A 60948-nucleotide genomic window follows, 5' to 3' on the forward strand; every position below is an offset into this window, starting at 1 on the left:
TTCTGCCACCTACATTGGGGCCAGATGTTCCCATGGCTGAAACACTGGTCATTCATATTTGAATTTGGAAATGTTGTACAGCCAGCATGGGGTCTGTAACCTGTTGAAGAGTATCTATGGATGACTTTAGGAGCTACGGCAGGACTTATTTTTAGGAGACCTCTAATTTCCCCACTCCCCTGTCAGTCCCCTTCACAGAGCAGCCTTCTGCAAAGCTACTTTGACCTTGAAAGAGGGCCAAAGATGAGGAAAGACAGGGTTTCTATTCCATTCTCTTTTGTGCCCCCAAGATAGACTGAGGGGTGTGTCTGATTCTGGACCTCAAGCGCCTCAGCTGCTGTGTCAGCCTCCAAATTTCAGATGGAATCCATTTTCTCAGTCATTGCACTGATGGAACCAAGGGAAGTTTCTTCCTCCATAGTTCAAGGATGCCTGCCTTCATATTCTTACCCATGCAGTCCACCATCGATACCTTTGCTATTCTGGAAAGGCATTTCCAGTTGTTGCCCTACCCCTTGGCCTTGCAATGGTCCCCAGGGTCTTCACAAAGGCTGGCCCCCAGTGATAGCACTTCTTGGTTCCCGAGGAATAACATTCAATCCCTCTTGGACAATCTTCTGAACCAGGCCTCCCCAAAACCACTCCAATCTACCCTGGGTGACTAGATCATCAACTAAAGAGGTCATCCCTGTCTCCCACTAAGAGGATTATCTTCCTTGGCACAGGGTTCAACACCCAATCCTGTCATACTATCCTCCTCCCGGCAAGGTCCAGAACCTATTGGCCTGTATCCAGTCCCTAGCCTCTCCAGGACAGCTCCTCTCAGGAGGTGCCATAGCCATTGTTCCCTTGCCAAATTTCATATTGTCCATTCCAACACAGGGAGGCACCTGCAGCAAGAGTGATATGCAAGAGATTGTGCAAATTCTAGCCTGGGAAGAGGAATGTGTGCCTGCATTCTCAGCAGTTCACATCCCCGGTGTGGACTTTTGGATGGCAGATTTCCTTAGCCAACCTTATGAACCTTCAGAGACAACTTCAGCCCCTCTTCTAACCTGCCCAATCTACCAAGTCACGGTCCGGTGCTCCACCCAAATTCTCTGCTGTTCCATTTGACGGCCTGGCTCTTGAAATCCTAGTCCTCAAGTGCCGAGGTTTTGGGGACATAGGTGATCCTACCTTGGTTGCAACACAACTTGGCAAGGTTTTGGGGACATAGGCGATCCTACCATGGTTGCCACACAACTTGGCAAGCATATATCTTGGTGCTCTCACCATACTCTTCATCCGCACCAATATGGGACAGCTTGCATTCTTGTCTCCTCCAGCAAGGCCTTGAGGAGGGCCTCCGTCTGGCTTCTCTCAAGATCCCAGACTTCTAGCCCTCTCTGTAGTGTTCTAATGCCAGATTGCACAGGATTCACATATCAGGACCTTTCCCCAGGGAGTCATCCACATGGCCCAGCCTTCCGTCCGCCTAACCCCAGCTGGGACCTCATTCTGGTCCTTTCAGTTTTTCAAGGACCCCCATTCCAACCCCTGCTCAAGTAGAAAACTGTTTTTGTGCTAGATATAGCTTAATCAGATGGGTCTCTGAACCTTTGGCCCTTCCTGCCGCATCTTGTTCCTTGTTTCCCATCAGGATAGTGCCATGCTCTGCACCTACCTTCTCATTCTTCCTACAGTTGGTTCATTTAATCAGGACATTTTGGTGCCCTGTGGTGCACTTCATTCCCTTGATTTGTGCTCGGAAACACTTGTCAACAAATCAAAGGCATTAGGAGATCCAACGCTCTTCTTGTCCTCCCTGCTGGTCCCCTCAGGGATCTACAAACTCATCAGGTGGATCAGAGAAATTATCGCTAGAACCTACCAGATTGTCGGCAAACCTCCCCCTTTTAGGGTTTCAGTCTTTGACAGAAAGGTGCTACAGGCTGCTGTAGAGGCTCAGGCGTAACTCTCTCCCTCCCTTATGCTTAGGGACTGCTTTTGAACATCTGTCCAGTACCTGTGTCCCCCTGAAATGAAAGAGAAAGAGGGATTTTTGTCTTACCTGTAAAATCTTTTTCTCTTTCTGAATAGGTCGCCTTGAGGCCCCCCTTTTGCCGCCCACCTACCTCGACCACGCATGCGCACTCCACGCTCCCTCCCATGCATGCCACTATCTCATACGGAGTAGTGGGGAGAGGATGCGCTGAAGTTTCTGCACGTCCACTCCCCATTGCTCCGTATGCGGGCAAATGATTCCGGTGCGGCTGGGCGGCATGCCGTCCCTAAATTTCTGCCGCCCTAGGCTCCAGCCTTTGTGGCCTCGCCACAAATCCGGACCTGGTTAATGAGGTCCTCCTTCTTGGAGTATGCTCTGCACCTGAGCCCTACTTACAATTACCCAGGTGGGAGGCTCCTTTCTGCCTGCTGGACGGATGAGCAATTTATTTAAACAGTTGTATTGCGATCAGCACCGCTGTTTGCTTTAAATTATTGTTCCAGTTAAGGTTCTTTGTCTATTTTGTACGATCTGGGTGGTGACAGCCTCCCAGAAGGGGTGTAGTCTGCAGAGGAGAGACAGGCCGGCCCCATGGGAGGGCTGTCAAGTCTCTTGATCTTTTAATGTCCTATCCTCCCGGAAGGTGATGTTAACCCCGTGTCCCCCTTTCAGTGAAGAGAGAAAAGGGTTTTACAGGTAAGACAAAAATCCCTCTTTAGTACTGCGGCCGAGATACTGACAAGACAGTTGATAACCAATAGATATACATGTGTCTGAACTGCTAGCGTTAGGTGTTAGGGGAAGATAATGTATAGTTTATGTCAGAGTTGTACTGGCACATGTAGTAATTCTTTACTTGGACAGAACGGGTGTGAGTCATGATTTCGGAAAGACAAAAGTGTAAATGCTGCCGTTTACTGTGCTGAAGTTCCACTATTAGAGTGTACTGTACTTAAGCAGGAAGCACTGCTTATTAGTCAGTTTCCCTCTTGTACCTCCTGGCATCACACAGCAGTTACAGGGCCAGCTTGTCCTCTAGTTAGCTCCTTACTTAATGATAATGGGCTAGCTAGCTAAATCCAATTTACATGAGGTGTTACAGTTACTGTTAACAGTGAGCAAAAAAGTAGGGTAGCGTTATTCTTTGTTGATCAGTACAGAACATGGAGCTTCCTTAGTAACAAACTAGTATTTGCCAAGACTAGAGCCAGGTTTTGTAGTGAGGAAATAATCTGGTTTCCCTGTGAGTGAAATTAAATGACAGGTGTGTTTTTTGCTAAAGTTGATAGACTGTATTTTTTTCCATTGTCCTATAAATCCAGTTTATTTTAAGATGTACAGGGCTCTGGATAAAGGATAAGCTCCAGAGATCACAAGGATTGTTTGTCTGAATCAGAGCGGTCAACTATGACTTTGAGGAGGCTAGTGTTGCCTTCTCATAGAGTTATTTTTTTTTACTTGTGTCCTTCTTGAACATACTAAAATCTAGCTGTTAACCTGGTTACAGCTAAAAAACAAACAAACAAAATTGCGTATAAAGTACCATGGAGGTTGTAGTTCTTTTACAATAAGCATTGTTGCAGAAACATTAACAAACTTGTTCCAACCTTTCTGGTAGGGAAAAAGGCAAAGTTGAAATCCATCTGCTGTCAAAATAGAGTGGTGGAAGAATCACTTGGGTGGGTGGAGTTACAAAGTTGTTAGGCTGCCCCAGTCATTCTAAAGCTGGCCATACACGTGGCGATCTGACGATGTTTCGTGCAACCATCGGTCGCACGAAACATCTTCAGATCCGCCACACACCATTGAGGGCTGAATCGGCAGGTAAGGAGGTAGAAACAATAGGATTTCTACCTCCTTCTGCCGATTCAGCGCTGAAGGGAGATTTTGGTCAGGCGCCTTCTATGGCGCCCGATCAAAATTTTCAAACTGGTCCGATCGGCGAGTCGGCCGATATCAGCAGCTTCCTGCGATATTGGTCGACTCGCCGACATACCATACACACACCGGATATCGTACGAAACGAGGTTTCGTACGATATTATCGGTGCGTGTATGGCCACCTTAATCCTTTACTTCAGACCCAGGGTACTTTTCTTTCTAGTGCTGCACCCACCATACATTTGCAGTGCCCCAGCATTCTCTGTAGTACAGAAATGCTTAACCTATTTATTTACTGCGCAAGCACACTGAAAGAGTAAAGCAGTACTTAGAAAGAGTGCACGAACACAATGAACTCAGACACATGAAGGAGATATCATCCCTGGAAAAGAAATTGGCGTCAGTTAACTTTTGTGCACACAAAAAAAAAAGAATCCACCACACAGGAGGGCAGTTACGAACAACTGTGTTTATAGACCCTGAAACAGACCCTGAAACATTACTCTCCTCCCTGCCCAACTGCTCTGAAGAATGCTTGTATATTGGCCCTGCTCTCTTCTACTTGCTCTTAAAAATGCAGAGCTGCACAAAGGGGTTCCTGTTTACTTTTACCGGCTCTTTGATTTCTGATCCTCCTCTCTCTTGCAACAGTTGCCATCCAGGAGCATGCAAACTTGACATAGTCTTCAAGGGTGCATGCCTCTGGTCAGCATTTGCCACCCAATTATCAAGCCTGCTGGGCAACTCTTCATTTTCAAGTGCGCTGTGGGGAAGCAGGCCTCCCCCTGTTATTTTTTTGGCATAGTGGGAAGATGGGGGTCCAGTACTGGGGACTACTGGATAAACTTTTAGTTTCATTCTGGTTTAATTTATTCTAATTTAGATCTTTCAGTCCTTTGTAGCAAATAAGGGATATTATACACTGGGCAAAGTAACCACTGTTATCAAAATGTCCTTTAAAGCAGAAAGAAAGTCATTTTGGCATTTTACTGCCAATAGATTTGCCACATTAGTGCCACCTAGAACAATACATGTATTCTGCAGAAAGCATTACCATACCTGAGTAAACAGCTCTAGGAGCTTTCTCCCATTTGCCTAAGACAGCAGCTGCCATTAAGTAGCTTCCTGCTTGCAGCTAGCCCTTGGTAGCTCAGATCACATGTTCCTAAGGGAAGGGGGAAGGAGGTTTTTCTTGTGGGAGGGGGGAAAATGAAGGATCTTTCAGAGAGAGGAAGTCAAATACCTGAAGAACATATTTACAAAAAGAAAACAAGAAATCCTGTGTTTCTTTTGATAGAGGACTCTGTGCAGCTTTTCTGTGAGTGCTTATGGCTGTATTTACATAGACCTTTCTGATAAAGCTTACTTAGTCTTTACCTTTCCTTGTCCTTTACCATTTGTTGCCTCTTCCTCTAGAGAAAACAGAATTTCTATTTTTTCAATATCAGTTGGGAAAACATTTTGACTGCTCAATTTCCCCTGCACAGTGACAGTAAAAACACTAGGCTCACTGCGCTAAGCCTATGATGTTCTAAAAAGTTACATGGGCAATTTGGGCCTCATAGTCATACTGTTGGCAATACGGGCACTGTGGTATTGAATTTCTGACTAATGTGAATCCTGTAACCAGGACCCAATATCATGGGGATTGCAAGTTGTTTTGTTAGAATGACTCTATTTTGGTGTGTAAGTGTCCCAACAATGCAGACCTGACTAGTCACAGCACCAGAAAACAGGTAACTTTTTGTTGTTACCTGTAGGAGTAACCTGACTTCTTCTGCTCTGTGATTAGTTGGGTGTGTATTATTGGACTAAAATTACACTAATTTCATCAAATTATCTACAGGATGTGGAGGATTTTAGTATTTCTATGATATTGCAGTAATGTAGCATTATTTTGCTTTTACACTTACTAGCTTAGTATTAAGTAGCTGAGTTGGTTTAACAAGCGATAATGAGCGCTATATAATAAACCCTCCCCATTTGTCCTTTGTTGTTACTGTTTTGGTTAACAGAGCAGAAGCCCATTGTGCTGGGGGATTATCTGTGCTCTGACAGTTTATGTACCTCACAAGAACTAAACATGTAAATTCAGTTTACCTATTTATCTCAGGAAATAACACGCATCATGCAATTTTCGTATTTTAAACAATAGGACAAAAAGTATGTTCAATACAAGCCTTATTGTTTAACTCATGTTGAACAAGGGTATATACTGCCCCCGTAAGGGATCTTTTTGACCTCACTTCTGTCAAATGTTTTTATCTTCACACCATGGATGCATTTGATACCAAATAATTAGGATTAGTTCCATGCATGTAATCACACACACACTGAATAATGCACCCCCTATTGTAAAATATAAGGATATTATAAGTCACCAAGGAGTTTCATGACAATAAAAAGGTGTAAGGCAGAGTGCTTTCATACAGGTCATGGAAATCATTGTTCTTGTGTATTATATATAAAATTTGTGACATATATTATTAAAAACCATTATCAACTGTATTTTGTAATACACACTACTAGCTCCGGTGTGAATGGTCCTAATGGAAAGGCTTTTAAGAACTCTGGCAATCTGCGTATACTTCATTAAAAGCAGGGGAAGCAGCAGAAGCACAGCAAAGGAAGTAAGGGACTCTTGCAGCATAATACAAACAGCTTGTATGAATCAGAGGTGAATGATCGAGAGTAACCTCTGTTCTTCCCACTCATAGTTGTGCAGCTGCTTCTCTCTTTATTACTTGTGCATTTCCTATTGGAGGAAACTACGCCAACTGCCAGCTTTGTGTGCTCAAAGCTGCTAAATGAGATGTGTCTACATTATTGCACAGATGACTTACATTAAAGGAGATTATTTTAACATTATTTTAGGTTATACTTGGAATGCATTGGGCACCTTATCCCAACCTGAACTGCCAGGGTTGGACTGGGGGGTGCAGGGCCCACCGGGGCCCTGTCAGCCACATCCCCCGCTGCACCCCCTAACCCCCCCCCACAGGGGCATTTGCCTGACCTCCTCCCCTGAGCATGCATAAAGTTAACTCAGGGGAGGAACACCATCGGCGAGGGAGCTCAGGCAAGGGTCAGGTCTGCCCACTGGGTTTTTTTCTCAGTGTCCCGGCAGCCCAGTCCGACCCTGTGAACCGCATTATTTTAGCGCCCCCAATCTGCTCGTACAGCCCGCAACACCGCATTCTTTTATATATTTGCTGTTTCACCTGGCGGCCATTTTCCATCATTCTCTAGTTCCTCTTTCAAATGAGCATGTGCGCATAGCCCCATCTTCCTGACCACTTGCAGAAGCTTTTTTTTTTCAATAAAACTTTATTAAAACATGCCAAAATACCATATGTGCATGTGCACCACGCCAAGAGACAAGGAGAATTCTGAAGGGAGGGGGGTGAGCTGTTCATATGCAGAGAACACATATGGAACGCTGCAGCTTCCCTGTTTAGTTTTCAGCGACCCGGAGTGCCAGGTATTTCAAGAATGTTGTCAGGCTTTTCACTGATAAGATTTTGGGCTGGGGGGTTGACATGTACTTCAGGGCAGTGGCAGACGGGGAGATTAGTCACCCCACGGCAAATCTTCATTAATGCGGGCAATGCCATCCCACCCGCAAACATGTAAATCGCTGGTGGGATGGCATATGCATCGCTACGATTTGCCAAAGTCGCCCAAACTTTCCTCTCAGGGCAACTTCGGGAAATTGTACGCATATGCCATCCCACTGGCGATTTATATTCTTGACGGTAGGATGGCATTGCAGGGAGATTAGTTGCCCACAGCAACGAAGATTTGTCACAGAGCGACTAATCTCCCCGTGGACCGCTGCCCTTAAAGAAGAAGGCTAGGTAAATATCACTGGGGGGTGCCACATGTTAGGCACCCCCCAGTGATTGTAATCCCTTCCCTGAAACCCCTAACCGGTGCTCCTATTAGGAAAAAATTAAAAGAACACCAAAATATGAAAGTGTATTGAAGTAATTTCAGTATAATACACTGTTGCCCTGCACTGGTACAACTGGCGTGTTTGCCTCAAAAAGACTAATATAGTTTATACAAACAAAACTGCTGTGTATCCATGGGGGAAGCCATTCAAAGGAGAAAAGGCACAGGTTAATTAGCAGACAACAAATAAAGCACCATTATATTATACAGAGCTTATCTATTATCTGCTATGTAACCTGTGCCTTTTCTCCTCTTTTCCAGCTTGAATGGCTGCCCCCATGGCCAACACACCAGTTTTACCAGTGCAGGGCAACATTACATTATATTTTAATTACTTTAAAACACTTTTGGTGTTACAGTTCCTTTAGGGCTCTGGCACACGGGGGAGATTAGTCGCCCGCGACAAAACTCCCTGTTCGCGGGCGACTAATCTCCCCGAGTTGCCATGACCCGCTATCCCGCCGGCAAACATGTAAGTTGCCGGCGGGGTGGCACACGCGGCAGCGCGATTTCCCGAAATCGCCGAAAAAGACTCGCGAACAGGGAGTTTTGTCGCGGGCGACTAATCTCCCCCGTGTGCCAGAGCCCTTAATGCAGACAAGTGATTCTCTTCTCCTTTTGACATCCTGGGGCCTGTGCTTGCACAGTTGAGCGAATAGCCGCCTTTTTTGTTAAAGTTTGGCTTTTCACTCCACTGTACATGTGCGAAGACCAAAGAATGAAGAGGAATGCATACACCTTTGTCGGTGCAGTTTTTCCATAACAGAAGCACCGGCCAGGGGTTTCAGGTAAGCGATTACAATCATTGGGGGGTGTATAGTATTTTAGCACATTCCTCCAACAGTGATCGTAACTTTCCTTCTCCTTTAAGGGCTCTGGCACACGGTGAGATTAGTCGCCCGCGACAAATCTCCCTGTTCGCGGGCGACTAATCTCCTCGAAATGCCATCCCACCGGCGAAAATGTAAATTGCCGGTGGGATGGCATACATGGCGGCGCGATTTCAGTGAAATTGCGAAAGTTTCCTGTCAAGGCAACTTCCACAATCTCACTGAAATCGCGCGGCTGCGTATGCCATCCCATCTGCGATTTACATTTTCGTCGGTGGGATGGCATTTCGGAGAAATTAGTCGCCAGCGAACAGGGAGGTTTGTCGCGGGCGACTAATCTCCCCGTGTGCCAGAGCCCTTAATGAATCAAGTGCTGTCCTGATGTAGTCATTACCCTGTTCACTTGTAACTTGTAGGAAGGTAGATCAGTGTGTTTGTACCACAACCACATGTTTTTGTGCTGTTCAATATAAGGGTTAAATCAATGTTCTGGAAATGGGGATTTGTGTTCACATGAGAAAATTAAAGGGGTTATTTACCTTTACATTAACTTTTGGTATGATGCAGCGAATGCTATTCTGAGACAATTTGCAATTGGCCTTCATTTTTTATTTGCAAGTTTTAAATTAAGCTATTTGTTCAGCAGCTCTCCAGTTTGGAATTTCAGGGGCTATCTGGTTGCTAGGGGCTAATTTAACCTAGCAACCAAACAGTGGTTTAAAAAAAGTGACAGGGATATGAATAGAGGAGGACCTAAATAGAAAGAGAAGTAAAAGTAACAAAAACAATAATATATTAACATCACAGATCAATAGTTTTTTGGCCCCCATTTGAAAGCTGGAAAGGAACAGAAGAAGGCAAATAATTAAAAATCTATAAAAATAAATAAAGAAGGTTATTCTATAACATATTAAAAGTTAACCTGGGGGTGAACTGCCCCTTTAAACAGTAGTGATATTAAAATTGTTATATTTATAATGTGCTTGTTTATAATATACATACAAACAAAACACACAGCTTGAAAGTTTTTTATTTTATTTTATTGTATATGCAGAGCAGGTTATAGATCCAGTCTTATATTTTGTACAGTTTTGTCCTTTCTGGAATGATGCTGTGCATTATGTGGCCAGTAAAAAAGCCTTTTCTCTCCAATGCATGTCTCTTTTTATGGCATATGAAATAGCGCTGTTTGTTCTTGGTAGGTAGCATAAAGATAGTAGATTAAGTTGGCATAGTAATGTGGTGGTAGCGTATTTGCCTTAATTGGTTTGGGTGAGTGGCAGTGATTTCATTTGTTGTCTGTCAAGTGGGTTGGGCAACAAAATTGACCTTAGTTATACATTCCTGTCTACAGGGCAGGGGTCAAGATATTATTTGTTCCATGTCTACATAAATAGAATAGTTTGCTCATCCTATGGACAATTTGTTGGGCAACACTGAAGCATTCAGGGAAGGGTGAACATTTACAGATTAGAATGGGCTAAAGCAGACAACTGTATTGCACACATTTTAAATAGTCAGCATATTGTTCTGCTCAGTGGAGTTCTTAAAATAATTGTTTTTTTTGCTGTTTAACCTTTAGTGCCATTGCCCTTAAAGGAACAATTCAGTGTAAAAAATAAAAAATGTTTTCAATATAGTTAGCCAAAAATGTAATTGATAAAGGCTGGGGTGAATGGATGCCTAACATAATATAACATAATATAGTAAATGTTTAGAGCCTAGGCTGTTCACTGTAGAAGACATTGGTACATTTTAATACACCAATTATGTGTAGAAAATCAACTAAACTTCTCTCCTGATACTCCTAACTTGAATATAAAAGGCCAACATTGAGCTTTTTACCACAAAAACCCTCACTATATAAATGTGTGTTTCATTATAAACCCCATCCAGTGGGAAACAATCTAAAAGACATTTAAAAGGACATTAATGAGCTGGAGAAATATGCAATTGGACTTGTAAAAGGAATGGACCTCTTTAGATTAGAGGAAGAGAACTTTCAGATGAAGCAGTGTAGGTGGTTCTTCATGGTGAGGGTAGTGAGGTTGTGGAATGCCCTGCGGGGTGATGTTGTAGGACCTCTTTCCGTTCTTACCTACACATTTTGCAGATTTTTATAAAAAAAAAAAATGCATGTGTGTGTATATAGCCCTATGAAAACTGTAAGGGAGTTATGTTATCTAGAGCCAGATTTTGATTTCCTGCACCAGGCCTCCGATTAAAACAATTTTGCCTTTAATTATTATTTTAATAACGTTTTTGGTCCATGGTATGAAAAAAATTGGACTGCACTGCTAAATATTAAGTATATAATGGGCAACAGGGAAAAAAGGGAATCCCTGATCTGATCTCCCCCCCACCCCCATACCCTTTGGATCTTGCTGGAGCTGGCAGTCGGACAACAGTTGTGTTGAACCTCACATATTCAAAGACACTTAAACTGTCTGTTTTATTTATGTAAATACACTAATACTGCCAAAGCCTATTATGCTGGTCTCTCAAAACTTTGGAGAGGTATTACATTGTTAATAATAAACCCTTATGTAAACCTTAACTTGTTTATTTGAGAATGACTCTAGCATAGGGTCGTGCAATGAACTTTAGATAGTTCAGAATAAATATTTCTGAGTTCAGTGGACTGTTTAAGTGTTCACTATGCCCTCAAAAGCTATCTTTTAACAGAAGCAATTTCAGTATATTTGTGACTGTTCCCACCCTACCGCCCCCCCCACCGCCCCCCCCCCACCTCAAATCTTCCACTTTCCAGCATCTTATGCAGGCCTGGACTGGCAATCTGTGGATTCTGGCAAATGCCAGAGGGGTTGCAGTAAGATGCCATACACAGTCACTATTTATTGGGCTGGTGGGGGGCTGTTTGGGCCTCTGTGTACTTGAAATGCCAGGGCCTATTTTGAATCCCACCACACTTGATAAAACTAAATATGAATGCCAGGGCTTTATTGAACAGTTTGATCCCCAATGTTTATAGGTTTTTATAAGTATGTGGCATGTAGCAGCAAATGATTTCTGTAGTTTTAGCTACTGACTGCTAAATTGCTAAGGTAATGAAGGATTATCAAATGGTTAATAGCAGATAACTTTCAATTCTAGGAACTGCAGAACAAACAATTAGAATATTGCTGTCTACATAAAACTACTAGAAGCAAATTAATGTTTTTTTTCCAATAATAAGGTCTCACAGTGGTTTAGTTCTCCTTCATGTTTTAGGTGAGCAACCATTTAAGATCATTGTCTTCCCTTTCTCTTATAACTTGCCATTTGCTGTATTTAGAAGTATAACCAGGTTTTTATTAGAAAAATATTGGAAAGCTTTGGTTGTCTGACCCATTTGGTTTGGACCGAAATACCCTCTGAGATAAGGTGAAAGAGGCATCAGTTTTAAATATTTACACTGTGTTTGAGCAATATGAGATGATAAACAGCAGCAACTCACAGTAGACATAATGCAATCATTGCTTTGTGTGGAAATATCATATGCAAAGGTCAGACTGTCTTAAACCAAAGATAAGGATGGAAAAGTTCAAGTCCCAGTTTTATTTCAAACTTTAAAGAACAAGCAAATGGGAATTCACTGGGTGGTTTTATCGATATAAAATTTCTAAAGGACCATCCTCTTATTCTATGACTTTAGCGTCTCCTACAGAATGCAACAGAACGTTTAAGGCACAGTCCATTCATCTGGGAGGAAACCAACGACAGCTTCTTGTTCCCAAAACATCTGTTCCACCCCACCCCAGCCAGCCAGTTTATCTGACCAATCAGATATTGAAAATCCGTAGGGTATGACCAAATGTAACGAAATATGTATTTGGGAGTTTTTAAAAGCGCTGACCTTTAGTCTGCCATTGCTTAACCTAAAATCACAGGTCTGTCCATCTAACCAATAAGATTGCGCCATTTCATAATATCAGAAAAAAGGGCTTTGCCAGCTAGGGCAGAACAGGACTGCAAATAATTGAAAGTGTTAACCAATATACCAAGCTTAACCATGCTTCTGATTAAACCAAGCCACGCCTTGTTTTATATATATATATATATATATATATATATATATATAATATAAATCTACCTCCTATCTATCCACACACCTATATCTGTGTGTGTGTGTGTGTGTGTGTATATATTATATCTATATTTAATAATCTCTAGATGTTTGGTTTGTTCCCCAGTTAGGTCACAGTCAGTGGCCGAAGCGCCAGATTTTCAAACTAGTAAATACTCTTTGGTGTTGTTGAACAGAGCTGCAGAGTGTTGCACTTTGTAAAAATAAATATTTATCCATATTATATATATGTGTGGGTGTGTGTATATGAATAAATGTTTATAGAAACATAAAGAGTTAAATGCAAAGCTAGATTTGGCTACCTGTTATTGCATGGGTTTAAGCCCTCCCCAATGCTATTGCATGATCTTGAGTATTTATTTTTTTTGTTGCTGACCGACAGTAACCTTTCCAAACACCATCACAGCTGTGGAATGGGGATATCTGTGTGTCCTATAGGAAGCGTGTGATGGCACTAGTGTGACTTCAGAAGGGCTGTAGGTGGGGGCTGTCAGCACATCCTCATTCTGCCAAATAAGGCAGATGTTTGTGGGCTGATGGGTTTCTTCCAATGACAGAGCAGCCAAGCACTGATGTCACAGCCTTACCGGCCTTCCTGATGGGGGCTGGCTTAGTCAGTCAGTTATTTTGGTGTGTGTGTGTGTGTGTGTGTGTAGCAAGGAGGCTGCTTGGTAAATACTGCAGCAGAGGAGACAGCAGAACATCCTATTACCAAGATGCTGTGTGAGTATCTGAGGTTTCTACTTTATCAGATAGACTTGCTCACAATTGTGTCAGCTGGCATATACTGCATTTCCTATGAACAGGCTCTATTCTGGTTAAATACCATTTTGTACATCCTGCTATTTCTATAACAAAATCTGAATGTATGTCGTGTATATCTGATTGTATGTCGTGTATAGTTTATAGATGCAATGCCATTGTTGTGTTAACACATTATTGATAAATATATCTCTGTGTGTATATATGTGTTTATATGTATATATATATATATATATATATATATATATATATATATGTACACACACACACACCCAGTTTTGGGCGTGTTTACAGATGTGTAACTGATGCAATGTGAGATGCTAATATGATGATCTGTGCACTGCTAGAAATGGGTACATTTTGTTTTCTATATTCTACAGCCTTTTTAAAAGAACATATATGTACACTTACTGAAGTATGTCTAAATATTTTTCTTAGAGTTCAATTATTTCTGTTCTAAAGGTGACAGTGACGTTCCACCCATTAGCTATGCCTTCTGTCTTCAGATGAGCACTGCAGTTTTTTTTAGAGTGAATTTTGCAGATTGTGAGTGTGTGTGCTAGCATTTTATTCCCAAAAACATGCTCACCAGCATCCTTAGGATGGCGATTGATGTTCATACGCAGAAACGGAAGCTATAGGGACAAACTGACACTTGTGCCTTGTCCTATCTAAAAAAAAAACTGAGCAGACTATTTGCACTTTTTAGGCTTCTTGATTTTGATGAACCCAAAAGTAAACAAAATGTTTGGCTTCATGGATGACAGTTAAGGTGGCCATACACAAGGCGATTTCGCTCGTTGGGCGATGAACGATTATATCGACAAACGATCGTATGGTGATCGAGTTCCCATACGATATGCCATCCACGGGCAACGATAATTCGGGAAAGATTTTGTCGCATCATTATCGTAAAATACCTACGATCGTACATCTACGTACGATCGATGTCGTTGCTGGCAATCGTGACATGCGCAGAGAACAATCGTTGAAAGACAAATGTCTGACACTCACACCAACTGGCAGATTTTATCGTTAAACGACCAAAATTTTTAAACCTGGCCGATCGATTTTGGGGACGATAATGTCGGCTCGTTTAGTGGGCCGACGATCGTTCGTACACCACCAACTATACGATAACTTAACGATAGCATCGGATCGTTCGGGAATCGGTCGTTTGTAAGTAAAAAATCGGTCCGTGTATGGCCACCTTTAGGCTGGTCTTTAGCTGTGTAGATAATGATCCATAATGATCCATTATCCAGCAACCTATTATCCAGAAAGCTCTACACTACAGTAGGGGGCTGATTTACTTACCCACGAACGGGTCGAATGGAGTCCGATTGCGTTTTTTTCGTAATGATCGGTACTTTGCGATTTTTTCGTATGTTTTGCGATTTTTTCGGATTCTTTACGAATTTTTCGGATCCAATACGATTTTTGCGTAAAAACGCGAGTTTTCCTATCCATTACGAAAGTTGCGTAAAAAGTTGCGCATTTTGCGTAGCGTTAAAACTTACGCGAAAAGTTGCGCATTTTGCGTAGCGTTAAAACTTACGCGAAAAGTTGCGCATTTTTCGTGTAAGTTTTAACGCTACGCAAAATGCGCAACTTTTTACGCAACTTTCGTAATGGATACGAAAAACTCGCGTTTTTACGCAAAAATCGTATTGGATCCGAAAAATTCGTACAGAATCCGAAAAAATCGCAAAACATACGAAAAAGTCGCAAAATATTCGTTTTCAAGTCGGAACTTTTCCAATTCGGGTCGGATTCGTGGGTTAGTAAATCAGCCCCTAGGTGTGTCTTCCATAGACTGTTATAATAAACCTTGTATGGGACCTATTATCCAGAATGCACGGGACCTGGGTTTTTCCAGATAAGGGGTTTTTCCGTAATTTGAAACTTTATATTTCAAGTCTAGTAAAAAATAATTTAAACATTAAACCCAATAGGATTATTTTGCTTCCAACAAAAATTAACTATATCTTAGTTGGGATCAAGTTCAAGGTACAGTTTTATTATTACAGAGAAAAAGGGAATCTTTTTTAAAAAAAAGTGAGTTATTTGATTATAAGGGAGTCTATGGGAGATGGGCTTCATGTAATTCAGAACTTTTTGCATATGGGTTTCCGGATAATGGGTCTCATACCTGTACTTTATCCCAACTAAGATATAATAAATCCTTATTGGAGGCAAAAGAGGCCCATTTGGTTTAATGTTTGGTTTAATGATTTTTAGTATCCTTAAGGTATGGTGATCCAAATGACAGAAAAAAAACCCTTATTCGGAAAACCCATGACCCAAGCATTCTAGATAAGTTTACATACCTGCATTGACATCATGTGTGAAAATGTTGAATTTTAGTTGTACTTAAGCAAATATTGAACTCAGCTCTGTAATTATGCTGTGTTGGTGAGAGGGACTGGTGATACATGCAGGGTCGGACTGGGCCGCCGGGACACCGGGAAAAATCCCGGTGGGCCCCGGCCCTAGTGGGCCCCAGCGGCCCAGTCCGACCTTTGCCGGCGCTCCCCGCTACTGACTGTTCCTCCCCGACACGTTCAATTTATACGCGCTCGGGGAGGACGTCAGGCAGGGGCCCTTCGGGGGGGTTAGGGGGGCCCTTGGGGGGGTTAGGGGACGCGGCTGGGGCACCTGCAGGGCCCCTGGGGCGGGAGCCCCGGTGGGCCCTGCACCCCCCAGTCCGACCCTGGATACATGCCACATCAATGATGAGCAATTGACGTGTTTAAAGAGTTAAGACCAAACTTATGCAGTGGGCTTAATGACAGATTTATCAAATATCCCAAAGTATTCTTAAGGTCCCCATACACGGGTCGATAGTAGCTGCCGATATCGGTCCCTTGGGCCGATTTGGCAGCTGATCCGGCTGTGTATGGGCACTCCCAATGGGCCTGCTCGTTGATGCGGTCCCCGGACCGACTTTACCTATGCCCGTCATTATAATTTGATTGTTTGGCCCCAGGGCTAAATGATCGAATTACCCTGGATTCTCCTGATATCGCCCACCCGTAGGTGAGGGATACCAGGAGAAGATCTTATGGTGTATGGGGACCTTTAGCAGTTCACGATTTTCCCATGGGTCGTTCACCTTTAATTTAACTTTTAGTATGATGCAGACATTAATATTCTGAGACAATTTGCAATTGGTCTTCAATGCTGTAACTGTTCTCATCAATGTATTTATTTGTAGTGACATTACAGTGTGAAACAGACATGGCTGCTGTGGTTTCAAATTCTTCTACAACAGAGCTGTATATGGATACCACCAAAGCAACACAAGATTTGTGTATAAATGATGTAGTCCTATCCTCACCACAGTGGTAAGTGTGCAGTTTTTTTACATCGGTAACTATCCTTTTTAACTTTAATTTAAATTTAATTTCTGGTGTCGGTATCTCTTAAAGGTAAAATTTTAACCTTCCATGCAATATCCTTAGGTGATCAGTAAGACAGGAGATGTCAACGTATTGGCAAGTACGAGGCATTATGGGAATTGGAGTAGTGACTGAATGAGAACTAGTCTCAGAGTATTGGAACACAGTGATTTCTAGAATTCTTTTGCTATGTGGTAGAAAAACCAAATGGAGACCCCCCCCGGCCTAGTTCAGAGACAATGACAGTCCTGATCATATCTTGGCCAGCTACTGGTATGTTGCTAAGAAACATGCTGTTCTGCATTTTCTAACGCTATACGTCAGTTGACAGGATACGATGCATTGCATGTTTCACATTGACTTTGAAACACTAGAAATCAACAAGTATGTGGTTACCCTTGCACAGTGTTTCTGTAGTCTAGCAGACTAAAACAGTACTGCATTTACAAATTACTTAAAATGGTAAATATTTTAGTGTATAATTAGAAAGTTGCTCAGAAAACTTTTTTTTAAAGGTGGTGTCCACCCAAAATCATTTTTAAAGGGGTGTTATACTGCTCATGAACTAAACTGAACTTAGGATAGATGGCATTTTCACACTGTTCTGCCAGTGATTTAAGACAGCATCATCTGGGCCATGCCCCACAGGGATATTAGTTGCCCGTGGGCCATGGCCCTTATACAGACCCTTTATGGAGAATGTGAATCAGAAAAACCTGTTCAGCCTATTAATGTGAATAATATGTTCTACCTTTGTTTTTATGGGTTCTTTTTTTCTTAAATAATTTTTACTTAAATTTAAGAAAACCTATAAGTTGTACCTCGTATACATTCAAACAGATAGTACTTATATCAAAAGATGGGTATTTTTTCCTTTTAAGTTCCTGCCATCGGTGCTAGGTTTTTCTAGAAAATCTCCTTTCAGTACGCACACACGCAAGATGAGGGAGTGTAGCTGAGGCATGGCAGGAATGTGCCATTTTCTGCAATGGGATTGTCTCATTCATTCTTTTTTGAATAAAAGTATATCCCTCTAGCATGCATATTCATAAAGGGGCTGTATATCCTGTTGCTCAGCATGAATTCAGTGAATAGGGCTGAACTTACTTTTAGCCTATTGTCATATTCAAGATGATCAACTTTTCTCCACAATATGCCAGCAAGAAAATGACCTGAGGGCATTAATAAAACTGGACAAAATTTAGCTTGTCTTTCTTTGTCTATTTCTCTCTCCGGATTTGGCATCAGGTGTTAATGCAACTAAGTAACAGCCTTCTGATGTCAATATATAGATTTACATTCACATGTCCTGCCCTTTCATCAGTGAGGGGCGGGTCTATAAATACAGAGTCTGGTGTGGATAACAAGTCGGCAGGTTAGGTTCAGATGCAAGTCGACTTCTTGTTGACCTACACATCAATAGTATGGGCCCACCAGGCTCGGATTTGTAGCAAGGCCACAAAGGCCCTGGCCTAGGGTTTCATAAATTTAGGGGCATCATGAAAAAACTTCAGCACGTCCTTTCCCCATTGCTCAGTATGTGAGCTAAAAGGATGCGCATATGTGCGATCTTGCAGGGGGGGCAGCCTCTGAGCACCCTAAACAGAAATGGTGCTGGGGTCCACAGCCTGAATGATTCAAGCAGCAGCATGTGAAGGTAACTCCTTTTCATTTCCTTGTGCTGATGCACCATGTACTATCCATGATGGTGCATCAGCAGAATAAGGTTCAAGCATGGCCACCATACACTTCCTACAATTTTATCTGTGAATGTGTGGAGACTCCTAAATCTTGTCTGGTAAGGTCCGAACACTTGGTGTATTGATAGTAAAAATGTTGAAATCCACGGCAGTCAGTGTGTCTGAATTAATGTCTGAAGCAAATGTTTCTAAGCAGTATCTGCTGTAGGCAATATGTTTTCCATGGTTTTCATGTAAAATGTTTATATGTGGTGCCATCACCTAAGACAACTTGTAACTAGTCCATTTTTTTACTGTACTTTTTAAAATAGTGTTCTGCAATTCCTTGACTTGGAATTTCAGCTATTATTGAATTGCTTTATTACTTTATTACCCTTGGAACCAGATAGCAATTACAACTCTGTATTGTAAAGAAGCAAAATACATTTCAAAAAGTTCATAATCATAAAATGAAAAAAAGCATAACATTTTATGAGTTTGTATTTCATAACTGTAAATTCAAATTATGTCCTCTGATGGATGCTTTATTGTTCCAGTCTATTTTAGAGAGGAACTTCACCCAAAAAGTTTTTTTGCATAATGAAAGTTAATATAATTCTAACTTTATAGTATACATTAATCAACAACATCTTTCAGTTGGTTATATTTACAAATTAGTGTAGACAACTGCAAATGTGTATTTGTTTATTACTTTATGTTCTCAGGTTTCAATTCTTGAAACAGAAATCCTTTCGCCAGGTCTGTTATTTAGCTGCATTCTGCTATATTGTTTAGAAATGGCTAAAACTGTTGAATTTGTGTGATTAATGAATGTTGGGAAGTTGCTTAGAATTAAATTCTCTTTCATTATGCAAAAAAAAAAAAAAAAGGTTTTTAGGAGAAAGGCCCCCTTGTAAATTATATGCTCACCCTACTCTACTACTAGAAGAACTGGAAGAACCATAGTTGCAAGATAAATAACTTTTGCAAGGTCATATAAAGGTTCACATATTTTTGTTTTCATATAGTAACAATAACAATAGCTAAATTGTGAAATTATTATTTTGTAATAATTGTGTAAAGCAGGTCTAAATCACAGCTTCCTGTATGGGGCACTTATGCAATTCTGTACACCTAAAAAAAGTGATTTTATTTTTACTTACCATCCTTCCTTGTTAATAGCTATACTGAAGAAGCTCTCATGCAGTCTTCTGCTGACAACAGCACTACCAACACAAGAAAAAACAGTGAGAATCCCATAGTAACTGAGATTACCTCTGCAGCTGCCATGCTACATCCAGCTGGTAAGTACTCCCACATGTAGTCTCCTTTGTGGGGTCTTACATTTAGCACTCAAACAATATAGTTTTGCAGTACAGTTAAGTAATGTGATCAGTCTTGCTTTAGTATTATATTAGTGGGTAATAAAGGTTGAGATTGAGTTACAAGAGAATCTACTGGGTCGCAAAATTTTTTTTTGCACACAACACAACCCTGTATATTTAACTGGTTGTAGTTTCTGTTTTAGGTACTAAAATGTCAATTTGACTGTGCAAAACATTTACACACCATTCCCATTTGTAGCAGGCAGGTTTTTTTTTTTTTTTACCCGATGGTAGTGGAAAGTTTTTGCTTGCCACACGTTTACTGCTCTTAAGGGGACCTGTCACCCAGATATAAAAAGCTGTATAATAAAAGTCCTTTTCTAAATTAAACTTGAAACCCAATTCTTTTTTCATTAAAACTTGCATAAACTTGCAGGAGAGGCAGGGCAGGCAGTTAGTTTCAATTTCCATTCAGTACTTCCTAGATGTCCCTGCCCGTTTCTCATTCCCTCTCCCTTTTCACGGTCTATATTTGTGTATTATGGGCATGGGCATAACGTACCCCATTCTGGCACATAAGATCTATAAGATCATAAGAATAATGCAAAGCTTGTTCACAAAATGGCACCTGCCTGCTTACTGTGATGTAATTCTGAGACTGATGGAAATAAGATTTATACACTTAAACAGTATAAGCGAAGTTTATTTTTACCTGACTAGTGTTAGTGGGCGCGTGCATGTTCAGTAGCCAGACAGATCTTCAGTGGAAATTTTGTGCTTTATTTTTAGCAAATGCAGAAAAACCACAAAGTACAGGTATGGTATCCATTATCCAGAAACCAGATATCCAGAAAGCTCTGAATTACGGAAAGCCTGTCTCCCATAGACTCAATTTTAATCACATAATTCAGATTTTTAAAATTGATTTCCTTTTTGTCTGTAAAAATAAAACCGTGCTTTGTATTTGATCCCAACTAAGATATAATTAATTCTTACTGGATGCAAAATAATCCTATTTGGTTTAATTAATGTTTTATTGATTTTTTCAGTAGACTTAAGATATGAAGTTCCAAATTACAGAAAGACCCCTTATCCAGAATACCATTGGCCCCGAGCATTCTGAATAACAGGTCCTATACCTGTACTTGCAAAGGTACAATACACACTTTTACCAGCAGGGAATCAACAGTAACCCTGCAAGCACAATCCTGGAGCTCTAAAACTGCCTCTTACAAAGGCTTAACACAGACTCCCAAAAGAAACCAGTCTGCAGCTTTTATAGCCTCCAGACTGCTCTATGCTGGCCCCAGGTGGTCAGCATCTACTCTATATATACTCATTCAGAGAGGCTGCCTACCCCTTTAGGAAGTGGCTTTTCTGAGAGCTCCAGGTAAGTGCTTCATGAAACTTTACTTTATACAAGCAATTGAAATGTTCTGTATAGAAACAAAGTTTTATGCACACACTTATGTATACACTTGTGGCTAACATAGCTTTCAATAAGCAGCTGTTTCAGTGCCATTTAAAACATACTTCCAGCACAGCTGAGGCTCATGCTTCAAACAAAGTAGGCCTTGGTTTGTTAACCAAAGCTAATACTGTTGCAAAGTTTCCACTTTCATTTCCACTTTTCATATATGCCACACATATATACAGATTATACACATAGCTATTTACACGCTGAAATACTGAATGAATGACTTAAATACTGAAATACTAAATTACTGGCCAGTAAAATTAACATTTAAAGACTAACAAACAATTTATTATCTAAATTTACCCCATCACAACTAGTAAAATAGAAAAGAATTTAGAAATTATTTGTTAGGGTGACAGGTCCCCTTTAAGTAGCTCTACTGAAAAATGTTCTCTAAGAACCTGCTAATCCAACTCTGTGGTATCGTGAGGCACATACCGTGTGTTAAAGGCATACAATGGTGGTTAACATCACCTTAACACGGAGTATGTGCGGTTTATGGCCACTTATTTGGTGAAACATGGGTATTAACCATACTTGTGTTCAGTCTAAAAGGAGTCAGGCATACAATTTTGGCTGAGCTGACTGAGCTGCTAAAAGTCCTGTTTTCACTAGGACTCTACTGAGCCTCTTTGCCTTTTATATTGATTGCTAATTGTATGTTGGGGTGTATATTGCATTAAATGTACAGTACTGCTGAATATGTTGGGTGCAGTTACCCTTCACTATTTCTCTCTCCATTATTCCAGATATGGTACAGACTGTAATTATTTTATCTAAATAAGAAAATAGACTATTTTCTCATTTTAATAAAAGTGCCTCTTTAAAAACTGCTTCTTTGTTTACATCAAACTCTTTCATTTTCATTATAGTACTGTAATCTCTTCAGCCTGTTGTTTTATTTGCTAAAGCATAGCTAGGTAACTAAAGTTGTATAACTAGTTCCTTTGTAAATACTGAAATTGTCGTCCTATTAGAGTTAAACAAATAAGCCTATAACCAGGAACAAGTAAACTGTCAGACTTGAACAACAGGTACAAGAAACAATCTCCTGGCAACGTAAATTGTGCACCCATTACATTTAACTGAAATAGTTAGGTTGCCAGGATAACATCTTCAATAAAGGAAGTGGGTTGAACTGATAATTGATCCATTTCACTTATTCAGCTTACACTTTCTCTTGGACAATATCTTCTAATGCAATGCTGTTTTTAAGTGTGGTACAGATAGACATAATATCCTCTCAATCTAGCCTGGATAAGCCCAGAAAATAAGAACTAAGTAAGCTTTATCAGAAAGGTCTATGTAAGTACAGCCATAAGCACTCACAGAAAAGCTGCACTGACTTCTCTTAAAAGATTTGTTGTGTCTGTTTTCTTGTGCCAGAGACACGCAGCTCTCTGCCCTCTCCTGCTCCCCCCTCCCTCAAGAATGCTAAGAACTCACTCCCCCCCCCCCCCCCTTAGGAATATGGATCTGAGCCAATCAGCAGGAAGGAATTCACAAAAGTGGTGATATTGAGAGAAAATAAAAGTGGAGAAAGACTTGTTGGATTTTCCACCTAATTCACAAACCTCTATCTGCACTTTTGTGAATTTGTCTTTTAAACAGAGTTTTCAGATTTTGTCATTTTCCCAACATTTTTTTTTATGAATTTGCCTTTAGCTGTTAGTAAATATGTCGGTGCCATCAAACCTAGTCCCCCGATAGGCTGCTAATCCCCATTAATATGTTAAAGATCCCCTAATGGGGCCCCTACCTTAGGTGTGAAATGAAGTCTGTGTGAAACAAAACAAAACAGAAGAGCTTAGAATTGATCAAACAGAGTTACACCGAGCTTTACTCCATTTTGAAAATGTTGGGGGAAAATGTCGTTAAAACATCGTATAAATGTCGTTTAAACGACAAATTCACACAAGTGTCTGTAAACTGTCTTTCTTTCGCCAAAAACAGAAAAGTGGTGGTTGAGTCGGAATTTAGGCGGATTTCTGTTTGTGAATCTGGAGAAAATGTTTTCCACCAGTTTTTCCACCACTTTTACTCCAAAAATTTCCCCCCACAGATTGTTGCCTGTTATCCAGTCAATAAATCTTACAGCGTGCAGATTAGCTAGCAAAATTGTTACAGAAGAGATTGGAGTTAGTTATGTGGTAATTGTATAACTAGAAGTGTGCAGGCATGCTTATCTCTTTGCAAGATAACATTCCTTATTTAAAGGAATACTGTCATGGGAAAAGATGTTGTTTTTTTTTTTTTTTTTTTTAAAGAGCTTCTCCAGCAGAATCCTGCATTGAGATCAATTTTTAAAGGTGTTTAAAAAGTTTTTAAAAACAGATTTTTTTTTTAAATTTAATTTTGAAATTTCACATGGGGCTAGCTGTATTCTTCATTTCCCAGGGTGCCACAGCAATGTGACTTGTGCTCTGAAAAAGTTCAGTCCCACTTTACTGCTGAGCTGCAAGTTGGAGTGATATTAACTCCTCCCTTTCCCCCCAGCAGCCGACCAGCAGAACAATGGGAAGGTAGCAACGTCGGACCTCCCTGACACCTGTGGTATATATCAGAACAGTAAAAAATCCAACTCTGACTCCTCCAGTTAAATGAGAGTAGGAGAAACAATAGGTTATCTGAAAGCAGTTCTAATGTGTAGCGCTGGCTCCTTCTGAAAGCTCAGACTCCGGCACAATGCACTGAGATGGCTCCCTACACACCAATATTACAGCTAAAAAAATACATTTGTTGATTCAAGAATAAAAAAAGTATACCATAAAAATATTAACATTCCTGTAAAGATTTCCCATTAATACCATACAAATTCTGCCATATATTTGCAAATGTAAACAATCTGATTTACCTTAGAAACAAGCCTCAGTCAGCCATAGGTATTCAGTTTTTAAATGATGTGGCAAATCTAGCAGAACTACAGTATGTGTTTTACTAATAATGATGGCACTTAATGTGTTAAATGTGTCTTAGGAAGATGATGTACAAAATATTTGTTTTACTTCCTATTCCATACTTTATCATGAGAAGTTATAGCATTGAAGTCACTTAAAAGCCAGGAGGTGCCTGATTTTGTTAAAGGTCTATTTTGTAAGGTCATTTGTTTGTGTAGGCTGTCCTTGGCTAATCACACAGTGGTGTCATGGTTAAAAGGGAAAACTTGGTTTACGACTTGATTCACCTTGTGTGTGAGATATCAGCTGACCTAGAACTGTGGGCACTCTCTATAAAATTTTGATGGTTTAATTTATAAAGCCAGTGCTTTTTTTTAAACTTTTGGCTTTGTTCCAGAAGGAAATCTGTCAACATCTGATATGAAGCTGTGGACAACACGGAGGGACAATGCAGTGGAACTGCGAATGGAAGATTCAGGTGTTGCCAGCTTGCCCCCTGTTACCATTCACCAGTTGTTCCAAGACACTGTTAAGAAGTATGGAGATTATGTGGCCCTTGCATCTAAGCAGGGAGATCAGTGGCACAAAATGACATACGAGCAATATTATGAGCAGTGCAGAATAGCAGCAAAAGGTTTCCTTAAGGTATATATCTTAATTCTAAACCTTCTCTGGCATTCCTCATCATTTTACTTGTAGCACAGCCTTTTTAATAATAGAAATGATTGTTGTCTCTGCTTTGCTTCTAACATACCACCTTTTTCTTGTACAGTTGGGTTTGGAAAGATACCATGGTGTGGGCATCCTGGGGTTTAACTCTGCAGAATGGTTTATTGCAGATGTGGGAGCTATTTTTGCTGGGTAAGTCAAACTAGAAATTTTTACATTGAAATATAGACTGCTGATGTGTTTAAATAGTAATATTATTAGTGTACAGAAAAAGGGCAGTAAAATGTGTTAACTAAAGTTGGAGGGTTATGGGTTTTGGGATACACATTGAATGGTTATTGCATATTGCCTAGCAACTCACCGGATCTGCTTTCAGGGAGGATTTCAGAGAATGGTAGCTTTAATTACATTTAAATTTAAAAATGGCAATCTAAGGGCTGTGACACTTGGGGAGATTAGTCGCCGCATGACAAATCTCCATTGTCGCGGGCGACTAATCTCCCCGCAATGCCATCCCACCGGCTAGAATGTAAATGGCAGGTGGGATGGCATACACGGTGCTGCGATTTGCCGAAGTCACCCGAAGTTTCCACTCAAGGCAGATTTTTTTTTGCACGGCGACTAATCTCCCTGTGTCACTGCCCTAAAAGGCCAAACAGCTCTGTTAAATTAAACTTCTAACAATTATAAACTTTCTTGGGACAATGCCAGTTCTATCTAAAGGGATGGAATGTTTGGGGCAATGCTAAGTAATAGATATTATTGCCTAATTCCACAGATTTATCTTATCAACAATGAGATAAGATAAATCCATGGTTATTGCAGGTGAAAAACCTTGGTTAAAAGAATTTGTTAAAGGGTCATTTCTTTTTTCTGTACCACAGAGAAGCCATACAATTTCCCCTGCTACCACTTTATTGTGGAAATTTGAGTAACATCCAAGTTTTTTTTCCTCAGTGGCTTTGCTGTGGGCATCTATACCACAAATTCAGCTGAGGCTTGCCATTATGTGGCACAGAACTGTGAAGCCAACATCATTGTGGTGGAGAATCAGAAACAACTTCAAAAAATCCTTCAGGTTAGTATTGTGTGTGCAGAGTAGAGTTGGCACATACCTTACCACATTATCGGTGTTCAGCACCCTATAATGAAATAACCCTCCTTTCCCTGCTGTTCGCTGTTATAGCTCACATTTTATACACAGATTATATTACATGTAGCTGTAAGGCCTTTGACCAAGGCTCATATGCAGAAGGATAACATTTATGTGTAAATATAATGTAGACACAATCCAGGAACATTTTAATTTTATGGCTACTCTCCATGAATGAGCATTTTACTACTAGTGTACTAAGTTCCACATATTGTGTTTTAGTGTGAATAATCCATAATGCTTTTTTGTTCTAGATTCAGGATCAGCTGCCACACCTTAAGGCAATCATCCAATACAAGGATGAGCTGAAGGAGAAGAGGCCTAACCTGTATACAGTATGTACTTTTTTTTTTTTTTTAATTCAGTTCAAATATATCCTGCTGTTAGGTTCCCTGGCAAATGCCTGTTTGAGCGGTTGTCTCTTTTCCAGCTTTTTTCACAATTTGACTTGTATAGCTCCCACAGTCTTAAAGTTATAGGAGGAAGAAATAATTTGCTGATGCATAGTGCTGAGATTATTGGTGGTGCAATGGTGGAAAACCACTTCCACAATTCTCCCTTTAATCCCTATTCTAGTACATTAGTGCTTGTGGGGAAAGTCTCTTTCTTCTGTGGTTGATTCGTGTCCAATCAATTAAACATAATCTTTGCACTTTTTGCCTTTGATAATTGCAGTTGTTGCTTTTTACCACCATAGTGTATTTTAACTCTCTGCATTGCTATTTGCACATATCCTGTTATTTCTGTGAATCTAATTCTGTGGTGTTTCTTGCAGTGGAAAGAGTTCATGCAGCTGGGAAAAGACATCCCAGACTCTCAGCTAGACCAGATAATTTCATCTCAGAAGCCCAATCAGTGTTGCACCCTCATCTATACCTCTGGGACCACAGGGCAGCCTAAAGGAGTAATGCTAAGCCATGATAATGTGAGTGAATATGGGAATTTTCATTGAGCAGCGAGGCAGTAGTCTTAAGGGAATATTTAATCACTCTGGGTACCAAATGTTAGGCACCCCCCTGTGATTGCATTAGCTTGACTGATACACTGGACTGGTGCTCTTGTTGATGAAAACTGCACCAGATTGGGGTATTCCAGACCGGGAAGGGCATTTGGTTACATCGTTAGTGCAATCATTCTGCTTCTTGGTCCTCTTAAATGCTGAGCTATTAGCTCTCCTACCATTCTCTCCATTTTAAGAAAGCCAAACATTAAAGGTGAGAAGCCACCACCCTTATTTACATATACATTCAATAATCATTTTACCATCCTATAGTTTATAAAAGTAATTTGGTATATCTTTATACAAGTATTTTATAAATAATTATTTTTTTCTTTATACATTCCTGCCATATTACTGTTGGTTTTGAATGTTGTTAGCCAGGAGGACAATGCACATTCTGGACAGTGGCTGGTGCTCACTGCAGGGATATCACCCTTCATTCATATGTAATAGAAGTTTATTATGTTATATTAAGACATACCCTTAAATCCATATGCCTCCCCTGTGGATAGCACAGCAACCCCTCAGTTTATAATTACACACTTTAGGGACCATATAATGACTATGGCCAGGTTCACTTCCCACAGGCAGCATAGGGCAGGCAGAGTTGGGCGCACACAGGCAGCCTAGGGCAGGCAGAGTTTGGTGGTGTTCAGGCTGCCAGTTGGACAGCATTGATCTAGACCAGGGGTGAGCAACATGTTGCTCATAAGCCAAGTGTTGGGGACCACTGATCTTGACTAATAACTTGGGTGACTTTCTATCTTTGCTTTGTCCCCTTTTATGCAGCAGTTTAGTTAATATGGTGCAAGTCCATCATATCATATAAATCTTGTTTTATGTTTGTTTTATTAAGCTGTTGTGGAATTATTCGAATAATGCCAAAAATAAGTTAGTACAAGTATAGGACCCATTATCCAGAATGCTCAGGACCAAGGGTATTCCGGATAAGGGATCTTTCCGTAATTTGGATCTCCATAACTTGTCTATTAAAAAATCAACAAAACATTAATTTAAGCCAATAGAATTGTTCTGCCCCAGATAATGATTATTTATATCTTAGTTGGGATCAATTACAAGGCACTGTTTTATTACAGAGAAAAAGGAAATCCGTTTTAAAATTCTGAATTATTTGATTAAAATGGAGTCTATGGGAGACAGGCATTCCGTAATTCAGTGATTTCTGGATGTTTATAGTATAGTAGTTAGTGTTCTCAGGCTGGCCATGGTGTTAACAAAATCCTTTTTTTTCTTGGTCTTTTAAAGATCACTTGGACTGCAGCATCAGCAGGAAAGACTGTGCGACTAAGAGAAGCTACTGATATGCAGGAAATTGTGGTTAGCTATCTGCCTCTTAGCCACATTGCAGCACAGATGATAGATATTTGGTTGACCATGAAGCATGGAGGGGCCACTTACTTTGCTCAGCCGGATGCACTAAAGGTAATTTACTGTACCTAGTTTGGCCCCACTATCTTGGGCTTTCTCATAGGTGCTAATTTGCTATTTTCACTTTTCTTTTACTTTGGTATATTTGTGGTATGTTCATTTGTTTTTTATATATACCTAGGCATATACCTATATTTCAGACAAATTCTGGACGAAATGCTGGATTTGGTACATTCTTAAAGGGACAGTATGACACCTTTTTTCAGCAATGATGTAAATAATAGTTTTTGCCTATTGTTTTAATTAGGCAATACCTAACCACACGCTTTGCACATTGAGCTTGTGGTGTTATTATAATCTTTATAGACTGATAATGAAGTTTTATATTAAAGTAACTGAAAATATAAAGAGTGAAAATGTATAGTAGTATTGTTTGTAATAGTGAGCAGTTGAACATTTTTTCCTTATAATACAAACACCTTTGTTCTTCCTTGATTTAGGGCTCGCTAGCCAACACGTTGCGTGAGGTAAGGCCAACAGCCTTTATGGGTGTTCCAAGAGTGTGGGAGAAAATGCAGGAGAAAATGAAAGCTGTTGGCGCTAAGTCATCTACAATCAAACGAAAGGTGGCAACTTGGGCCAAAGGTGTGGGCTTAGAGACAAATCTGAAGAAAATGAATGGGTAATGATCTTTTTATATACATAGGAAATGCAAAAGAAAAAATGGTTATGCCAATAAAACAGTTGAAGTCACAGCACCCAATTATGATGGTAGCACCCACATTCTAAAAAGAGTTCCTAAAATAAACAATAGGACAATCTATGACTATGGCAAACTGATTTTAATAATATACTTTAGAGATACACCAAATCCAGTATTTCTGGATTTGGAAATATCCTCTGCACAAAATGTGTCTGCATTTAAAATTTAATTTACAAATTCAGATTTGACTATTTTTTTCCCTCACAAGAGCGGGCTGTAGTTTAAGGATGTGGGGGGTGGGGGGTGGGGGGGGGGGGGGGGGGGGGGCTAGTTTGAGGACTACAGTCCGGCTCCCCAACAGGACCCCTGCTCTAAAATGTGCTGGAATTCAGCAACATTTTCTGCATCTTTAGTAAAATGTGTTGCTTGCCATTTCTGAAGGGGTGCTTCATTCAAAAGTTATTGCAGTTGAAATGTCAAATACTTCCTTATTAACAGTAATTACCCTAACTAAAATGTTTTAAAAAAGGTGGCACAGCTTTTAGATAAGCAGGATTTATAATGATTTTGTTCCTAAACACAGATCAACACCTCATCCAATGAAGTATCACGTGGCAAAAAAATTGGTTTTCAAAAAAGTCCGCAAGGCTCTTGGACTGGACCGGTGCACCAAGTGTTACACAGGGGCGGCCCCCATCACCAAGGACACCTTAGAATTTTTCCTGAGCCTCAATATTCCTGTTTATGAGCTTTATGGGATGAGTGAAAGTTCTGGCCCGCATACCATCTCTTTGCCTGATGCCTTCAGAATCACCAGGTATCTTCTGCTGCCATAACAGCCTAAAATCTGTTCACATTGACTTTGCTAAACATATTCTTTGCCATAAATGTTGTGTTGGCAGCTTGTTTACTCTGATATTTATTTATATGCTCTTGCATTTACAGTTGTGGGAAAGTCATTTCAGGGTGCAAGACAAAAATACATCAGCCAGATAATGATGGCAGTGGGGAGATCCTTTTCTGGGGGCGTCATGTCTTTATGGGATATCTGAACATGGAAGATAAAACCCAAGAGTCCTTGGATGAGGAGGGCTGGCTGCATTCTGGTGATATTGGAAAACACGATGAAAATGGATTTCTGTATATTACCGGAAGAATCAAAGGTACAATTTCTCTAATGTACGGAAGTATAAATTGTGACTGAATAACACATATGAGTGCAATGTCTGTCACTAATACCTAAATGTTTCAGTGTTTTGCACACTTATCTAAAGCTGGCCATACACGTGGCGATCTCACGATGTTTCGTACGACCGTCGGTCGCACGAAACATCGTCAGATCCGCCACACACCATTCAGGGCTGAATCGGCAGGTAAGGAGGTAGAAACAATAGGATTTCTACCTCCTTCTGCCGATTCAGCTCTGAAGGGAGAATTTTGGTCAGGCGCCTTCTATGGCGCCCGATCAAAATTTTCTAACTTGGCCGATCGGCGAGCCGACCGATTTCAGCAGCTTCCTGCGATATCGGTCGGCTCGCTGACATGCCATACACGCACCGATTATCGTACGAAACGAGGTTTCGTACGATAATATCGGTGCGTGTATGGCCACCTTAAGTCTTAGGCCATGTAATGCATCCAGGATCGGACTGGCCCAGCAGGACACTAGGGGAAACCCTGGTGGGTTCTGGCTCATCCTATGTGAGCACAGTTTTCTGCATCAGGGTACATATGCACTTGATAAGCCAATCAACAACCTGACCCCACAGTAGTAAAAATTAGTAATGCATCTGATTTGACTGCGTGTATCTCTAGTGTTTTACGGTGCTATGAAGAGTGCTGTGGATATAGTTTAAAACTACAGAAGTGAACAAATCAGATTCTGTGCAAGTTTTCCAGTACCAAGGGGTCGGCAGGCACTGATGGATTGAAAGAGGGGGCAGGGAAGGTGGGGGATAAGGTTGGAAGGTGCAGCTGCTTGTCAGGGAGGGAGATCAGAAGCAGCAGCATTAAAATCAGAGATGAGTAAGAGCCACAAGAAAACTACCTGCAGAAGGGAAGGGAGTGCAATGGTAAAGTTGAACAGTGCGCCCCTCGGGCATACTCTGCAAGAATGGTCACTAATGATTGGTGGACTCTTCGTATCAGATTATCTGGTAGGATTATGCTGTTATCAAATGTACAAACTGAATCTTGTTGTTCATTTTCAGAGCTGATAATTACAGCAGGTGGAGAGAACATTCCACCAGTTCCAATTGAAGATGCCCTCAAAGAGCAGGTTCCAATAATCAGTAATGCCATGGTGATTGGAGACAAGAAGAAATTCCTTTCCATGCTTCTTACTCTTAAGGTACTAACATGGCTTTGAGATGCACTATGACAGCACACCATAGGGGAACTTGTAGCAATGAGGAGTCTTGCTTTTTCTTTCAGTGCAATGTGAATGCAGACACAGGGGAACCAGAGGATGAGCTCACTCCAGAAGCCATTGAGTTTTGTCGGCAGATTGGCAGCAAAGCCACACTGGTATCCGACATAGTCGGGGGCAAAGACACAGCTGTATATGCTGCAATCCAGGATGGGGTAAATTCAGTAAATCAGAAGGCAACCTCAAATGCGCAGAAGGTCCAAAAGTGGCTTATCCTTGACCAAGATTTTTCTATCGCTGGAGGAGAACTGGGTGAGAACAAGATTGCTTAGTAAAACCTTATAACGGAGGGCTAAAGCAATGTAGCAACTATAGATATGGATAATAGGTCCATTGGCTATTAAAAGTATTAGGACACCTTCCTGTTTAACATCTCATTTTGAAACCAAGAGCACTAATATTAAGAAATCTTATGTCCTTTTAATTTCAAACTGTCTCTAGAGGCAGCACAAGCTATGTGGCAGGAACATAAGTTCAGCATTACCACAGGCAGTGGTGTTGACTTGAGAAGTGTAGAGCGAAAGATCTTGTCTGGTCTGACCTCAGCCCAGCTGATCTCCTGTGGAATGAATTGGACACTTAAGTGCAAGCTAGGTCTAATCGTCCAACATCGGTGTTTGTATGAACAGAAGCAAATCCCACCAACAGTGTAGTGGGCACATCTAGTGGCAAGTATTTAGAAGGGTAGAGGCTGTCGGCAAAGTGAGGGACACCTTCATATACCCTTGGGTCGGGAAGGAGATAGTGGGCAGGCAGGTGTCCAGGATACTTTTGGCAATACTGTATAATTATGTATAATATTAAGAGGGAGATTATTGTTTGAGTAATATGTATTCTTTTCTTTCCTTACCAGGCCCCACCATGAAGTTAAAACGTCCAGTGGTGGCAAAGATGTACAAAGACCAAATTGATAGCTTCTATCAGGATGCAGTAACCCCCACTGAAAACATCCCCCCTCCTAAGTAGGGTCTTCTTGTTGGCACATAGACAACACTCTCCTCCACAATTTGCTTACCTCCCGGAATCCAGCAAAACAGCGCAAGTTTTCCCCCCCCCCTAAATATTTTTATATTGAAAACAACAAAACTATTTTCCTTTCACTCCATCTAAGATCACCACATGTAACTATTCTTCGCTGATGGAAGTCTGTTCACAGAGCAGGTTATTAAGGGTGCTGGTGAAAAATCAGATTCCGCTCAATGTACTAAGTGCCTCGCGAAGGGGATCTCCAACATATCCTTGTCTAAGGCCACAGTGCTGCTGATCCTTATTGGCTAATGCAGTGCAAGGCGCCTCCTAAAAAGCTGCTCCTGACAATGATCCCAGCACAGCCGTGTCCTACACTGAGATGGACCTTCCCAACAGCTCTGCCATTTATAGACTTGTGGGAACCCGCTGTCCTTGTGCCAGCAAACTGCGCTTACTGACGTAGGATGTGCTTTATCCGAAATGAAGGAACGGAAGCCAAAATGAGTATTGTGTTTGGCAGTGACACAATACAACTCAGGATTGCTGAGGCTGTGAAATATCTAGCATAGGAAAATATAGTAAATATAGTAAATGTTTTTTTTATATCTTAATTTTGAGGTAAAAACATTGAATAATTTATTGCATTTTTTAATTTATATTTTGAATGTATAATGGAATTAGGGCCGAATCTTTAAATTATTCAAGTAGTGTTTTTATACTCCAGACATCTTGCCTTGATTTGCACTCTCCATTATTTATATTGGTTTTATTATAGCACCTGAAATAGACACGCAATCTTGACTGAATATGCAATGCGCACGTGGGTTAGGCACATATCAAGCTTCATTATTACACACTTATCTCTTTGGTGGAGGCCTGAAGTCTGTTGCAGGTTTCTAGGGAATATATTTATATACAAAGGGGACTGTTGGCCACAAAGCAACGGGCTTATGATGTCGTTTTCACTAAAAATCTGACCCTGTAACTACTGAATGGGTGTTTCTGAATGGGTGTTTCAGACCTGACTTCTAGGAGTGAGAACCAAAGATCCGGTTTGTATTGCTGCCATACATTTCTGCTGCAGATTCCCAACTCTATAAAAACGAAAGGAATCTGCTGCGTGTTTGTGGCTTTCTCTCTGATTGGCTGTTCTAATGCTCAGTGAGCAGGAGTCGAAGTATCTGCTAAACCTTGTTTCTATTTCTGTTGTATTTATTTTGCATACATGGTTTTTCTATATGTTCTGGTGTGGGTGTGTGTGTCTGTTGCATTCCTGTAAACCTGGATTATTTAGGTCATTTCTGCTCTCTGCAGCCTTTGTTCTGAGCTGGAAAGGAAAATACTTGATAAAAAAAAGAATGAGCCACCCCAGACTCAATTACCAAAGTGAAACCCAAATCTGTCATTAGTCGCTGTTCTGCTAAGAAGAGGATACCCAGGACCGATGTGGAGGGATTAGCATTCCAATAGAATTTAGTGGTTTAATTTATCCATGCAATTTCATGCACTAGTCACAAAGTGGGGTCTTTGTGGCCATTATAGGAAAGGAGATTTCCTGCTGGTCTTTAATTTTTGGGAATTTGTTAAATGTTTTTCCTTAATGAATAAATATCTGATAAAAGCAACTCCATGAGTTGATTGGGTTTCCTTTCTGCTTATTATATGTTACTTCAGAATGTACACACAAAAAAAAAATTCTCACAAGTTAGTGCTTAGGTGCCTATTTGCCATTGAGGGGGTTTACACCAGGTGTATCTTGCTCAACCCCACCTCCCTGTAGAAAGTGATTTGTTCCACTAAGCCCCATGGCTTTAGGCTGATGCCACACATGGCGTAGGGCTGATTTTTTCGGCAAGCGGAAAAACGCTTGCCGAAAAAATCAGCCCTACGCCATGTGTGGCATCAGCCTTATATACATAGGGACAGAGATGGATGTTGAATGCAGAAAATATGCCCTGCACTTTCTACTTTCATCATTTGTCTCTGTTCCTTTGGATATTGAGCCATGCAGCTCAGTGGGACCAATTACCCTCATCTGCTGTAATGGATAAACGACAGCAAACTCCTAGGGTGTATAGTAAATCTGCACTAAAGACACCAGGCTAAATTCATAAGAAAGCTTTAAATAACATACTTCCCTGTGCACCTACAGAGCAGGTTGTGTGGTTATGCTCCTTCGTATCACTGCTGCTGTCTTGGCACTTTCAAAATGTGTTTAGGGGGCAAGGGAACAAGGCAGGGTGCACAATGAATGATATTCATTTTCCTGTGCCAGAAACTCTAAATATTGTACCCCCACAAGTGCTGAGCTAATTCAATTTCTGCCTGCATAAGGGAGCTGTAAGATGAGCTAATGATTATTAAGGTCAGTCATATCCAATAAGTTTTCTAGTGGTTGGCCTTCAGCCTCTTGCATTTAAATAGTCATGGAAGAGTGGCTTTTAATATCCTTATATTTTACTTTACTAATTACTGTTACCTCTGCCCCCTTAAGTTTCCCAAATGAACTTCTATATGAAGTAGCATAAATAAATATGTGCCAAAAAGTAGAAAAGAGATTGGCTAATGTGTTTTCTTTTTAAGAAAAAAAAAAAAGGTTTTGCCAAAGTCCAAGTGTAGTAGGCACCATGTTTGTGTTTGAATCTGATAGACTGGGTCCTCTTAGTACCATGGTATAACAAACAAATCAGCAATTCTGTGCCAGGGAAAGCCAATTGAAACATTTGTTCCCCCCCAATGAGTTACCAAGCACCCTTAAATCTGCCCATAACTCTCTAGCTAGTTTAGATGGACGCTTATCTGTGTACCAAATGAATAGAATAGTAATTGGATACACACACCAGTGTAGCCTGACCAATTGTACATACCTAATTCTGGTATCATAGAGTTATACATTTTTACTCCAAGCAGAGGCTCCTGGAGGCCAGCAATCCACATGGGGCAGCCAATCACAGCCCTTATCTGGCATCCCCAAAGATGATTTTTTTTTTTTTTTGGCCATGCTCATGAGTAAAAAAACAAATATATCCCCTCCACGGTTTAAAGAAATTTGGTGATTTCCAAAGCTACCTGTAACCTCTCATATTCTGCATCCACTTGCACACCTTACAGCCACAGCAGGTATCTGGTACCCAAAATAGTTGCTAAGCAACTGATCCCCTAGGTTGGAGGCCATGGAAATGTCTAAAAGTGCTAGCATTGGTGCTTTACAGGCAGAGATTGCTCCTGGGAGGCAGTAGAGTTGGGTGAAGGGAACATTAGGCATTGACTCCCATGTGAAAACCTTGCTATTGGATCAGTACTTTGTGTGTATATTTTGCAATTTCTGTTGCCAGGTTACAGATAAACCCATTTCCCACATCAGAGAAAAACTCTGTCTCAGCTTTTAGAATGCTTGCCCTCTGTGACACAGCTGAGACACAGCTATAAGTAGCATGAATAAGGCAAAGCGGCCATAACAGGGTTGTCCTACATTTGGCAATTTTTCTCTATCCCTGGTAGTCTAAAAAATACCAGTACATTACAGATGTACACATTATCCAGCTACACGGTTCTCTTTGGTTTCCTGGATTGTTTAACGCAACTGATCTGTTTAGCACTAGTGATGTGCAAATCTGTCCCGTTTTACTTTGCCGAAACGTGTCTTTTTGATGCAACCATGACTTTTTCCTCACTTGGCAAATTTTTGCATCCGTTGGTGAAATGCAGCGAAAAGTAAGTTTTGCTCATTACTACTTAGAACATAAATAAAAAACCTTATCCCAGAATAGAATTTCTCCGTCTTTATTTTGCATTTTTCCTATAAAAACTCTTGCAAATTCCCAATATTAAAATAAAAATACAGGACCAAATATCTTTCGTTGATAGCAATACAGTTTCAAAATGTAGATTGGGGTTTCATGACACATTTTGCATAATACAATAATAAATACTTTCTGGACAATGAAACTGTTCCAAGAATGGATTACAGACCCATGGAAGTTCACTTGCTGATATTCTGGGGGGAATACCATTGGGCAGGGTTGCGGGGTTACACTAAACCCTTTTCTGCGGCAGCACTGGCCGCCCAATATATTTCTAACACAGCCTAAATCACAACTACCAAGTTAAAAATGTTTAAAAGCATATCATTTTAGGAACATTACCATGATTTTGCTGTATCGGCACCAGATACTATAAGTAGCTGATACTAATGTGACTTTAAATGAAAAATCCCATGATGCCACCCCCCCCCCCCCCCCACCTTTATACTGCTGCTAACAATACTGAGCTTGGCCTAGGAGTTCAGCAGGCAGATAATCCAGCAACTACTGATATTTAGGAGTGCAATATTCATGGACTCCATGTCTTTTGTGACCAATGACTTGGCAGTGAAATGACATGTATCTTTAAATATTCTTTCTGTACCATTTCTTTGCTTTTCAGCTTTATGTACATTGGATTCTAATCACTCGGATTTACCTGATCCGAAACCGTTAAGCGAACCCCAAGAAAGTACCCTAACTCAGAGTCATTAATGCGCAAGGGTGCAGCTTACAGTGTGCAGAGAACATTCCATCACTACATATTTGCATTCACACCTAGGAACCAAACTGCCATGTTGCTTGACTAGACTGAGGAATTTTGCCTATAAAGCAAAAGAACAGCAGCTAATAGTAAAGACCACAAACATGGACAATCAAATCATCACATCTCTGGAAAATACCCCAAAACCAGTATGTGTCAGTTTGTTGAGCTATTTTCAGTTGTGGTGGGCAGAAATCTAATGGTATATTGTCTCTGCCCTATGAGTAGGGTTCAGTTATTAATGCTAATATGAACAGGAGGAATGTTCTATTCACACAGTATAGTATGAACACACATATTGTCATTTACAGGAAGATAAATGCAGTTTACATTGTGTATATTCCCTTTCGTTTAAACACTGCCGAATTTCCCCCCGTTGTACTGCACTGATATCATTCCATTCATACTGCATATAACAGATGCAAGTGCTTGCAGCCAAGACATGTTCCCCTACGCATCTATGACAAGCCTGGAAAACCTCTACAAGAAGACAAGTTCTCATTGTGGTTCACAATAAATACTGATATCAAGTGAAAAGGAACTTAACACCATAAGGAAGATCCAGACCGTTTGTTTCTATCAGTCTTTTTTCACAAATACAAACGATGTCCAAACTGCGCTATCACTACGGCCATTAGAAAGACCAATGGAGGGAATCCCTTTCAAATGCTCTAGTGATAGGGAGAAGTAGAACTCTAGTGTTTCCTTCAAGCAAGGGAAAGCTCTGTGTAAACTGACATAAAAAACAGGGATGTTAACATCTGAAAACACTTTTACAGTTACAGATGAACATGGAAAAAGCCATTGACGTGAACAGGTTATAAAAAGGCGACAAGCCAAAGCGTTTTGGCTCCTTAAATACATTTGAATTTGGTCCTTGCAGGGACTGATGGGGGCCACAGAGAGTTTGTGTGGGGAGGAAGTAGAAAGAGCAATACAAAAAGAGTTCCTTTAGTGTTTTGCACTTATATGTAAAGACGTTTGTGCACAACTGGAAGAGAATAATGAATAAGTGTGTTGGGAATGAAGTCTGTCTGTTCAATAAAAAGCACTGTAGTGCGGTATATCCTAACCGTTCTGTTGTGGCTTCACAACTGATGAATGGCCCTGCAGCGCTCCATTGCCATCAAGCTGAGTAATTTTTGGAGGCCAGAAATGTAACATCATGAAGCTGGCACCAGGGCAACCAGCAAAATCCTATCTATTTAATTACTATCCAAACCCGCACTTTTAATCTGGCCCCACTGTGAGCAAAATACATCCCCTATACCTTAACACCAGCTGATAGGATATAGGAGCAATTTCATTCATACAGCTGGTAAAGGGAAAACATATAAAATGTCAGCTTCAATGATGGTCGTATCTTAAAAACACTAAAACCTCCACAGTTACCTCCTACTCTTCGCATTTCACATCTTCAGCTCCTTGAAATAAAAAATAGTAGATAAAATTTGAGCATTATTCAAAAGTGAACATACTTAAAAATAAGAAAAAAGAATCCTTGTCCCACCCCCCATCCCTCGGAAACAAAAAAATGAAAACATATGCCGCTTCGGGCCCTCTTATACATAAAATACATACATATATATATATAATATATATACTATACAGCTTACAGATTTGAAATTCCATAATGTTTCGAAAACGATGTTTCATCTCTCACTGGCCACCTAAATATTGTCTCTCACTTGATGAGAAGAAGAGCGAGATGGGAAGTCTGTGGCACAAGGAGGCATAAAGTGTTTCATATCTCCAATCTAGTGCATCCATTACCTATTAGAAACCTTCATTTTTTCCCCTCAAAAAAGTCTCAAAATACAGACATACCTGTATCATAACACATGGGATGCATTTGACCATAGGCTGGACGATAGTAATGCAAAAGGAGTGTCTGTATAGCATGCATGAAAAATATGCATGCTTACATGTGTGTCATATTTCACAGATGAACATGATGGCCATGGGTATTTTTTTCCAACCTTATCTAATAACCTTATCAGTAACTGTGCAAGATTTTTATGATTTACCCCCCAAACAAAAAAAAAAAAAAATCCCTGCATAAGGTGGTAGGGAAGGCAGTTTCTGCAATGTGGCTTTATATCTGTATTTTGAAAGTAGTATAAGCTTAAAAGTTTGCATTAACCCATATGCTCTCTGTGGGAGTAGGGATTTATAAAATCCCATTTGATAAAATGCTGCACACAGGAGTGAAGACATGACTGGAAAAGCCAAGGTGGCTCGGTGGGAGAGATCCTACTGGTTAGAAATGGCTGGTTGATCCCTAAGGCTCTCTTCACTGGGTATCAGGACTAGTTCAAGGAGGACTGGGGAGGAGAATGTCTGAGTGCAATCTGCCCTATGCACAGTGTATCCCTCTCCTTCTTTCCCCCTCTTCTTTGTGGTCATGTGGCTCCAGACTCTAGGTAGCTCTGCAACTTGCGGACTGTAGTTTCATCCAAAGAAAATAAATCAAAGTCAAAAGTTGTGTTGGTGACATTAAAGTGGCCAGTTTCTTCAATGAGGTTGACAATCTAAAAAGAAAAAAGGGTATGAGATAATAAATCGTGGGAGACAATTAGACGATAGGTGTCATTTAGGGCAGTGGCAAACTGGGACATTAGTCGCCCATGTTAAATCCTTACTATTGTGGGCGACTAATCTCCCCGACAAGCCATCCCACCGGCAAGAATGTAAATCACTGGCCAGTGGGATGGCATGTCAGGGAGATAAGTTGCCCGCAATAGTACAGATTTATCGCGGGCGACTAATCTCCCCGTATGCCACTGCCTTTAAGAACAGTGCAGTTTCTACTAGCAACCAGTCAGGTCTTTGTTTTGATTTTCTAACTTGTAGTAATTTGTACTGAAGAAAAAAAACAAAGTAACCTTGAGTTTGGAGTGAAAGGCTGAGAATTGTTCATTTCTGCTTAAAATCCCTTGTACTAAAAGACTACTAAACATGCCAGTACTCTGCATAATCACATTGCAACAGAATGCATAAGAATGATAGCAGTATAAAGAAACAAAATATAGGTTGGGCTTACAGGTTCAGAAACAATCAGATAGATCCCACTAGATTCTGTGACAGACAGGGTATTGATTGCCACACTTTTCCCTCTCCAACACAACAGCAGCCAAAATACCACATGCACAAGCCTTAGATAGTTGAACAGAGCTTTTATGGCATGAACCCACTTGAGGGTATACAGCCTATCCATATGGGTCCTGTCAGGCATATGGCAACTAGAAGCAACAGTTTATTGCTTACCAATAAACATAAACGGAAACTATACACCAGAAAACTGCAGGTCTCTAGAAACATATCACATAAAACAGCCCATATGTTAAAACATTGGTCTCAAAGTGAATCCTTTCTGTAGAAGGGCTTAATAATATTAATAAGTTGCAATTGCCACAGTAAGACAACACTAAAGCTTTAGTGCAGAAGTTTACACTATAAAGGAATACCTCAAACTATGGCTAACTTAATAGAGAAACCGGGTGACCTGTCCTTTTTAACAGAGCATCTGTCTCAAAGACTTGTTGCTTGACTTCCAGGGTGTATTTGCATTTATTTTCTATTCCGATTCAGATTTGTAAACCGCACAAAACCATAAGCAAAATTCCCCCTCAGTGGTAATCAGCAATCTTGGCTTAAACTCCATATTTTAGATCAAACATGTCATACATGGGGATGGAGCTGTTTTCGGGGGCTATAGCCCCCAAACTTCTAGGTTGCAATCACTCAGAAATGACTACAGAAAACCCGAATTGCTGCGCTTTTCTCTCTATATGGGGGTGAAAAACCAACCTGACAACCCAGTGAGTGCAAGTGCAATCAGTGCATTAAAAAATGTGCCATTCCCTGGATATCGATTACCATTTATGGCATAGCAGTTATTAATAATTATAAACTGGCCCTGATATTATACTGAATCAGTAAAAGTCTGTAGGAGGTTCTGGTGGGATGTGCCAGTAAGATAAGAGCAGGGGGTTCTGCCAGTGGTCACAAGACACTGAATACAGGGGAGCCACAGTCCTCTCACCTGCTGTAGGACATTCCTCTCTCGAAGAGCCATCAACCTTCTGTGTAAATCAACCAGTTCATCTGTGTAAGCCTGAAGATAAAGAGGAGCAAACATGTAAAAGAAGGGTTATCATTGACTCATTTACGGTACAGTGCTGTGAAATTATTATTATTTTTTTTTTTTTGTGAATAACAAAAAAATCTCAAGCCAAGGATACAAAATCTTCGAATGAAAAGCTATTCCATAAACAAGAAAGAGACTTTACCTTGTCATACACCCCTTTCTTTAGCATCTTGTCTGATTTAGTGCAAGGCTCGGGACTTCTCCGGCCAGTATTCTGCAGAGAGGAAAGCAGAAAGTTTAAGGTTAAAGTATAAAAAAAATGAATTTGTAGAAAACAGAAAAATCGAGTAAATAGGAAGCAGGCAGGAGTGCAAAAGCTTTGTGTCTGATATGGCACTAAACTCTGTTCATCTGATGGCTTCTAGCCCAGGGAGGGGAAAGGAATACCTTCCTAAGAATCAATTTTAGTGATGGAGGAGGAAAAGTTGTTTTCAGTCATTAAAGACTGGCCTGTCTAATAAATGCCTTTCTGATTAACTGTTAGCATATTTATGCGTTATTTATCTATTAGAAAGTATATTATTTCCTGACAGCTAGGTTTTACAGAATCTATAAGCAGTCAGAATCTTCCTTTGTGTTTATAAATGAATCTCTTTAGAATCAAACGTGATGCTGAGGATCTAGCTTTGAAATGTCATGCCAAATCGGCAGTCTGCTAAATAATGGCATGGCAGTGTGTATACTTAAAGGGCACTGTTTCCCCCACTGGAGGTGCAGGCTAATACAGCCAAAACTGTGGTTGGGGAAACAATATATTTTTAAATGCCCCCCACCAGTGCCCAGCTATTCTGAGACACAAGCATGTAAAATAGACTTTAGTGTCCCAAAATTGCAGATTATGTGTATGTAGGTGATGTCACATGCATGCACAGAATGAGCGTTTCAGAAGGCTCTCTTATAGTAGTTTCCCACAGCCAGAGTGCAAGCTCTATTATCCTGCATCTCTGAAACAAATTTTCCTTTTAACATATAGGCGCCCTTTACCAAAATGAGAATACAATAATGCTTTTAAAAATATTTTCTGAAAAACACTTTTTTCCTTTGTGATGAACCGGATTACCTTGTTATTAGCTGGCGGCATCTTCTGTACAGGGGCTGGACCTCGGCTAGGTGCACAAGAGTCATCACTGCTATCACTGTCACTGTCACTAAGACTCATTCTGTAGGCAAATTTTAAAAAATGCTTGTTATGTTTCATACTCGGAAAGGAACATCTAACAAGTAGTCATTACCTAGGCAAAAATACACAGTAAATACCATTTGAATGTAATGTAGGTGGGTGTAAAGGACAAGGAAAGGTAGAATCACTAGAAGGTACCCCTGGTTGGTGCATTTTTGGAAGAAGAGGAGCGCAGGCCTGTGGTGTCAAGTAAACGAGTTGAAGGTGTCTAACAACTTAACAAACAAGTCACTAGCATATTTAAATGGTAGTACATTTTTACCTGGAATCTCTATTTGACATCTTGTTCTTTAAAACTGCCTCATCTCCACAAGAACTGTCATCATCAGACTCTTCTGACTGGAGATCCTCCACCATTGATCGAAGGGGTCCTAGTTTGAATTATATAAATATGGTAAATTTCTAGCACTTAAGCAGTAGAAAAATGCTTACTGGCAGATTAAATAGGGCAAGAATTTTTTGACATGGGAACTTACAGATATACGATCTATATATAACTGACAGTTAACTGTAGCACCTGCACCATGATATATATTTACCCCCAAAGTGAATAAAACACTGGCTTACCCTGACTGTGGTTCTGAGGAGGTTCAAAGTCAGATTCTGAAGTGGAGTCAGAACTGGAGCTGCTATTAGAAGGGCTAGAGGGGACAGACTGAGAATAAAAAGATGCAGGTGAGAAAAGTTAAATTACAAGAAAGAAAATAAATATATATATACACATACAAACAATATCATTTATTACACAACAAAGTTTCAACTATTTAATACTTTGAATTCTCTCAATCAAGTGCATTACAAGTGCAGGGAACCGAGTTAAATTGGAGAGGTTTCAGATGGTTTTTCAATATTTTAACATGTATAATGGGCATGTACCCTTCTATATAAAACTGATGGGAGTTAAGTCTCACATTTTACATTATAAATGATCAATAAATTATTTTCAGAATATAACAGCTGAAGATAGATGCACATAATTTACCTCTGACTTTGAGGAACCTTCTTCATCAGAGTCTGAATCCTCTGCCTCAGTGGGCTTTTTTGCTTCATTCTCAGTTTTGGGTCTCTCTGGTTTACCGCCAGGCTTTTCCTTTACTGGCTTCTTCTCTGGATATGAAGAAGAAGAGGTCGTAGTAGGATTTGGGGGACCTCTAGGCGAAGTTCCAGAAACGGAAAGTCCTTTGGAAATGCCTTTTTTTGGCTTCTTGCTACTTGATTTGGGGGAGTCTGTGTTGGGTGGCCTCTTGTTGGATGACTTGACATCAGGTGGACCCCCTTTAGGAGACATGTTTTCCAATTTAGGTTCTTTCAGGTTTAGCTTTTGTTCCTTGAATGCAGCTTTAAGAGGGGCTTTTTCTTCCTTGAGTGGCTTGTTCTCAACTGGTTTGCGTGATGAAGAGGAAGATTCCTTGACTTGTTTATTTTGTTCACTTTCTTTGCTTTTGCTTTCTGAATCTTTTCTTGGACGTTCACGATGCTCTTTTGTTACCTTATGGGGTTTTGATATCTTGCCGCTGTCTTTGTTTCCATCCTGCAAAACACAATTGTGTTACAATGCAGCCCATTTTAATACAAAAATGCTTTATGAAAGGCAAAACTAACAAAAAAATAAAAGTAAACAAATGTTTTCTGGAATAAAAACACATTTATACTCAAGTCACCTGTAATGCAAAAATAAATTATATATTTATATCAGTGCAGTGTCTGCACTCCAAAGCTTGTAACTTTGCGGGGTGCACAGCCAAAATTTGAGTATTCAGCAATAAATATTCTGTGGCCGGCATATATTATATATATATATATATATATATATATATATATATAAAAACAAAAGAGGAGCACACCTTATAAATAAAGCAGATGCCCTTGGTGCTGGTCAAACAATTTTGGTAGACAGACAGAGTACCGCACACAAAGGGACTTTATAGAGAAAACAAAAGTATTTATTGAAAAAAATCCGACGTTTCGAGCACCGAACTGTGCTCTTCCTCAGGTTTGTCCCTGAGGAAGAGCACAGTTCGGTGCTCGAAACGTCGGATTTTTTTCAATAAATACTTTTGTTTTCTCTATAAAGTCCCTTTGTGTGCGGTACTCTGTCTGTCTATATATATATATATATATATATATATATATATATATATATATATATATATATTAGCGCTGGCGATTTCTTTCTGTGTTTTGTATATATAATATATATTCTGCACTACAATTGTCTTGACCTAAGTAAATGAATTAGATTTAGCAACATAAAAATATGAATGATTCCAATTGTAAATGGTAGTTAAGTAAATAAAGAGATCATTAACCTTTGAGCCATGAGAAGGTTTAGTCTTTTTTGGGTCAGAAAATGCAGAGAGGGGTATTGTGGGTAGCATAGGATAGTCTGGACTTGGCCTGGAAACTGTTTCTGCGCCCTCTGGCATTACCATTACCTAAAATATACAAAATGGAATGAAATGGTTAGAAAATGAATGGGAGTAGCAAAAGAAATGCACTGTGCACAGTATCTGATTTATTTTGGTGTTTTGCAATGTGCCATTATGTAATATGACGTGCCATGTATACGTGAATGGATGTGTGAATAAATGTGAGTAAAATATGCACCTTTTGCCTAAAAGTAACTACAGCAAAAGTTACTTCTTAAAACTGGATACTGGAAACTGGACAGATGTCCAACTTATTTGTAAGATATTTATATCCTATTGCTTCTTAGGAATAATTGAAGGATGTGAAAAATGTCTGTGTTTACTGTAAACATTATATATAACTGATAATGACAGTAGTCCATATTTCTGGACTCACCCCACCCGCTTTGAGCAACTTCTTACGGAACTCCTTCGTAGGATTGTTGAAGGTCAATTTCTCACAGCGCAGGTGATTTACAGGTGGATTTCCTTCCAAGTTTAGGAAGAGATCATAGGTAAAACAAACTTTTTTAGGTTCCTCCTACAGGGCAACAAGACAAAAAAAAGTAAGCCATAATGCTTTAAAGGGGTTGTTCACCTTGAAGTTAACTTTTTATATGATCTAGACATTGCTATTCTGAGGCAATTTGCAATTGGTTTTCATTTTTTATAGTTTTTCAGTTATTTAGTTTTGTTTAGCAGCTTTCCAGTTTCAGCAGCTATCTTGTTCCTAGGGTCTTGTTTACCTTACCAACCAGGCAGTGGTGTGAATGAGAAACTGGAATATGAATAGAATAGGGACTAAATAGAAAGATAAGGAATAAAAATTAACAATAGAAATAAAATTGTAGCCTCAAAGAGCAAAGACCAATGTGAAAGCTGAAAACATGCAGACAACAAAGACAAATAATTCAATAACTATAAAAAATAAATAAGGAATACCAATTGCAAAGTTGTTAGGAATAGTACATTCTATAAAAGTGAACCACCCCTTTAATATATTCATCATTTTATTCTGCCTGAAAGGGGTGGAGGACATCAAAATCTTTGCACCTGCCTGCCCTCCGGAGTATATAAGGTATCTAATGTATATGGATTGTGTGTGGAGAACTTGGACACTGCTGAACAAAACAGTTTTATATGGAGCTAGTACATTGTCTTATTGCCTGTGTATGTGCCAGATGTTTTAACCCTTTTTGTGCAAGTTCTTTTGAGCTATGCCACACCACAAAGATGAACCTAGAATATATAATATGCCGTGCCTATAAGTTTTGAAATGTTGAGTTCTGTAGGAAAACTCTGTTCTGTCTATATATCTACCACAATCTAAAATATCCACATTTTGTTACCTTATTTTTAAAGTACACCTCAATTGGAAGAATGAAGCCAGCATAACCAGATTCTTCCACTTTGTATGGAGGTTCCTTGCACACTATTTAGAAGAAAAAAAAGGGGGTTAAAAAATACTGTTTATATAGGCAGGGAAATTAAAGTGGAATTGTCTTAAAAACTGAATGTGCTAGCATTTGGATGCATCTTTTCTGCAAGAAGAATTTTGCATTGTTACAAGAGGATGTTTTTTGCCTCAAATCTGATGTACAGCTTAATCTTATAGTTTTGTTATAATTTACCTTTCTTTTGCTTTCCTCTGCCTGCTGTGCATAATACATTCGCCAAGTGAATTGACCCATTGATTTATAGGCTGTTAAATACTCTAAGAATACACAGAGCATGCTCCCAAGCAGACTATTCACATGGCATTGTTCTCTCTGCACTGCTGCTCAGCTATTATTCCACTCTGTAATACAATGTATTCCTTAAATATACAGTTCATACAGTCCATAAATATTTGGACAGACAACTTTTTTCTAATTTTGGTTCTGTACATTACCACAATGAATTTTAAATGTAACAACTCAGATGCAGTTGAAGTGTAGACTTTCAGCTTTAATTCAGTGCAAAATGATTGCATAAAAATATGAGGCCACTAAAGCTTTTTTTTTTTTTTTTAACACAATCCCTTCATTTCAAGGGCTCAAAAGTAATTGGACAAATGAAATAGGCGTGGAGTATGTGGTAGATTTTGCTGTGAACAGACAAAATGCGGTCAAAGGAGCTCTCCATGCAGGTGATAGAAGCCTTCCTTAAGCTGCGAAAACAGAAAAAACCCATCCGAGAAATTGCTACAATATTAGGAGTGGCAAAATCTACAGTTTGGTACATTCTGAGAAAGAAAGAAAGTAAGCACTGCTGAACTTAGCAAAGCAAAAAGACCTGGACGTCCACAGAAAACAACATTGGTGGATGATTGTAAAATTATTTCCATGGTGAAGAGAAACCCCTTCACAACAGCCAACCAAGTGAACAACATGCTCCAGGGGGTAGGCGTATCGATATCCAAGTCTACCATGAAGAGAAGACTGCATAAAAGTAAATACAGAGGGTGCACTGCAAGGTGCAAGCCTCTCATAAGCCTCAAGAATAGAAAGGCTAGATTTGACTTTGCTAAAGAACATCTAAAAAAAAGCCAGCACAGTTTTGGAAAAACATTCTTTGGACAGATGAAGCCAAGATCAACCTATACCAGAATGATGACAAGAAAAAAGTATGGAGAAGGCGTGGAACAGCTCATTATCCAAAGCATACCACATTATCTATGAAACACGGTGGAGGCAGTGTGATGGCTTGGGCGTGCATGGCTGCCAGTGGCATGGGACACTAGTTAATTGATGATGTGACACAGGCCAGAAACAGCCGAATGAATTCTGAGGTGCTCAGAGACATACTGTCTGCTCAAATCTAGCTAAATGCAGTCAAATAGATTGGGCAGCATTTCATGATACAGATGGACAATGATCCACCACACAGCCAAAGCAACCCAGGAGTTTATTAAAGCAAAGAAGTGGAAAATTCTTGAATGGCCTGTCACCTGATCTTAACCAAATTGAGCATGCACTTCACTTGTTGAAGACTAAACTTCAGACAGAAAGGCCCACAAACAAACAGCAACTGAAAGCCGCTGCAGTAAAGGCCTGGCAGAGCATTAAAAAGGAGGAAACCCAGCATCTGGTGATGTCCATGAGTTCAAGACTTCAGGCTATCTTTGCCAGCAAAGGGTTTTCAGCCAAGTATTGGAAATGAACATTTTATTTCCAGTTATTTAATTTGTCCAATTACTTTTGAGCCCCTGAAATGAAGGGATTGTGTTAAAAAAAATGCTTTAGCTGCCTCACATTTTTATGCAATTGTTTTGTTCACCCCGCTGAATTAAAGCTGAAAGTCTGCACCTCAACTGCATCTGAGTTGTTTCATTTAAAATTCATTGTGATAATGTACAGAACCAAAACTAGAAAAAAGTTCTCTGTCCAAATATTTATGGACCTAACTGTATGTTGCTGCAGTGGCACAGAATGCATTGCTATATTGTTACGTGTTTAGACCTTGCTAGCATAAAACAGACCAATAATGATTTGGTTTGTAGCATATATTTTCCAATAGGCGCACCCCCTTGTTAACTGGGCTCAGCTATTTTAAAACTGTTAAACCTTCACAACGTTTTGGGGGAAAATGTAATAATAAGTAACTTTTCAACTTCATTTATTAAAAAATTGTGAATGGGCATAAAGTTTTTTGTAAATCTAAATACAATTGAAAGCTATTCCCTGACTCCTGAAACAACGTTGCAAGCGAGCTAATCTCTAAAGGAGATAATACATCATTGTTGGAACAGGAAATCTAAGAAGATTTTCTGACTTTTAAGGGCTCTGGCACATGGGGAGATTAGTCGCCTGCGACAAATCTCCCTGTTTGCGGGCGACTAATCTCCCCGAAATGCCATCCCACCGGCGAAAATGTAAATTGCCGATGGGATGGCATATGCGGCGGCGCGATTTCAGTGAAATCGCGGAAGTTGCCTTGAGAGGAAACATTTTCGCCGGTGGGATGGCATTTTGGGGAGATTAGTCACCCGCGAACAGGGAGATTTGGCGCGGGCGACTAATCTCCCCGTGTGTCAGAGTCCTAAAGGAAAACTAAAACTTAAAGAAGTTAGAAATTCAGCACAACCCTTTTGCAATGAAGATTTGCTTCTCCAAAGATGCCCCCTTTAGCTCCAAAACTTATTTTCTATTGATTCACAGGACATGCTCTCAGTTATCTAAGCTTATGGACCAATGTGCAATATTCTGTATATATAGAATATAAATGTCACAATACAAGGTTGATTAATACTTCATTCAGATAGTAAATAATTCTGATTTACATTACATGGCAGAACTGAAACCAATACAATTAGCATCACAATGTAAAAATCAACCCTGTAGCATTAGCTTCTATGGGGTACTCGTGTGACAACTTTAAAGGCCTGGATTATGACTGTTATAGCCGATGCAGTAAGTTCAGTACATAAAATATGGTATTTCTAGACATATTCTTTTCAAGGGTTTAGTTTTCCTTAAAGGCTTATAATGAATTTAAAGGAGACATATCCTATAAAATTAAGAATGTACCAGTGAATTATACTCCTCTAAATATAGAAGGATTGTGCTTAAAAAGTTGTGTTTCTGACTGATTTATTGAGAAATTCCACAAACCGCACTAGCCCCACCCATCTGTTCCATTTCCTGCTGCTTGAATTCTCTGGATGTGGAGAGGAGCCAGCCGCTCTGAGTACACTGCACTGTAGGATAGGAACCAATCAGCAGCTAGGCTGACCTGATAGGGAACTGAAGTCTATCTGTGCTTGTGTGAGTGCAGGGCTGTGATTAGCTATCCCCCTCCTGCTGTGCTTCTGGCAGGGACTGTTAGGACACGCCCACCCCTCATTTCAAACACAGACAGAAGTGATAGGATCTATAGGGAGCTCCAATAAAGGGTCCATTTTTTACAGATAGGATTAATGTTTAGCCCAAAGTGAAACCAGCACCATATATTATTCATAATTGCCTACAATATTAGGGTTTTTCCCATTTATCCAATATGTCTCCTTTAAAGACTTGTTTGCACCTTCCAAGGAATGCATATTTGTTATGATATCATATACATATGATCTGTTGTATGATCAGACAGGAAGTACTTAATTAAATCTTGCATAACTAACTTACCTCTCTTGGGTCTATTAAAGCTATCATGCAACCTGAACACCACCTTTTCCACAAAATGCTGTATGTCATACTGGTCTGGACCACGGACAAACACCATCCAGTCGTGAGTAAAACCTTCTGTGGTGGGTTTTTTCCTCAGCTGAGCACGATGACCCAGCTCCAGCTTCACCTGCACAGTGCACTGTGGAGATAGTATTAGACTATGTAATGAATTTTACTGTTCTTTTAACACCTAACGTTCAATCAAACACCACATTACATTTAAACAAATAAATAAATCTGTGACTTTAAGCATATATTTTACTTGGTGAAGACAGTCATAAATAATATAAATACTACATATGCTGATGGTAATTTAGAAAAAAATCCTCTGCTGTATCCTAGCTATTCCTTGTCCTTTACACTGGATTATTGCATAAAAATAAATGATGCTTCAAGAATAACCCCTTTAGACACTTTAAACCCTAATAGACCTTGTTTCTGTTTCAAATGTTGTGCGCTTCTGTTAATCTCCCGCTAGTCCTGTTAAAAGAAAGCTATACCCCCAAACAATGTAGGTCTAAAAAAATACAAATGTACTAAAAAACCATCACATGTATCTAGCTGCTGTCAAGCTATTAACTGTTTATTGGTTGCCTTTGGAGAAAGACTGAGCTGAGCCAGCTAACCAACTCACTGAGGTCTGGATTCTCTTCCTTAAAAACTTGTGTCAAACCCTTGCAGCCATGTGCGCCAAGTGAGACTCCAAGTTCAATAAGTTTAAAAGGTAAGTCCCAATACCTTACTTCTAGCATCAACTCTTTGTTTTACAAGTCAGTACTTATGTCTCAAATCTAAAGCTGGCCATACACGCACCGATACTATCGTACGAAACCTAGTTTCGTACGATATTTGGTGCGTGTATGGCATGTCGGCGAGTCGACCGATATCGCAGGAAGCTGCTGATATCGGACGACTCGCTGATCGGCCAGGTTAGAAAATTTTGATCGGGCGCCTTAGAAGGCGCCTGACCAAAATCTGCCGTCAGGGCTGAATCGGCAGAACGAGGTAGAAATCCTATTGTTTCTACCTCCTTATCTGCTGTTTCAGCCCTGACTGTGTGTGGCGGATCTGACGATGTTTTGTGCGACTGATGGTCGCACGAAACATCGTCAGATCGCCACGTGTATGGCCAGCTTAAAGGTAATCCAACTAGCAAGACAGCACTGCTTACATGTCATTTAACTGTAACCCATGCAGCCCTGCAAAGCACATTTATTAGGATAAAGGCATGCAAAGCAATTTTAAGAACTGTTTTTAAGTAGCTCAAAAGCAAAGTGCCAAAATGTCAGACACTGAACTCCTTCCATAGACCAGCACTGATAACACACACAGGTGCTTGAGTTAATACTTATCTGGCCACAGCTACCTAGAAAGCTGGATTGTGCTACTTTAAAATTTGGTACTCAGAGCACCCCATGTGGGATTTTTCAGGTGATCTTATAAACTTGATCAACACCACCTCTCTCACACTGCTGGATAGCAGTTTCCACCTCCGGCACATATGGTTGCCTCTTTCTGCCACTCAGTGCTCACTTCTCTGTGGTAAGCATCATCCCATTCTGTTTCTGTGCAGTATTTCATAAAAGCAAATTTATGAAGGGGCAGTTTGCCACAGCACAACAGTGGAAAACTCTACAGGTCTCTATCTTTATAGGAACTGTTCTTTCACCTTTAAAAAAATAAACCTGTTGGTCTGTCACTCCATGTTTATCATTTTACTGTTTGATGTTAACTTCCCAAAAAGTCAGAGCAAATCTGTTAGTAACTTTTTTGGTGGTCTGTTTGACATGGATCTAAAGGTTGTGTAGCTCAGTACATATCTCTCTCACTTAGTGCTCATCTGTCCATCTTTTGGTCTTGGTCGGTCAATCCATTATCTCCTTTTGCCAGCTTCACTCCCTCTGCTTCACTCTTGCTCAGCACCCACCTATCTTTCACTTTTAGTCAGTATCAACTGACATCTCTGAATTTACTCTGTTTCAGTATTCCCAGTTTTTCTCTCTCTCTCAGTCCACATCTTTCTGTCACTTTGTCACCTACAAAACGTTCTCAATTATCTGAGGGACCACACAAATCTCTCTCATGCTACCTCTACTTCCTGCTCAGTACCACCTCTTAAATCTGACAGTAACCAAGCCTCTCTCTTTGCTCTGTACACAACTGTACTTTAACTGCTCACTTGTTATCCTTAGGTCTCTTAATTGTATAGTAATTGACACCCACTATAAAATCCCAATTATTAGTAACATTTCATTCTGAGAGCTGCCTCCTCTGCGGAGTAAGCAAGACAAGGGAGCTCTGTAATTACAGATCTACCCCTACCAGTAGCCATCTCTCTCAGCCAGTCAGTAAAGACCTGTCACACCCATTTAGTACCTACCCTTTCTTTATGGCCCACTGCCACTTGACTCCAAGTGCATCTACACACCCCATTCATTCTTCCTTGTTCCTCAATAACCACCTGACCATGCCCTCTGTATCCTACCCTCAGGTGCCCACATCAGAATACCCGACTGCATCTTTTTCTGTTGTCTTCAAAATGGCAAAACTACTTTGACATTCTATGGCAAACCATTTGTTCACCTATCATACCAGAATAATACTTTATGCTGGCTCTATTTAACACTCGCTCACTATACTATACACCTATCTCACAGCCCACTTACTTATTTTGCTCTGTATTTCTTGATAAACAGAAACCACATCTCAGTTATCAGCAGACACATCACTTTCAGTCTCAAGCCCAAATCTCTATTCTTGCCTCTTTTCTTTCTCACATCACAGAAACCCACCCCCTTCCTACTCTATTGCTAACACGAAATCCTCTCGGTCTGTTGACAAAGTGTAACTTCTTTGTTCCAAACTCTTGCCCCCATTACAACCCCCCATAACTGTTTATACCTAATTGTCTCGACCTATTAATTTCTCTTAGGAGCTGGTTCCCTTTCATATGTGCTTAAATGTCTCTCCCTCTCATTACCTGAATGCTTTCGATTTTCAGTGCCTCATGTCATATAACCACATCTCAGTCAGTGATTAGCTGGCTCCGTACCTCTCTGCATACCGCCTGTCTTTACTCCTTTCTAGACATCTCTTTATCTGTACCTGGCAGTCTCTATTAGTACCTGGCTGTCCATGTCTCTCCTCTCTGACCGTCTTTTTCCCTCCTCCTTGGCCTTTTACTGCCTCAACGACCTCATTCTCCGGTACCGTGGACTCTTCCTCCGCCACTGCCCTCCGTTCAACGAGACGAGCAAGAAACAAATTCAGTCAGGCCCCACAGTACCAATCTAGGCCCTAACCCCCCTTCCTCCTTGAAATGGACCACTCCGACCGTGTAATCCGCTGTTCAGACACTGGAATGTACCACATCCGACCTACCCAATCGGAGGGGCTGATGGGGCGGTGCTTCCTGTCAGGAAGGTACTAGAGAGAAAGAAAAGGAGGGGAAAGCCGAACGGTAGGCGGGACTCATATGATTGGCAGCAAAAACAGCCAGTGAGCAATCTACTTTGGTTTCCACGGAGACGTAAGGTATCTGCCCATATTCCCTGCTTCAGAGGCCTTCCCTGTCCTTAATGAAAGAGCTGTAAAGTGTGGAGCGGATATAAGTTGGGAGATACGAAAGCTGTGTGGGGAGAGTGTACGTTAACTGTACGACAATGGGATGTCTGTGGCTGTTCCTGGACATTACATTTACGCAGATTCCCTGCGTTCTATGGAAGATTCCATTCCCGTTTATAGGGGCTGTGATTTCTTATCTCGAGGAAAATAGTTGTCTCACTAGGGGCAGTGCTTTCAGTATGGTGACTGTGCTGTGACAAATGCACAAGTGTAGCCGCCATGTGCGCGCATTCTCAGAATTCAAGGCATGTGGCTGCTCTGATTTGTGCGTGAGCAGCTTGCTTTCTGTCCATTCACATGGGGCGCTTAGCCGCACACCCCTGCGATTTATTGGCTTTTTATAATAATGGTTGGGTTGATATGGCACATAAACATTTTATATTATTATAAGGTTTTTATACTATTTTATGTATTTGTACTAAATTAGTAATCGGCCGAAATATTTGAAATTTCATCAGGGGACCAGTAACATTTGGTTAGTGGGAAAACTAGTAATCAGATGGGTTTTTGACTAAATGAATGGAGAATCAGTTTTCTGGGTAGTGAAGATTTATATTGCAGTTCTTCATTGCTAGGGCCCCAGTGGCTGCTCTAGCAGATGCAGGGTCTGTTGCCTCTATTTTATGCTTCTAGGTGGAAAATAGAGATGAGAAGGTAAGACATTTTTTAACCCTAAGGGGGAGGTCAGATGAAGCGTATATATCCACTTCTCTCAGCCATGCACTTTTCTGCCTGGCTAAGAGAAGCAAATTTGCTTCCATACACTGCTCTGTGAGTCTGCACTAAAAGCTATGGCAACAGCACAAACGTGCACATAACGTTCACTTTCACATTTTCCAGACCGACCTCCGATCCTCTGCAGTAGGCAGAAAAGCATAGGGCTGAGAGAAGCGGATATACGCTTTGTCTGACCTCGACCTAAAGCATAAGCCACACAGGCCTGATTTTTGGCCTGTGGGTAATCTGCCCTTAGGCTGATGCCACACATGGCGTTTTTATGCTGCGTTTTTTTCTCAGCCTCAAAACGCAGCACAAGCCACACAGCCCCTGACTATGGCGTTTTTCAGCCTAGTACTGGTGACGTAGCAAATCCCGTTTCCATGGTGCTAATAGTGCGAAATAGTAAAAAACGCTATGTATTTCCGCTAGGTCTGGCAGCTGCCTTTGTGTATACATAAAAATAGCTTGCTGTGCAAATACTGGCGTATTTCGGCCAACGCTTGAAAAATCCATGCTAAGGTGTTTTCTAGCGTATTTCCGCATTGTGTGGTTTGTTTCGAGTCTTTTCAAGTTATTTCTATGGATGATGATATTGGGCGTTTTTCAGCCGCTGAGAAAATTGGAAAATACGCAGCGTAAAAACGCCTCGTGTGGCATCAGCCTTATACTCTGATCAACTTCTGGATTTGCTTGCACCTGAAGCCACAGTGTCAAAATCTGCTCCGTGTTCCTGCACCTGGCCCAATGCAGCTTTTATTGGCCCATGTATGGGGCCCTCAGATAGGTCTGCATAACCAATATCTGGCCAAATATCTGGTCGATCGGTCAGGTTTAAAAATCCTGTCAATCGCATTGGCAAATTCATGCGGTACTGTACCCAAAAGCCTGTCTGTGTGATCCAATTGGCCAAAAGATTGGATCAATCCAATTTCCCACACCTCAAGGTGGGCATATCAGGGAAAGATCTGCGAGTGGATCTATACGTGTATGGCCATCTTAAGTCTTTAAGAGATTAGTTTGCTTGTTTCCTACCAAAATGTCTGCCACCTTAGCTGTATGTCTACTAGCTGTTTTGTAATCCATACATTTTGCACAAATCTTAAAAAATCTCTCTTGGATAGTCAGCCAATACCTCCCTCACCCCGCCCAAACAAACAGGGTACAAAAAGTATAAAGTAAAAATACACCCTGGGTGTTTTTTTTAAAAAAAGTTTTTTGCCTCAGGAGGTGCAATTTATACCCATAGGGTCAGGCAGTATATTTGAAATTGTTGAAATTACTTGATCAAATCTGACAATATGTGACAACTGGCTAGTGTATAACAGCCAATCACCTGCTTAGTTTGTGGTAGGTAATAAGATATATTTTAATAAAATAAGGGCTTGCACACAAATAGTCACAGGCACAGTGGTAGAATTTAAAAAGTAATTGCCTTTTATATAGTATGCTGAAGGTTTAATAGAAGTCAATTTTAATTAACACCATACAGTCAATAACGCATAATGTTATAAAATAATACATACCACAAAAATGTGCACAGGTAAAAAAAGGCACACAGGTAAGCGTATACACTTGCCAAAGATGAGAATTACCCCAACGTTTCGGCACAGAAAGCCTTTCTCAAGGGGAATCCTGATGCATAAACTAATGTAGAAGATATAAATACCCTCTTCAATTAAACACCAATTTTTCTCTCACAGCGAGCACCTGGCTTACTTTCGGGTACGTTTATTACGGTGGTTGTTTACTATTATCGTAATACCAAAAGCTGTACTCTACTGCCACATAGTGAAAAGTAAACAAAATTGCAGTAATATAATTTTTTGAGGAAATATTCCGAAATATTTTGAATGGTAACAGAAAGCTTTACATCCAGGTTACTTGATCGCTGAACTCCACCTCTATTGTATACTAATAGAAACATTTTAAACATAACTAAACTAGTCCAGACTTAAAAGAAAGGATTTGAAATTATATTGCAAGCTCTATAGGGCAGGGCCCTCTTTACCTCTTGTATTAGTTTGGTTGCTTTGCATACATATCTGTATGTTTAGTGTATGCACCCATTTATTGTGCAGCACTGCAATATGTTGGAGCTTTATCAATACATATTTATATGAATAACAATATTAATATTAATTTGTAAGTTAGTTGTAGGCATTTAGTTATGTGTCTTTTTCTGTAGTGTTTATGACCTAATTATAAGCTGACAGAGACCCTTGATCATGGATCAAGGCAAGGAAGTAAGCTTGTGGAAGGAGGGCAGCGTCAGGTGTCCTGCCTCCTCATAGCACGGTGGTGGGATATATACAGCAAAGGAAAATCAGTTATTCTGAATAGTTAACAATTTGTACAGCACAGTTATTGCTGAGGTCCGCACTGGGTGGCTACTTTTGGTGTGGGCAGGGTAGCTAAGCTGTGGCACATGCATGTACAGATGTAGCAATTTTCCCAGAGCCCAGGACACTAGTTCAATATGTGTATGCATTTGATCTGGAATCCGAGTGAATTGCATGCACATATTGATCAGGTGTCCTGTTCTGGGACACTTGGTCAGTCTTCCCATGGCTGCCTGCAACCCGAAGTATATTCCTAGAAAAGACTAGGGAGTAGAGAGGAATCTTTAAAAAAAATACTGTTGTTTTTTCCCCCATCCAGCGTGTGAGCTTTGTCAGCCTGTAGCTGCAAGTGGCAAAACAAATTCCTGGCAATATTAATATTTAAGTTGGGTGTACATGGCCTTTTTCTCTTTCACCAGTAGATGGCAGTAGATAAATATGGCTTCAGTTGACGTAAGGAAGCTTCTAGGATGAATGGTGGAACATTTTGAAGATCGCTCAGCAAGTGAAGTTACTTTAAGTCGGCGTATGGCAAGTCGGCGAGGCGACCGATATCGCAGGAGGCTGCTGATATCGGTCGACTCGCCGATCGGGCGGGTTAAAAGATTTTGATCGGGCGTTATAGAAGGAAGGCGCCTGAGCAAAATCTGCCTTCAGGGCTGAATTGTTTCTACCTCCATATCTGCCGTTTCAGCCCTGAATGTTAGTGGCGGATTGGAACGATCTTTCGTGTGACTGATGGTCGCACGAAAGATCGGAAATCGCCACGTGTGTGGCCACCTTTAGACTTAGCACTGTAAGATGCTGTCTGGGTCATTTTGCAAATTATGTATGTGGAGAGACAGGATTGGTGCCAATGTTTGGTTATTTTGAGCTTGAATACATCTTCTAGGTGATAACAGACTGGGCAACTATTTATTTTCTCCTTTTTTTCATTTTTCTGTATGTATTACCTTATGATTACATTCTTTTTGTGTTCTACAAAGTTTACTTATTATCTATACTCACTATAATCCTTTTACTACTACATAGCTTGTAAAGATTCTCCTGCTTTTCTTTTAATATTAATGGGATAATGAAGATACTGCTTAAACAGGGCAAACAAAAAGGATAAGATTTAATTTTAGCCATATGTATAAACATAACCCTGTTCATTCTTATGTGTCTGTCTGTGAATGGTTAAATTAAATATATAGACAAAGAATATAAAACAAAAACTACAGAGATTAAAAAATGAAGACCAGTTTCAAATTGTCATAGAATACATTTCTATTTGGATGTACATTATTGTAGCTCAGAGGCTTTAAATGGTGACAGCAAAAAGTTCCCTAAATAGAACCCCACTGACTTCTTGAACACAGGACTGCCAATATATTAGACAATTAGCTAGAACTCATGGGAAAAAGTACAAATGTGGAGGAAGCATTGTTTGAAGTAGGTGGTGTTACAGTTGGTATTAATACAATTTCTATTTTCACAAACAGAAATCCATAAGAATTACGATTCAGTCACCACTTCTCATTTTTTGGTGAAAGAGAGATAGTTTATGGACACTTTTGTGGACAAAAATGGAGAAGAAAAACAACATACAGGTATAGGATCCCTTATCCAGAAACCTGTTATCTAGAAAGTTCAGAATTACAGAAAGGCCATCTCCCATAGACTCAATTTTAAGCAAATAATTCTAATATTTAAAATTGATTTCCTTTTTCTCTGTAATACAGGTATGGGATCCCTTATCCGGAAACCCATTAGCCAGAAAGCTCCAAATTACGGAAAGCCCGTCTCCCATAGACTCCATTTTAATCAAATAATTCAGAATTTAAAAACTGATTTCCCTTTTCTCTGTAGTAATAAAACAGTACCTTGTAATTGACCCCAACTAAGATATAAATAATCCTTATTGGAGGCAAAACAATCCTATTGGGTTTAATTAATGCTTTAATGATTTTTTAGTAGACTTAAGGTATGGAGAAATTACAGAAAGACCCCTTATCCAGAATACCCTTGATCCTGAGCATTCTGGATAACGGGTCCTATACCTGTAATAAAACAGAACCTTGTACTTGATCCCAACTAAGATATAATTAATTCTTATTGGAGCCAAAACAATCCTTTTGGGTTTAATTACTGTTTAAAGATTTTTTAGTAGACTTAAAGTATGGAGATCCAAATTATGGAAAGATCCCTTATCTGGAAAGCCCCAGGTCCCCAGCATTCTGGATAACAGGTCCTATACCTGTATTATCACAATTTCCCCCCGACATTTCCACCTATTTGAGTGGCTGTAAAGGGAGCTAATTAGCAGATTCATGGGGATTAGCAGCCAGTTGACAGGGTACAAGACCCGGTTTCTGTATAGCCAGAATAGTATAACAATAGGTGTAAAAAGCCTGATTAGCATATTTGTAAACAAAAAAAAATGTACTTTATACCATTTTATATATAAAAGTAGCTTATTGCCAAAAAAAAGTAGGTGACAAAACCATGTTTTTAACTGACATTTGCATTATTTTTCTAATTTTTGCTTAATGAATAAGGGAAATGTTGGCATTTTGAGTGAACATATTGCATAAATCTTTATTTAAAAGGGAAGTAAAGCCTCCTTGGCAAATCAGCAACCAGCCCCCTCCCCATTGTGTTACTGACACATACCCCAACTGTGCCCCTATAGCATGTCCAGAACTACAGAGTTGCTCAGCTGTGTTGGCCACCGACATCCATCCTGATAATCAGCAAGCAGCACATGCACACTAGAGGTTAAACTGAAACTGGGCGACTAGTCTGTGCATGTCCCAAATTGAGATGTATGATGGGAATGGAAGTCACATGGCCAAAGATGGAGGTGCATCTCTGCAGTTCTGGATGTGCAATGGGTTATAGTATGTTGGTGCAAGTGTAACTGATATGGTTGGAGGGGATGAAGGAACCCTCCCTTCAGTTAGTTGAGCACTGGCACTAAAATTAAACATTTTCCAGGAGGTTTTACTTCCCCTTTAACAGGAAATAACACTTACTGGATATACTTGCTGGATATAACTTGTGTAGTGCTGCATTCATCAACCGAGAGATGAGAAATTAACTGAAATTTTAGGTGATAAAGTATGTGTTCTCCCACATTAGCTTGGCAGAATATCTGTTCTCTAAAAGACACAAACATTAAGCACAGGCACAGCCCAGTCACCTGATGGCAGCCTGACAGGTTTAGGAAGAGTTAAAAACAGACTAAGAAGAAATATCTTTAATATGTTCTGCAAAAGAAAATCTGTAACTGTCTGTTTAAATGACAAATTTGCAGAAGTTGAGATGGTTTGTGAATATGGTGGGAAATCTGATAAATCTACTTCCACTTTTATTTTCTTTCAGTATCACCACTTTTGTGATTTCCCCCATGAAGTTGATATTATGCAGTAGTCCATCACTATGCTTAGTGTTTTTTTATTAGGGATGCACCGAACCTACTTTTTTGGGTTCGGCCGAACCCACCCCGACGGATTCTGCCGAATCCCAAACCGAATCATAACTAATTACAACGGGGAAGGGTCAAAAATTGCCGCACGCAGCAACATTTCCCCCCCCCTACCATTTAACTCTTCTGAATGCTAATTAGGATATGATAATTTATGCTAATTCGAATTTGGTTCGGCTGGGACCGTGGGTTCGGCTGAAACCGAATCCTTCAAAAAAAAGGCTGTGCATCCCTTTTTTTATACCTAAGAAGAGTCCACGTGGTCTCACCTATGGAGATTCCTACTTCATGCAGCCAAATAAATGTCCTGCCTGACACAGGTACGGCATAGTATACTTTATTTAGCAGAGTAGTGTTCCAAAGTTCTGTCAGGGTTGCAACCCTTATTAAAAGGTGTGGCTAAAGCCCTGCATCAGTACTGGCACGATTTCGGGAAAACTTGGTCTTTCACCAATGAAACCGGTGTTATCTGGACTATCCATCTTCAATACTTTAGCTTTTGCTATGAAATAAGTCTTTGGATTAGCAGATGTCACACATAATAAAAGTTTTGCAGGCTTGGGCTCAGCACATGCACATTGTGATCATTTTAGGCAAGTGCATGCCCATAATTAAATAGGTTGCCATAATCATGAAGAAACAAATAACTTTTTTGAAGTGGCGTAAATTGATGGCACTGGGCCCCCTGCAAAAAAAATCTTTGTAGGGGTCCAGCGCACATACTCCCCACTGACCTGCTACCTGCCCACCTTCTTGGC

General features: G+C 40.2%; 2 protein-coding genes across 8 annotated transcripts; one reads left to right on the forward strand and one right to left on the reverse strand.

Moving 5' to 3' along the window:
* Window positions 1–2666: 2666 nt before the first annotated feature.
* acsbg2 (acyl-CoA synthetase bubblegum family member 2) lies at window positions 2667–34215 on the forward strand. 6 transcript variants are annotated; one of them, XM_031895903.1, is made up of 15 exons: window positions 2667–2683; window positions 16718–16847; window positions 19763–19884; window positions 24677–24924; window positions 25052–25140; window positions 25906–26026; window positions 26356–26436; window positions 26877–27026; window positions 28368–28544; window positions 28991–29172; window positions 29777–30010; window positions 30139–30356; window positions 31404–31543; window positions 31627–31873; window positions 32475–34215. In XM_031895903.1, exons 2-15 carry the CDS (start codon window positions 16741–16743, stop codon window positions 32585–32587), a joined length of 2229 nt encoding a protein of 742 aa, XP_031751763.1. In that variant the 5' UTR covers window positions 2667–2683; window positions 16718–16740; the 3' UTR covers window positions 32588–34215.
* Window positions 34216–36351: 2136 nt separating this feature from the next.
* On the reverse strand, window positions 36352–53236 carry mllt1 (myeloid/lymphoid or mixed-lineage leukemia; translocated to, 1). 2 transcript variants are annotated; one of them, XM_012956816.3, is made up of 12 exons: window positions 53019–53125; window positions 49997–50177; window positions 46244–46326; window positions 45292–45435; window positions 44796–44921; window positions 43469–44017; window positions 43054–43141; window positions 42749–42857; window positions 42367–42466; window positions 41449–41520; window positions 41202–41273; window positions 36352–39687 (listed from the first exon to the last, which is right to left on the reverse strand). In XM_012956816.3, exons 2-12 carry the CDS (start codon window positions 50091–50093, stop codon window positions 39559–39561), a joined length of 1569 nt encoding a protein of 522 aa, XP_012812270.1. In that variant the 5' UTR covers window positions 50094–50177; window positions 53019–53125; the 3' UTR covers window positions 36352–39558.
* Window positions 53237–60948: the final 7712 nt, after the last annotated feature.

The sequence above is a fragment of the Xenopus tropicalis genome, chromosome 1 (genome assembly GCF_000004195.4).
Source record: "Xenopus tropicalis strain Nigerian chromosome 1, UCB_Xtro_10.0, whole genome shotgun sequence".
NCBI lineage: Eukaryota > Metazoa > Chordata > Amphibia > Anura > Pipidae > Xenopus > Xenopus tropicalis.

Bases quoted from the DNA above. Each gene is read 5' to 3' on its own strand.
- acsbg2 (XM_012956737.2), top strand. The intron at 26,437-26,876 runs GTATGTACTTTT...TGTTTCTTGCAG, and splicing joins AGAGGCCTAACCTGTATACA to TGGAAAGAGTTCATGCAGCT. The intron at 29,173-29,776 runs GTAATGATCTTT...TCCTAAACACAG, and splicing joins AATCTGAAGAAAATGAATGG to ATCAACACCTCATCCAATGA.
- mllt1 (XM_012956816.3), bottom strand. From the start codon at position 50,093: ATGGTGTTTGTCCGTGGTCCAGACCAGTATGACATACAGCATTTTGTG. The intron at 46,327-49,996 runs GTAAGTTAGTTA...TCTTCTAAATAG, and splicing joins CTTTAATAGACCCAAGAGAG to TGTGCAAGGAACCTCCATAC. The intron at 42,467-42,748 runs GTAAAAATGTAC...ATTTGCCTACAG, and splicing joins ATGTCAAATAGAGATTCCAG to AATGAGTCTTAGTGACAGTG.